Here is a 69766-nt window from a genome sequence, read left to right on the forward strand (position 1 = left end):
GAGACGAAGCTGCGTTTGTTCGTTGACGGTAAGGAAGGTGTTTAAACAGGTACTACTCTTTACCATAGTGGAGTTCCTGCCCAAGCGATGGCAATATAAACTTATTCTTACACCTGTGAGCAGGGGCGTTCTAGACGCGAAGCTGTACCGGAAGTGGGGTGCACAGCCCCCCGTACTCATGAACTGTCATGCAAATGTCCCCATTCTTGGTGTTGCTGCTGGAGCAAGAACAACTGTGGAGATAATGATCATTGAAAATATATTCTTTATCTATCACAAATGCGTGACATGTTTTATTTTGTCCTAAATACTTATTTATTTATATAAATATTTATTTTTTTAATTTCAAGTCATAGAAACAACAGCATTGCGGACATACTCTCGGGGAAATGATCAATGACGATGCACGTGTAAAGTAACATGTCTAATTATTATTAATTGTTTTTTTGTGCGTTGTTTCAGGTGAACATCAAAGACATGGGCTCATCGACCAAAAAGGTCTCCGCGGTTCACCTGGCTGCACGGATTCTCCCAGACACGTCGGACATCTCCAACATGACCGTGAATCAAATGAGGAACGGGACGACCGAGGACCAGATGTTCTTGAACACGGTGGCTGCGCAGGCCCTCACAGGGATCTTCGTCTGGTCCGCCTTGCTCATCACCTGCCACCAGGTGAGCCAGCGTCATTTTGACAAACTTCCCAGACGAGTAGATTTCATCCCACAGATGGAAAAAAAACATTTCCCCCCATCATGATGTCATTCTTTACATTATTTCCTCTCACTTCTGCTGTCCTGGCATTGAGGGGGGAAATCCTTAGTGAAAAATGAATAGTGACCATTAGAGTAGAAATCTTTTAGCTGATTAAAGAACGTTAGATATATATGGATCGCTCTCTAAGTGGGGGGGGAGAGGAAATGGCTCACTCACAGCCCACTTTTACCCAGAAACCATTTCTGCCCTGTAAATGAGTGTTGCCTCTCGAGCGGGTGCGCTGCCCGCTGTGCACAGATTAAGGTTTATCATTATGGTTTTATCTCTTGCAGTCGGGGTGCAGTATATTATCAGCGGGGAAATCAGCTGATACTAAGATGGCATTCAGAAGGTTATAAAGGATTAGGGCGAGTTTTTTGCTTTTTGTGTTGTTGTGAGGCTTGTTTCAGTGCCCAGATTGAGATCATTGGATATGCATCCGTCCCCAGGCGTGGAGTTCTACTCTTCATCACATGTATTGTAAACGCACATGGTCAAAGCTATCGCTTAAGCGTAATTAAATATTTCCTTGGCTCTCTTTTTCGTCACAGATCGTCTGTGTGTCGAATCCTGCGGTTTGAAAAGTGTTCTTAATTTAGGGATTTGTGACTCAATATCCAACAAATTGGTTTGTTAGATTTTTTTATGGTGCGCATTTGGATGAACAACGAGACATTTTAATTAAACAAATAAAAATCAAGCGTACAGCTCGGGGAATGGAGCCGGGCTCGTTACACAGGGGGGGATAAAAAGGTGTGCAGGACTAGCGTTGCGATGCTGCCGGTGTTTCATCCGACTCGGCTCCAGAGGATTGCTTTAGACTGTTAAACGCACATTCTGAATACTAAACGCAGATCGACAATGACCTCAGATCCTCTTTGCTGTAAAGTTTCCAAAGCTTCTCTGACTGGTAGTCAGTGGAGTCTGGCTCCTTCTTTTGCTTCGTCGGCTTGTTGGTCCCTTCCCAGTCCGGAGCGTCTGGGATTGTGGCGACGACTCTGACTGTAATCTGTCGCTTCTGTTTTACACCAAATGAATGAGCTCATAGTTGTTGGCAGAAACAGAAACTGTTTGTTTAAAAAAAAAAAACAGTTTAGAACCTCAAGCTTTTATCATCCTTGATATTGAATCAAATAATGTTTCTTACCTAATGATTTAATAATGAAGGGATGTTGTGTTTGATTTCTCCACAGTAATAAAGCCGTCATCGTCTTGTGTTTTTATTTTATTGTCGAACACTGTTTCTCTATCTGCAGGAATGAATGATATTTATTATGACCGTTTAGCTTTTATTAAGCTATAAATTTGAAAGGCACTTTGTGCATGTCTGTGTTCGTCTGTATAGGGATAGTAATACTGGAGGAAGAGTCTGACAGACTGTCATATCAAACCTGCTAATTGTTCTTGTCTTTCTGTATTTCTTTACTTGTGTTTGAGGTTGTCTGACTGTTTGCATGTTAGCCTGACTTCTGTGCAACTTTGCCGTACCCCACGGCTATAATTAAGGCTGCTCATTAGGATTCCTGTAGAAAATAACTGTGTTTAACTGTGGTTAAATTACAATGTCAAACTACTTTCTTCTCCAATGGATCAGAGACGTTCAGTTTCCCCACAGCTTAACGTTTCATAATTTATTCGCTTGAGATCAGATTTTCAAATTACCAGACAACATTGACCTAAAAGCCTCATTTCATCGTTTGCGTCTCACAGGGGTGGAAACTGCCTTATGAGGCGTGGGATTTGTCTTGTGTAAAATAACAAGACTTCCCTATGGTATAGATGCATATTCCATCAAAGGTTGCTGCGTTATACTTATATGGAAGCCATGTGGCGGCTTTTAGGACCTTAAAGTCAAGACGTTTATCAGCGCAGTGATTTTTGTTCCACTCGTCTCATTGAAAGCTTTATAATAATATCTTGCTACTATCATTACGTTTTAATGTTACGCTACTGGTATTTTATTGATGAACTTTGATTTGAATTCATAACTGGAACCTGTGATATCTGGGACAGATCTCAGAAAGATGAGTTTTTTGTTGTTGTTGTGTTTTTCCTTTTGCCTTGCTTCTATTTTTATTCTAGATTTACACACACCTACGATCCTACACCGTCCCCAACGAGCAGCGCTACATCATCCGGATCCTGTTTATCGTGCCCGTTTATGCTTTCGATTCGTGGCTCAGCCTGCTCTTCATCAGCAACGACCAGTACTACGTCTACTTCGACTCCATACGGGACTGCTACGAAGGTAAGCGGCGCAGCGGCCCACCTCGAATGAAGAACTGGCCGAACTGGTTTCCACCCAGGTCACTGTCATCACTGGGACCGCTCTCATTGTTTGAGCTGTTGCATTTCTTAAGGGGGGGGAACTTTAGTAGCATTCTTTCTTTTATCTGTTGCATTTCCCTCCGAATGGAAGCATTAAATTTAAAGGTGCATTTAAATGTTTTCGAGGCTGTTTTAGTTCGGACCTTAACGTTTATGTGTGACTGGTTCATTCAGGGCTTCAGTGTTAGAATAATCTATAAATCACAGATTTGTTGAAGTGGACCGATTATCTCAGCTTCCACATGTGAATCACATGCAGAATAGAGTACATAAATGTTAATTTAAGGAAGGAAAAGTAGGAAATGCATTATTCAGGAGATTAGTTTCCAGTTTTCAGGCCAATTTTGTGGCTGATTGATCGCGCAGCACATCAGAAGGTACGGATACTGGAATACCACCATAATGAACCTCCTCTTGACCGGACACCATCTGCATTAGCTGCATTTAATCCCTCCTCAAATAGCTACAATGGATTAGGAAGGGATTTCCAAGACACAGAGCCTTTGGAAGCTTCTTAATGTAAGGACTGAAACATTTTTTATTCCACAATGCAGGACTAATTATTTTTATCATCGTGCCGTTGTCTCCTCTTAGAGAGGATTAGACCTCTTTTGCATAAAGTTAGACTCGAAGGCGCTGAGAAGCGCCTCTACAGTTCAGATCATGCCGTGGATGCACGTCTGGTCCAGAGTTTAACATGCGACACTCCTCTCTGTTACAGCGTTTGTCATCTACAACTTCCTGAGCCTGTCCTTTGAGTATTTAGGAGGAGAGAGCGCAATCATGTCAGAGATTCGAGGGAAGCCCATACAGTGAGTGCTCTCCTTCCACTTGTGCAATTTTATTCTTTCCTTTTTAAATGTTAAGTCATAAGTGCATCAAAGATATCCCATTTACAGCCACAAACGTCTGTGTTTGAATGACATAGTGTAAGAACAGGCAATAAACAGCTGAGCTTGTTAATCTGTGACAGCTGTGCTTTATCTCAGAGCTTTTGATCAGACTTAGATGGGATTTGTTTTGCGGCTAACTGAGCCGTGGGGCAGAAGCTGTTCGCCAGCTTCTCAAGATAGCGCAAATGCTAATTTTCAGCCCTGATAAATGGCGCCACTGGCAGCACCAACCATTGGAGACATGGTATAAATTTTACGTCGTTGCCTTCTGCGTGTCATAAAAGTAGCAGCACAGTCGTCCCATTAGTCACGTTTCTTTTAATGCAGAGCATCAGACGTATGAACTGCTTAAAACACTCGGATCAGGTTCGGTCTGAAGAAACACAAAGTCCAACAAACGCCTTTCAATTTCCACTCTGCAGACAAATCGCAATTTGTTTCCAAAATCCAATATGACTGAATATAAATGCTCCTATTTGCAAGTGATGAGTATGCATCCGTGCGTCTGGGCATCAATAACCTGCATCAATTTGTCTCTTCTTTCCAAGGAGGTAATATAAGACTGCGGGTTCTCTGCTGAGTCGGGCTGCTTGGGAACTGAAATCTGTCTTCTCTGCTACCATTTATTTGAATTCACCGAAGCGCTCTGTACTTTCTACAAAATACCGACGGCTTAAAGTAATAATAAAATAACACTCCAAACAATGCTTCAAAAGTCTCATTGCATCTGCTGAAACCTCAACGTCTTCCTTATTTTTTATTTTTTTGGCTTCGTTCTGAGTTTGTAATGGATGCAGCTTTAACCCAAAGGCATTAAGAGCTGAATATGCCACAGCACAGAGAAGCGTTTAAATCCACAGTTTACTCACTGCGGATGTTGTTCTATAAACATGTCAAACTAATCCTCCACATGTCAGGGTTCCTAATTCCAAATGAATCTGAGTTTAGCATTATCACATAAGGAAAAACCAATAAAATCCATGTCTTTCCCTTTGAGGGGCGGGGCATTGTGTTGAGGGCGTGGCCTTCTCCAGCTGAACGGCTGAGGAAATTCGAGAGTTTTTTTTAGACTATAACACTTCGTTTTTGGCTTTTTTTTTTAATACCCTGGAGTGAATTTGACTTGGAACAGAATCAACAAACTGCTGCAATAAACTATAGCAGCAGGCATCAGTTAAAGTGCCAATTATTCTTTCCCGGTTAATTGATCAATGGTGAAGTTCGTAGATAACATCGAATAATCTGTCTCTTCTCCAGTGATAAATAATCCGTCTTCATCCATGGGGACTGAGCCTGCGGGTCGAAGCCCACTGCTCAAATAAACTGTCATCAAATAGCAAACACGTCTTCCTGCCGTTGCTTTCACAGGTCAAGTTGTCTGTACGGCACCTGCTGCCTCGTCGGAATGGGCTACTCCATTGGCTTTTTAAGATTCTGCAAACAGGTGAGTTTCAATTTTCCATATCTCCCCTCCTGAGACGCTTTGTTCAACTCCTGAAATAATTATACACGTGCAAAAAAAAAAAAAAAAAGATAGAACTCAACATGTTTTCATAAACAACACCGTGCTCCTAATTACCATTCTGTCCCGATGGCCATGCTGCTTTAAAATGACAGCTGTTATAATTGGATGCATGCTTTAATTTTTTTCTTTTTTTAAAGAGGATAACATCCAAGGCTTAACAAAAAGAAAAACAGAAGTGAGACCAGCTGAAAGCAACGCGATAATAAACACAGAGATAATATGAGCTGTCAGTGCAGAGCTCCCCTCCAGGGTCTCGGGATGCTGCACGAGCTCCCAGTCTAACAATGATGCAAATTGGAACAGAGTGATGTCTTCAAAACCAAATACATGGTGAAATAAGCATTTTCTTTTATTATTTCATTGTTTTTAATCATCACCAAGCAATAAACGCTCAGCCTGTCTCCCCAGGGACTGGCAGCATTTTATCTGAAAGGAGTCTTGGTTGAATGATATTTCCTCAGGTTCCGTGAGGAGGCCAGCGTAGTAGAATTTAACAAGAACCTTCTGGTATCATGCTGAAACTCCCATTGGTTTGTTGGCGCTCGACGAGCCTAATTTGGACTGGACCAAGCAGAACATTTCAATACCGCCAACACTTTAAGCCAGTCAGTCCTGCCCTGCAGAGAGCACCAAATCCTCCATGCTTTTTTCATATTTTCATATTTATTTTTTTGGAGGGCTTCGACGTGTGATTGGAGGAGAGGTTAACAAATGAATCACTGACACGGGGAAAGCAGCCTAGAGTTGCGGTGGCTCTCTGAGATAAGGTTAGCGGATAAGCGGCTATTGCATCCTAAACTGCCTTTGACGTTTCAGCCTTAAGCACTTTATCACCTTGTAGGACACTTTAGGGTCTTATTTTCCTGAAACTTGGCAAACACATAATCTAAACCTTGGGGAGGGGGGGTTGCGCTGGTGTGGGCCACTGGGAAAACTAAATAAATAATGCAAGAGACCTCTTGGATAAAGGTTAAAACATCTTAAAAAATAAAAAGTCCAGGATTACAGGAACCTGGATGAATAAGAAAACACACACAGTTTATTTCTCTGCTACATTAATCTAATTCTGTGCAGACAAATGGCATGCACCAAAAAGATCCGGGGGTCTAACTTTGGTCACATTCTGCATTATGCGACCCCGGCATACTTTTCCTCGCTATTTTGCACAGCCAGGTGACGGCTCGTAGATGGACGAAAAGAAGAAGAAGAAACAGTGGCAGGCGACGGCGCAGTCGCATAAACCGCTTGATTTGTGTGTAATCAGTTTCATGGACTGTAATTTGCTGCGGTGGATGTACGAGCAGGAAGGTTAATATAATAAAGCAGCACAACCCGATTGCACGGATACCACATGCAATGGCAAGCACTTTGCAGCCACAGTGGAAAGAGATTCAAAACACAAATATCCTCCACATTAATTATTAATATCGTGAAAAGTTGTCGACATCCAAAATGCTGCTGTAGTTTTATTTCTTACTGCGGTTGCGCAACCTCTGAGTAAAATATCCTTGTATTATTATTAGTATTTTTGTGTAATTTACAGAACATCTAGTGGACGCCCAATAATAGGTGTCTGCTGGACCCCGAATGCATCGGACTTGTTTCACCATTATAGCAGAAAGTTGCAGCACGGAGGCTGCAGCGAGTCCAATGCATAAATGTAATATTTAAATAGCTATTGATTTCTAGGACGATCAGATTTAAGGGATTTGTCCTTGCTTGTTTTCATGTCTTCTCCAGGCGACTCTGCAGTTCTGCGTCGTCAAGCCCATCATGGCCGTCATCACCATCATCCTTCAGGCTTATGGCAAATATCACGACGGGGATTTTAAGTGAGCAAGCAGCACCACTCGTCTAGTTCCAGTTGTGCACAAGTCTGTGCAGGCTTTGATAATAATATAATTAGTCACGCTTTTCACATTGAAGCTGCGGGTCGTCGCCGATGAGCCGCTATCCTTGCTGTCGTTGCGGCCTCGCCAGTGTTGTCAGTAATGCAAAGGAGGAATTGGAGGCTTTTTGAAATATGGACTAACAAAAAGAGAAAAATATCTCTCTAAATTAAGTTTTCCCAAATATTGGTTCTGTGTTCTGAAATGAAAAGCCTTCGAGGCGGAGTCTCGTGAGACGAGAGGTATCGTTTCATCTCGAACGTTCGTGTTGGATGTCAAGTGAAAGATGGGGAGATTTTATTTTAGCCAGATTTCAGTCTTATCACATAAGCCAATAATGGTCTCAATATAATATGGGGGAGGGGGGGTAATCAGAAGTTGGAAAAGATGCCCTCATCTGCTCCACTGTTCAGTGTTCCTTTCTGAAGTTTCAGCTGGACTTGATTCAAAAGTTCCAAATCATCGCCCTCTGACGACGCAGCTCTGACACAGGATTTAAATTATTCATGCGTTTTCTTCCAGCCTTTCGTTACGCTCTGTAGTGAGGCCTTGATGATTCATTGATTGTTGACGTCCACGCTTTCGGCCGCCTGTGCTTCCTATACCGCACCGGAGCAATTAGTGCAGTCACAGCTGCGTCCTGGGGGGGCTGCCCGGCATGCAGACGGACAGCATTCGTTAGCATTTCTATAGCCACCCATTATAGATGTGGTGACCGCTGTATCAACGCTGCATAATATCTGCGTTTCCTTCTTCGTTCAGCATAAACGGAGGATACCTCTACATCACAATCATCTACAACTTCTCAGTCAGCCTGGCTCTCTACGCGCTCTTCCTCTTCTTCTTCGCGACAAGCGATCTGCTCAGGCCGTACGAACCGGTGCTCAAATTCCTCACCATCAAATCGGTCATCTTCTTGTCCTTCTGGCAGGGTAGGTTTGCCCCGACTGCGTTGTTTTCTGTTCACAAAAAAACCCGGATCTCTCATGAGAGCATCGCTGCTTCTTTACAGGAATGGTCCTCGCCATCCTGGAGCGCTGCGGGGTCATACCCAACGTGCTTTCTATTGGCGGGGAAGAGGTTGGCGCTGGCACCGTGGCGGCCGGCTGGCAAAACTTCATCATCTGCATCGAGATGTTCTTCGCCGCCATCGCCCTCCGATACGCCTTCACCTGCAACGTCTACCAGGAGAAGAAGAACGCCGTTCCAGGTGAGCCCTGGCCTGCAGAGACCGTATGCAAATGCCCTTAAAATATGTCAACATGCTCTGAGGCTAATTGGCGCGCCGCCCTGCAGCAGCAGTAACTGCATTGTCCTGTTCTTTGTGCCTGGTCAGAATGACTTTCATGCTCAGAGTTCACATTCACTCCCTTTATTTTAGTGATGCACAGGACGGAATGTTTGCACACTTGCCGATCCGTGCTTGTTATCAGTCCTCCAGTCGGGCTGGAAGTCAGCAGGACCTCCGTTATCCTGGAGGCACATCGATTACTCATGACACAGAGGATGTCACCAGGAAAGCAGAGTAGAGGCGGTAGAAGAGGTAGAGGAGCGAGCGCCGCCCACGTAGAGACTACAAATGGAACTCATGGGAAAGGTCCTTCACAGCAATATCTCTCATTTTGGCTTCTTTTTTTTTTTTCCTGTTGCGGGAAACCTTTTGATCCTATAACCTGTTTTACATGCAGAAGCACGGTCGATGAGGAAGAAAATAGAACATAGAAACGTTCCCGTTTCAGCTCGATACCACCGACCACTTTCTGCTTTAATCCCCCCCAAAAAACAATCCAGAGTCCAGACGTAATGGAAGGATTGATTGTTTAATCCTCCATGTGGAAACAAATCCTTCATTCATCTTGCCTTCATTGGAAATATAAATATAACCTGGCTCCGGTGTTGAGCAGCTGATAATTCACCCTCCCCCCCCAATCACCGACCTATGTAGCCTTATTTCTGACAGCATGTCTCTGCTGCCCCCCCCCCCCACCATCACCACGTGTTTTACATCTGTGGTTTGGCATTCCGCTGAACCCCCACTCATTCTTTCCCGATAGACCGAATGAAAGGCAGATGAAGGGAATGAATCAATTGCTAATTATCTGGTCTGACATCTGAGAGCTGGCTGTGAAATTAGAACAAGACCGATTGATTGAAAGGCAAAATGAATTCCATGTGACATTAAGTCGAGTAAAAAATAATTACTACTTTCTGTTCAGGTGTCTGGAATGTGAGCGTTTGAAGTCTGTTGTTTTTTCAATCACATGATCATATTGATCTGTAGATCTACAGATTTGCATTGCAGTTAGCTTAGCTTAGTCTGACTGTGGGGAAAACTGAAGCTCTGCATTCCAATTAATCAAGAAATGTAAGAGCGGATCGGAGACGTCTCCAGGAAAGGACTTTGATGCTTTCGTAGTGCAATCGCTGACACGTTCCTCTCATGGCTGTCCCCACAGAGAGCATCCCTCCCATGCAGAGCATCTCCAGCGGCCTGAAGGAGACGATAAACCCGGGAGATATGGTCCAGGATGCCATCCACAACTTCTCCCCGGCTTACCAGCAGTACACCCAGCAGTCCACGCAGGAGGTGGTCCAGCCCAGCCAGAACGGAAAAGCGGGAACGGGCAACAAGAGCGCCAACAAGTCGGATAAAATCATGCTGATTACGTCTGACGATGAGTTCTAGGCGTGTTTCCAGCGGCGTCCAGGCGTTCCTGTCCTTGCCGCGCCCATCCCTGATCCCACCCCGTGCAGAAACAGCTGTACCTCCTATCCCGCAGAGCTGGATTGAATCCAGGTGTTTCATTTTCATTATCCCAGTTTTTAAGAGGGACTGCTTTCTTGTGAATAACTTAAGCGCTGCGAGGAGGATGAAATATATGGTAGATTTTTTTTTAGGATTAATAGCTCACGGAACCGGAGAACGGATCCCCCTCCATACCTGGAGCACCAATTGCAAGGAAACGACCCGTCCGCCTGGACTGCATCAAACGTCAGGAGCGATTCATTTTCCATAAATCAAGATTCTGGTGGTTCAGCAGCATCCCTGATCCTGATTCTGCCATCATGTCGGCGCTCAGTCTCCGGCCGTCTGAAGCACGCTTCCTCTGATTCGTGTCGGTTTCAAAGAGGAGATGATTAATATGTGACTCCAGGTAAGACGCTGCGATGCCAGCGACGGCCAGGAATGACGCTTTGTCGCTCGTCTGTCACATTTGCCCGTTAGAAGTATTTGCTGAGCTTTTCCTCTGCATGGCTTCCTGACAAATGGAAAGACGGATTCAAAGAGACGTTCGTTTTGGAGGAGACAAACTGCTGACTGTAGCATTTCACGGCCCTTTGTATACCGTTGTACGGACAAACCGGATGCACCTGCCTTCTTACGAAGTGGGAGCTGTTTCCCCATTTATTTCCACAGCATGCTAAAGACTAATTCACTGCAACGAAGCTAGTGATTCAACAGGCGGCTAACAATTAGTCTGCTGCAGCTTCTGCAGAACATCTGCTCCAATCTCCAGGGAGAATCTTTGTTTTTGGCATCATCATTCACATTTAAATCCACGTCCCAGTGAAACTTGTGTTTCGTATGTTTTGATGTTTGAACCGTGCTTTAGGAAGGTTTTCATTTATTTAATTTGTGTAGTTCAGACCAAAACAAAAAAGTGATTTTTAAACATTTGATCGTTTCACGTTCCTCTGTTTCTCAAAATGTCAACTGTGTTTGTCTCATGGGAGACCAAGTTTTGTATGTTAGCCAATAGCTTGGTTTGATTTTACACAATTGTGCCAATGATCGCCGTCTTTTAAGAGGGAAAGAAAATTACATTCACTGCATGCAAATTAATTTATTCTTATTTTAGTCCTGTGTCACAAAATCAGTTGTTTTTGCTTGTGTTCCATGCATTTGTTAAACTGAGCAAATGTGCACATCTCAGTGAAGGGAAAAAAAGCTTTATTTAAAAGTACAAAAACAGACACAGCAGACCTATTTGTTGGAACAATTTACCATAACAATAATCTGAGCAGAAACAAATAGATTTTATTTGTACATGAGGGTAGTTCATTGAGAACTTGTCAATAAATGTCAAATAAAAATAATTTGTTTTATTTAATACAATTTAATGAAATAAATATATACTTATGAGGAGAGAAATGGCAAGTTGTGAAGGGTACATAATCAGTTTATGTTGCCTTATTACTGTTCAAAGTCTGACACTCAGGAGGCCTCAGCATTTTACCACAATACTAATGATGACTTTATCTCTGGAGGACAAGCCCAAACTCACTCTCTATTTATGGACCTTTATTTGGGTCAATAGTCCAATAGTCTTAATCTGCGAGATTAAAACCTAGATAAACTCTGTAGCTTGTTAGAACTGGTAAAGCTTATTTAACCAAGAAAATATTTTAATTAATAACCTTGAATATAGTCGGAATATATGTGCAATGTCATTTCTGAATGTATTATGTATGTTTAATTTAAAAAACAAAACAAATATATGCTGATATCAGATCGATACAGTGGCTTGGTATAACAAACTTCTTTGATGTCAACTGTGGAAGGAAAGGACACAGAAATGTCATTTCAAATCTGCAAAATTTTAGTCATTGAAATAACTTGGTTTAGCAAAAATAAATAAACATTTGCTTGTAACAGAGTAGCCAAAGAGCAATGTGTTCAAGAGCATCACTGGACCTCTGCTCGGTCAACTAAGTGCAGTCCTTAATTCACCTGTAAAAGGTTTGTCTTTCATTAATGGAAAAAAACAATTATTTCAAGGTGTACTGCCAGCATGCAGATAAGTGCTAAAAATGTAAAACCTAATTTTGCAGCATTTATGTTTCATAATTGGACCACTAGAGGTCGCTCTAGTGTCCGAAAAATGATTCATACACTGGATTAGGAGGATGTGCATGATGAGCCGTGTAAACATGTAATGGGTTTGTATGTATTCCTCTCATGTTCAGGCTATAAAAGAGACCTTAAATGTAAGCGGTGGGATTATTTAGCTGAAGGTTTCTTTAGTGGGTACAGCATTAGCATCATTTGAAACTACCAACAGGATCTCTGGAGAAACAATTATCAAGTCAATCTTACAGGCAGGCTGAAACTCCAAAGTGAAAGTCAAAGTAAAGCCAATATTCTGCACAAAATTCCAACTGAATGATCCAGACATGTAGAGTTTGTAATTATTTGTTAAATAAGAGATTTACAAATAAAAAAATAAAAAAATCTGCTTAACGTATAATTTGCTCTCCTCAGAGCGAACCTGCAGTCACAATGTCCTTTCCCTGTCCGATTGACTGACACAGTTTGCTGCGGCGGTCCGTCCAATTTGTGAATCGGAAATAAACAAGTGTGCTGAGAAGAACTACTCGAGTATAAATACTCAGAGGACTCAAGTTACAAGAGTAGTTTTCTCATTGTATGCGTGAATACAACAGGAAGAAGGTCAGCATCAACGTCATTAGACTTCAAAGAAGGATTACATAATCACACCATTCACCAGGATAGTAAAATATATAAATATAGAAAAATATGTAGTATTTATTTATATATTGTTGCATATAAAACTAGGTATCAGAAAGAAAAAGTAAGAAGTATTGACATAGTAACCAAGTGAAAGTACAAAATGAGAGTAAGAACACAGCAATGCCCCTGCTCAAAAACAACAAACAGCAGGTTGTACAGCAGCAAAGTTCCTCGTGCTGTTCTCTGCAGCTGTGGAACAGGAGAAGAACCGCCATGTCCTCTCACCCACGACAAAAGTCCTGACATGAACAATCTCCAATACCTTCACTCCAAATCAGGAGTGGAATCGCTTGATTTCAAGTGAATCTCCTATTTAAATATCTCGAAACAACAGGCGGACGGCGTTTGCCGCATTTCGCCGTCGTGTCTCCGCCGTCGGAGGAGATCTCCTCTAAAGCGGAGGTTTACCGGCTTCCGGTTCGGCTTCCAGCACCAGCAGCGGAGCTTCTCGTGGCCCCGGCAGCAGGAATGATTTCTTCTATTGGACGGAGGTGTGAGAAGGACGGCAGCGGGAGCTTCGTCACTGCTGTAATATACAGGACGTAAATTGCATTGCATTTCACTTTTAAGGACTTCCCTCGTTATTACTATATCCAATATGGATTACCAACTCAAAGCATCACCCGACTAGTCAGAGAGTCCAGTCCAGTTACGTTGGGCCCGACTTCGCTTTGTGGTCACCACTTTTAATAATGATGCATCTGTGTCTTATACATCCCCTGACTCCAAATTAATCTGGCCCATAAATGTGTCTTGATTGCGTTTCCAATTATACATTTTAGTCTTCCCTGATCCAACCGTTAAATATATTTTTCCAATATACAGTAATTCCAATTTGCATTTTGAAATATTAAAGTGGTAAATCACGTCTCGAGTCCAAGGGGCCACAAACTTACGAACCGAGTCGCTAGAAACACCTGAACAACATGTCTTCCATTCCCATCGACTGAATCAGCCACCGACCACAACGAGAGCGCACCTATAGACGAATTCCCAAAAGAAAAGAACAAGGCACATGTTAAATCCCTAAAACAAAATAGACCAGGGAAAGTGGAACCAGTCCAACAAAGCATTTTAACGCTGGTGACAGGTCTTCGACCATCCGGGTCACGGTATCCCCGGAAGGCCGAATCAGAAGCAGCTGGACTTCCTGGAAAGCAACTCTCATCCACCTCCAACTTAGCGACGGGGAATCTCATGTATTCAGAGCCGAGAGCGTTCCAGTTCATTCCGGCACTTTGCCTCTGATTCAACATTCGAGGGGTTGAGTTTTACACTTTTCAAACGCGCAACTCTTCCGCCATCATCCGGATCATGTACAGAAGCCGTCGCCAGGTCGTACTTTCCTAAATACCAACTGAGCCGCTGGGCCGGGCCGGACCGGACACAGATATATGAACAATCGCGTCCCGCTCATCAAATCGCGTAATGCGGCCGCCTCCAAATGCGCTGGCAGGTGATCTCACCAAGAGGAACTTGTCGGTGAAAACCTCTGGGCTTGTGTCGGGCTGGAGCTTAAAGGTGACCGGTTGGAGCCGGCTGCAACAATAGAGCCTCTTTGTGTTGAACGCCACGTAAATATTAGGCCACGATGAAAGGCTCAAATGACATTGAGACAGTTCTAGAGAAATAGCTCGTATATGCATTGTCTCGGCAGGTTCATGGAGGAAGGTCCACAGAGGTTCTGTAAACCGGGGGGGGGGAGGGGGTTTGCACAGTGCACAGACAATGGAGATTGTGTGAAAGATAGAAGTGACCTCTGAATGCAGCATTATGTCACAGAAAGCTCGCCACTCTGTCCCATCCCATCTAACTACTGACCCCTCCCCCCTCCCCTCCCCTCCGCACAAGATGAGCGGGTTCAGGCTGGGTCAGAACCAGGAAGGACCAGGCAGGGAGAAGGAGCGCCCAGTCCTGTCGACACTAGGAGGGAGCGGAGAACGGAGTTGGGCTGGAGCTGTTGTGGTTGGCGGACTTGACAATGGTGATGACGCTGGTGGTGGCCACCTTGCCCGGCGAGAGCGGCCCCCGGGTCACAGTCCGGGAAAAGCACTGCAGGGCCTCGTACTTGGCTCGCAGGGCATCCAGCTCCAGCCTCATGCTGGCGTTCTCCCGGGCCAGCTTGTCCACCTCCAGCTGCAGCTCTATCTTTTGTCTTTCCAGCTCCTCCTTCTGGGTAACGCGTTTGATGCGGCAGCTGGCGGCGTAGCCCCGGTTCTTTAGGGTCCGCCGCCGCTGCTTCAGCCGCACGGCGTCTTCCTTGTTGAGCCCCCGCAGGTGCTGGTTGAGCTCTCGCACCGTCATGGCGACCAGCTCGTCGTCGCTGAGCGTCGGGGCATTCTCGCCCTCCTCCCTCTTGACCTGCAGACATTTAGCGGCGGGATGAATCGCAGCTCCACGCCGGGACGCTCCACGCCGGGACGCTCCACACTCCGGCCCAGCAGACCCACTTCCTCACGCTTACCTTTAAAGCTTTGCTCGTCTTAAAGTGAGTCGTCATTCCCTGCATGCAGGCAACGGGCCAGAGTCCCACAGGAGACGCACTGTGAAGTGGGAAAAAGGACAAACGGGTTAAGGTTCAGGCCTTCATGTGGTGAGACAGGGAGTCCAGTCCCGTCCAACTGGGAGGGATTAACCCCTTCCTGTCTGCCCTCAAAGCGGGGGCAGTCAGGTTTCGTTTGAGGTCACAGAGTGGTCAAATGGAAGCTGGCGAGCTTGAAGTACGCCGCGACGGGAGTCGAGGTTCTGCTGCAGCTTAAATGGAAGCTGACGTTTATGTTTGCTGTGCTCTGTCTGCTGCCCGTGTGCAAACAAATCTGCACTATGGCAGACAAGCATGGCAAACATTAGCCTGCCAAGACACATAATAATTCATGCCCAACACTGACAGTGAGGTCTGACCGGCTTTGGGGGGGTTGTTGACAAAGAAAATGACAGCAAACATGGCCCAAAACGCGGCGTCAGACAGCGAAGCTGCTGAGTTAGGTAGAAGTTAGATTCAGGATGACGTGACTTCTGAGGGAACCATGCAGCTTCCTGTTCCTGTGCGTCTCCGATATAACCACAGGCGCAGCCGTCAGTGAAACGGCAGCAGCGGGTTGCATTTGATGAACGGAAGGGGGGGGGGGGGTCAAAGGTGAGCAGGACCCCGCGGAAGCTGCTGGTGGGTACAGGTGGAGAGCGAGCCATGCATTTCATATAAAAACAGAGATGAGTTTTTTTAATGAATCCTGGTATCCGATCTGAATCTTTTTTTTGTTGTCGTCATAAATAGATGCTGTTCATGACACAGTGTTGACGCGCCTCCCTGTATCCCCATCACAACAACATTCCAGGGTTAACCACGTGGCCTTCTGGAGGTACAGTGTCCAGCAGGGGGCAGGACGATGCCACTATTAGGCATCGCCTTGACGACAACTCTCTTTGGATCAACGATCTCTTCTGTCTATTGAGCGAAGCTTCGCTCGACTCCTAACAGGCCGCTGCTACAGCAAAAAAACACTTAGCCGTGATCCTGTGAGAAGAGCCACGCGCCCCCCCCCCCCCCCCCCCAAGGCTCAATTTCAGGGCCGGTGGCCCATTCTGACTATGAGCACACTGTTCCATGCTCGACTGCTGCCATGGAAACGCCCTGCAAATGGGTGTGGGAGTGTGAGTCACATGGTCACCGAAAGGGTAAACAAGTCTCATTCATGACCTAAACTTGGTGCAAAATCAGGAGCTGAGAAATCAAGCCCACCCCGTCCACAGAAAGTGCTCAGGTTCCTCTCTAGAATCGCTCCCTTCTCCAGAGTCCAGCCTGCTATTTGCTTTATCCACTTTAATCAGATGTGTCTGTGTCTATGGATGGGGGGGGGGGGGGCTTCGGTCCACTTAACCTTCTCATCAGGCAAACCATCGCATCAGCATAACATTTGCCATCCCGCTGAACTTCACAGGGCAGCAGGTCGGCACGCGGAACATTCCTGGAGACAGTGTCACAGAGAAATAGTTTCCTTCGCAGTCACTGGTGTATTTTCTGCTGCAAGACAATGCCGTCCGTCGTTGTAGAGCCCAGCCGTGGATCCTCTTACGCCGGGCTTTCCTTCTGATCTGCTCTATGCCCTTATTTAACTCTGGCGGTTATATTTAGCTCACGGCGCCGACACACACACACACACACACACACACATTTCTGCCAACTAAACAAAATTCAGTGAACGTGGGATAAGTGATACTTCAGGAAGAGGGCAAACGTTTCCTGGCGAGGGTGTGGACGTTTATCGCCTTGGATGCACTTCTAATCCAGGAATTCCGTTTGAGAAGGAAAAACAACTTTGTTCCTGTGAACATTCGTCACGTTTCTCTGCAACAGCAACGTCACCGTCTACAGAATGCGCTTTTTGGGGTTTGTTTGTTTTTGCCACAAGCAGACAAACCGCGAAAAGAATCCCCACTTGGAAAATAAAGAGCTGAAAAATAGGCTGTTTTGGGGAGTCGAGATCGGCCGCTGCTCTTTCTGGGGGGGGGGCTCCGTCGGATTTGAGTAGCACGGGAAAGAATTCCAGCATCGGATGAAGGTCAATACAAAAGAAATGCAAAAATCCTCGAAAGCAAGTTGGCCTAAGTCGGCTAATTTAAGCGCCATTGCGTCAGAACGGGGGGGGCGGGGGGGGTCGCAAAGGTCATGGAAAAGCGGTGTGGGGCCTCCTCTTCATCCAAGAGGCCTCCCGCTCAAATCGAGAGGCCAGGTTGTTTCCCGGGAATTCTTCAAGCATGTGCTTATGCTTTTTGCAAGTACCCCCCCCATTAAAAACAGTCATTGCATCACACTGCAGGATTATTGCCACATGGAAGAGACGGGTGGATTTTGCAACAAATCCCATCTTCTGGCTATGCATAACCCCCCCCCACACACACACCCCAACAACAACTTGTATTAAGCTTTTCATGACAGTAAGAAAAGGAGTCTGGGAAAATGCCTCAAAGAAAAGCCACAGATGGCGGGCGAAGAACAAAACCACATTCCTGAGTGAACACACATGCGCAAAGGAGAATGTCGGTCTGAGTATGTCCTGTGATGCACTCCGCCGTGGGTGGGGGTCGGGGCTCAGACGGCTCCCCCTCGTAAAACGATGGCTGCAAAATGCACAAAATGCTTGGAATTCAAAAGCGTTCCCAATCTTTCACTTGCCCTGACAAATAGCTGGCGGCCCGTGCACATACACACACACACACACACACACACACACACACACACACATGGGTGGGGGGGACGCCGGGAGGTCTCGTCCTGTCTTGTTGTGAACAAGAAGGTCAATCTTCCTCATCTCCTCAGTGGTGCCGTTCTAAGAAAGATGCCCAGCTGGGTTAGTGCTTGTGGCTCTCACTATGCTCTCTCTCTTTTTCTTCAGATCTGAGAACTTGGTGATCCATACTTTCCTCTAGAGACGAATGTGAACCTGGTGTATTGGGACAACTCTTGGTGATGATTGGATGGAAGGGGTAGAATTAAGGGGCACAAATAAATCCATTGCACTTTCTTCTCAGAACACTGTGTATTTGTCACTTTTTGTTTGTTCATGTTGTATGTTCACTGCGGTGTGCACAGCCCTCTACGGCGGTAAGCAGGTAATAAAACAAATAAAATAGGAATAGGCTAGGCTGCCAAGAGGGCAGGTGACGGTCACAATCACTATAAGAATAAAAATTGCATAGAACTCCAGCAGTGACTGACGTTATGTCCGTCACTGTGGAGCACGAATGCAGACAAGGTAAAAAGAGAAAAAAAAAAGAAAAAAGAAAAAAAAAAAGAAAAGAAAAAAAAAAAATATATAAAAAATAAAAAAAGAAAGATGCCCGACCTCACTGCAGGTGTCCCGGTCACGGGTGTGACGCGGAACCCGATGTGTGTACGCTCCGATCTTTGCTGAGCTCAGCAGCTCTGATAGGTCTAAGTCCACATTGAGACAAAGCCAGGTAAATAAGCCTAGGTGCTGTGCTGCTGGTCTGGGGGGGGGGGGCACTTGGGTTATAGCAGGTAACCGCAGGGCCTTCTCCTAAAATAAACGGCATCTCAAAGCACCGTTTGCTCTGATGATAGTTGGTTTGTCTGGACCGTTTTCCTCCTTTTGCTCCAATGTGGGAGCAGATAAATCAAAAAGCAGACATCCAGCTGCCCTCCACAGTCTAATACCCCCCTAGAAGGAAGCCCCAGACTTTTTTTGGGGGGGGGGGGGGGGGGGGCAGAAGTGGAGCGATTTCTCCTGAGACCGCTCTCTGCTCTTTCTCCAGCACAGCACATTTGGTGGGATATTATGTGAAGGAAATGGAGAGCATAGCTGAGGGGTGAGTCACGCTGTTTACTGGGACCAGCGGGAGGGAATCGCACCCTCACCCTCCCGATCCGACGTATCCTGGAAAATCCCGTTGTTTCACAGGGGAGGAAGGAAAAGTACGGGAAAACCTTGGAAACGATTGGCTTGTCCGAGAAATAATCGTATTCTGGTTGATTTAAAAAAAAAAAGGGATTGAACCCAAACATAGAAGCACCGAAGTCAGCCAAGAGTTGAAAATAGCATCTACGGCTGTCTTGATTTCAGTGCGTCAGCTTCAGAGCAGCTACCTGAGGTTCTGGAACAAGGCCAGACCAATATGAGCCCCCCCCCCCCAACAAGGGATTCCCAATTACACAATCCCACAATATAAATAAATGAATCAACTCGCCACACCTCCAACCACAACGAGGAGAAATGCAGCCGGAGGAGAATCGGAAAAATCCCAAGAGAAGGCAGTGTCAGCAAAACCGCCGGTGCACCGTCGTTGCATGTTCGGATGAAATCGCTGCATCCCAAAAAGTCCGGATTCAAAATCTTGGCATATTTTGGTGCAGTGAAGAAAAGCAAAAGAGTCCACAGAGAACATGAATCATCGCCTCTCCAAACCGCAGCTATTTTACTTTCACAATACTCCGCCACAAAACGCTTTGGATTCCGTGTCACTTTCATCCATCACCCCTGACCAGCAAAAACAAGAAACCATATCTGGTGACAATTAAACTCTATCCTGTTTTTGTGGGAGGGGGTGAGGGAGGGAGGGAAGTGTGTGTTTATGTGTTCGCCCAATGTGCCCCGTCACTGTCACGGGCAGCAGCGGTGCTAAAGTGAGTCAGCCTCTGATGGTTCTCCATCCAGATAAGACGGGACCACATGTTAAACCTCATGACAGAGTGGGAGAACACCCACTTCCGCTGCAGCAGAAAAGGAACACCCACCAGAAGACCAATACTTTCCATCATTTTTTATCACGGCCAAATCAAGAAGCCCAAATTGCTCCATGAAAGACAGAGGATGAGCTGAACCGTGGAAATGTTGTGCTATTAATAGGTCATTGTGGCATTCCCACCCTGGTGGAAGCCTTTCCCGAGTTCTCAGAGACGCATAGAGCTGACATGGGAATGATAAGGCAAAGGCTTTCCTTCTCCCGCAGGGTGATTCATGGATTGTGGAAATGAGTCCCCACTCCTTGTGTTCGGTGTTTGTGTCTGCCGTGGAGCCGGATCGGCCCCGGTGGTCTGACTTCACATCATGTCCTTTGTCCCACATGTCCAAAATGCAGACCACGTGTTGTTTCCTTTGCCAGAAGGAGGCTGGTCTTTTTATTTATTTATTTTTTTTTGCATTAAAGCAGTCTTTAAGAAATAGCGCACAGAAACAAACAGCAGCTGAAAGGAGATGTGGATGTAAAGAAAAAACATCTGAACTAATGCAGAGAAAAAAAAAAGCTACTTTCACTTCCATTTATCCCGAAAGTCCAGTCGAGTCATAGAAAGCAGACAATAGACAAGCAAAGCCTTATAATAAACGTAGAATAACAGTTCCCAGAGGAGCTCAGGAATGAGACATCAGGAAGCTCATCGATCATTATCATCAATCATCAATCAATAAGCAAGTGTTGGCGTTTTAAATGTATTAGCGCGTTCAAAGAGGGAAACCAACGCAGGATTCTGTGGCTGAAATGTGTGAAAGCAACATGACAGAAAATCTAATATCTCACAAATATTTAGAGAATAACATTTTAGAATTCAGAATTATTCTCACTCAAAACTCAACAAGTGTCCACGCGACTGAGACAATTCTAAAGTCAACTTAAATAACCGGGGAATAAAACTTACCCCAAATCACGTCCACGCGCGGCCGACATAAATCCGTGGTGCGCACCAGCGGTATGTCACGGTGACAATTTCAAAAGGGAATGTCAAAACATCTTCTCAAAAAAAAAAGAGGGAGAGAGAGAAAGGAAAAAAAACCCTCACCTCTGAGGACCGAAATGCGTAAAATCCAGTTGGCGTGTCCCTCCGAACCGGGCGGCGCAGTCGGTTAAAACGGTCCGGCGGCGGATCCGCGCACTGAAGAAACTACAAAACAACAACAATGTACCAACATTCCACGCTCCGCTTCCGCAAGCGCTCACGTCATCGACTCCTCGTGACCGCCCCCTCCATTCATGAAAATAACTTTCTGCTGACGTCAGTCCAGGAAGGAGGAGGGAGGGGGGGTTTCCATAAATAGAAGACAGATTCTGCTGCTTGTGCTTACTTCACAGAACTCCTCTGTACAAAGTCAGCTCATTTCTCCTGCCCTGACCAGGAGGAGAACTCAGGGTTCTAAAAGGGAGGTCTGCACTCTGAGTCCTCCGACACTCCTCCCGCTCTTTTATGGCCATGTCTGCATTACAGGGTTAAAAAAAAAGAAAGAATGTGCATAAAAAGCGACCTCCTCCCTTCATCTGACTTGGGAGTTGGGAGCAGCAGCAGCAGCATTCCATTCCCGGGGAAAGTATGTGCTGTAGTAGGCCCGGCAGTCACTGGATTTCTCTTGTTTTAACCGCTGCTGCCAGAACCGTCGCAGGTTATTCTGGGTAATTAAATACCGAGTGAAAATATGTAAAGGTCAGTCTCCTTTTAAGGGCTTCAGCCGGACAGGGTTCCCCGTTGTTTTATCCAGTGTAAGAACACCTCGGCTGGGAGGCCGGTTCAGATGATGAGGCCTCTTGAAGATTACTATTAAAACGGTTTGGATACACAGTTCAGACAAGGCCAACATTCCTTGTTGCCCCCCCCCCCCGACTGGCCTGACTTTACCTTCCAGAAAGAGTTCAGATCCAGACCTGACGCCTTGCGGTTTACCCGGCTTTCAGATGGAATTTCTCTCGCTATTAATTTCAGTCGCTTTCGTCCAGACAAGATTCCAACAATCAAGGAGATGTTTCAGCATCGAGTTGAACTTTTAACAGCTGCTTCGTCCCGATTGTTCTCGTTCCACATCACGGGAACACACAAAAGAGGAAACGGCGGGAAAGCACTGACTCAGATTTTGACCTTTTGATAAAGCGTGACTCGCGGATGATAAATGTTAAAGGTTGAGCGATTTGTTTTTATTGCCTCGACATGAAACTTTCCCAACAGATGTCTCTCCCTCTATTGTCTGAAGACTTTCATACTGACAGCTTTCACCAAAGTGCTGACATTGGACGAAGGAGAAAAACATCCGTGACATTGAACGGAGACCTCCAGCGAGGCCGCCATCAGAAACACGGCCTGCTGTCTATTTAGGATGGTTTACGGGGAGCGACTCAAACGCTTCCTCTGAATCCCATGTGGAGACGATTTCTTCCTGTAGTTGGTGAACTTGGTTCTCTCTTCTGCACCGGAGCATGTTTCCAATAAAAAAAAAAAAGGGAATGAGACAGAATGCAATTAGAAAAACAAGAGAAACGCCGGCATAGAAATCTGTGATGTCTGTTTTCCTGGGAAAGAGAGGACAGTGAGGTTCAGTCTCTGCAGGATATTCTAGATCAATCAGACATGCAGCTGCTCATTAAGGACCACACCACCCAATGAATTCCATCTGGTAACGGTGCACAGGGCTGACCTGAAATCCACTCACTGTGTCTAGCAAAAAGGAAAACAGCTGAGCATGGCTGCCAGACATGCCAGGGTTTCGATTAGATCGACATTCTGTGGGATCTCAGCGCTTATCGCCGTGTTTGGGTTAGAGGAAGTAGCACTAAGTCACTAATCTTACTTCGTTCTGACTCAAACTGTTGAACTCTGGTATTTGATCTGGCTCAAAGAGGCCCTCTGTTGTAAAGGGATCAGCTTTTCTGCCAAGTCTTCCATATTATTAGTGCGTCAAAGGTCAATAATGACCAGGCAAGCTCTTTTCAACTGAAGTAAAACAAATCACACTGGATTAAAAAAAAAAACATTTGCATCTTCCAAGTGTTTTCACAAAGTGCAGGAAAATGTGAGAACGTCTAACACTCCGTTCTCCAGCCGCCTTCTGGCGCAGTTTGGCTCAGACGTAAGAAGCTGCAGAATAAAAGGGTTGTTTTTGCAGATTTGGAGACTTCCCATGTGACACAAGGTTTAATTTGGAACACTGACTGGACATTCTACTGACTTCACCAAAATGTGTTTCATATGAAAACACTTTACGTAAACCAGCTGGCAGGTTTCGAAGAGGCTCGGAAAAGAAAAATGGTGGAGGTACAGTAGTCATGGCGGAGTCAGCAACTGGAGGGGGCCTTTACTGCAAAGCTGACTAGTGCCGCTTGCAGTGTTAAATATGTTTCTTGTCCTTTGCACATGACCCCTCCACAGAGTTCAACGGTAACCTGCACAACCAGTTTATACATAAATGACAAAACAGCCACAGAATCTTACAACAAAAGGTCCAGATCTGCCTCCTTCATCCATTTATTCTCTCGGATTTTCATGGGTTCTTCCCTGCAAACTCAACCGAGAACAGGAATGATGGAAAAAAAGCGCAATCTTGAAATCGTAGTGAAAGAAAGCGAAGAAACATTTGCTTTGTGTCTCTTTCCAGATCCACTTCAGAACTTAATGGGGTCTCCTCTGCCGCACATCAAACCCTCCTGCCAACTCTCATGGAAATCCCTCATGTAGTTTTTCTTCTGTAATCCTGCTTTAAAAAACATCTCTTTGCTGAGGTAAGCAGCAAAGGAAAAGCTTTCAAGTTAAACCTTTGTTGTCCTGGAGGCATGGCCGTATTTACAGTGACAACGGTCATCAAGATGAACAATTGCAGTCTTTTATTTGTCAGGAAACACTACATCACTCGAATATGTGACTCACTCACTGTCACGAGCTCTCGAGATGACATAAGACTACAAACACGTGAATCTTCTTCCCTTTGGTATTTGATCTGATAGTGTTTGTGCCTTGTGGCAAGGTTTCTTCTTCGAGGCTTTTCTCTATCTTTCTCTTTCTTTTTCATGCATGTGATGATGTTCTTCTATTTGTCATGATTCTGTACTAAAATTGTGTTTCACATTTTTTGCAGCAAGAAAATTACATACATATTTAATGGTTACTGATTATATATATATCTATATTATTACGGAATGGCAAATACCTTCTGACAGAGTGACGGGAGGAAAATGCCTCCTCATAGATTCCAGAGCAACAGTGCTGATCTGCTGAAAGACTCAGATCCCCTCTTGTGATCTGTTTGGGTAACTACAGCTCAGTCGAGTTGAAAGTTATACTTCGAAAATCTTGAGAATGTTATTGGATTTTAATCGATGTTGTAAGAAAATGTTTTAAACTCTATATTGCACTTTGGCTGTCCCACTAGAACCGATATGACAGGCAGGCAGATAGATAGATCATGTCTGACTTAATGCTATTGACTGACTTCCCCCTGATGGGCATATCGTGCAACTGCAATTCCATTATAAGAAAAGGCAGATATAATCTGCATTATACAGCTACAAAATCATTCCAAAATAAAATTCATTATTGCTGTAAGGAAAACGGGCTGCGTAACACTCAGAGCAAAAGAAAAAAGGTCTTACTATGCTGGAGTGTTGAAGCGAAGCAGGCATATCCAGGGTTGAAGAGGTCATTGACGCTTAAGAGGACGATTCCTGGCAGCAAGTTAGGTGGCGCTGTGGTCTGTTTTGTAACAGCCGCTATAACAAGAAGAAGAGGAAGAAGAAGAAGCAGCAGAAGAAGAAGGCGCTGGGGCTGTCATGGCTGAACGCCGACTGATGTTTTGAGTCTGGAAACATATTTTATTGTTTGAAGTGCGTTGTTCGGACTAAATCAATTTTATTGTGCATAATAAATACGCGTGTTCATTTTTATGGCCAGTTGACGTTATTATTCAAATGTAGCTTTTGAACGATTTGTTGTCGTTAGCCTAGCCTAGCATTTGTCCCAGTTTGTTGTGCAATTGTAATCAACTGCAGAGACTGAACACGGCGTTTCGCTAAACAGCTCTTTAACTCATCTGTCATGTTTGCTATTGTATATGTATATAACGTCACAAACGCTTACCCTGTTTCTCTGTGTTTCCCCTCACACACATCTCATTACTCTCATCTTGCTAATGACAACAGCTTAATTAATGAATTTGGTTGTTGATCATCGCAATGAATCGACCGAAGCCCACAACCATCAGGCGTCCCAGTTCTGCCAAATCATCAGGTATAATGGCAACCCCGGCAGTGTTTTTCAGTCTAACTCATCAAGATGAAATCTTAACCTCCCGTGACCTCTGCTTCCACAGGTCATCCTCCACCAGGGGATTTCATTGCTCTGGGATCCAAAAGCCAGGGCGGGGAGCCCAAAGCCCCCGCGGTGCTGCTGAAGCCAGCGTCCACAGGCTTACCTGCGGACCGTAAGAGAGAGGCCACGTCCACGCTGCCTTCCTCGTCAGGGCTGTCCAGCCTTGCGAAGCGGCCCAAAATATCCACCACCCCTCCGGTCAGTGCTCTGGGACGACTTGCAGATGTCGCGGCTGTAGACAAGAGAGCGATATCGCCCTCAATAAAGGAGCCATCTGTGATACCTATTGAAGGTAAAAAGAAATACAACAACATAATCTGAAACATGACTTTCTACAAATTTGTGCTGTATATTCATGGGAGCATAATTAAAAGTCCTTTTTTTTTTTTTTTACTATAGTGTCCCCGTCTTTGCTGCTGGATGAGATTGACGCTGCAGAGTCTGAAGGAAACGATGATCGCATCGAGGGGCTTCTATGTGGAGCGGTGAAGCAGCTCAAGATGAACCGAGCCAAGCCTGACATAACTCTGTATCTCAGTCTCATGTTCCTGGCCAAAATCAAACCCAACGTTTTTGCTACTGAAGGAATTATTGAGGTAAATAATGTGATGCTCGAGGAAAATAAGGACTTCCCAACAGCCAACTTTATTTTTGCAATACATATTTCCTCAGTCTTGACTAGGTTTCTTTGGCGGCATGATGAAGTGGCGGGTAGTTGCAAGGAAAATCTTCAGTAATTTATTCAATCATTCTAAAAAGATCTAATTACTGATTTATGTTTACAAATCCATTCTTTACTTGAAATCCACCGAGACTTTTTTTTTTTTTTTTTACAATTGTATGATTAAAAAATTGGCTTTGGTACCACTGCTGACTTTCAACACTGCTTTCACGTAAGTCACGATGAAACACAGAACTGGACTGGGGTTTTATTCACTTCCAGGCCCTGTGCAGCCTCCTGCGTCGGGATGCTTCCATCAACTTTAAAGCCAAGGGGAACAGCCTTGTGTCTGTTCTTGCTTGCAATCTGCTGATGGCAGCCTACGAGGAGGACGAGAACTGGCCAGAGATCTTTGTAAAAGTGAGAATAAGACAACTGCGTTGTTTTATTTATTTTTCTCGATTGTTGGAACTCTGTCATTCTGAACTGTCATTTCAGGTTTACATTGAGGACTCTCTCGGGGAAAGAATCTGGGTAGACGGTTCTCACTGCAAGAATTTTGTTGATAACATCCAGACTGCTTTCGGGACCAAGATGCCCCCTAAGAGCATGCTACTGCAGGCCGACACCGCCCGCTCCGCTGGAGATCTCAGTGCAGGTACGGTTTCACTGGCCTTTCGGCTTTTAGGATTGCTGCTGCAGAAAACACATTCCGATTGGTTGATGCGTATCGTCTTTTAGGGAGCAGCCCTCATCCCTCAACCCCTGATGAGGATGACAGCCAGACTGAACTGCTAATAGCCGAGGAGAAACTAAGCCCCGAGGAGGACGGGCAGGTCATGCCGAGGTATTAAGTCCTAAATTATGGAGCTCCTGGAAAATCCTGTCTTTCGTGTTAACTTTTGGAATGCTGCAGGTACGAAGAACTGGCAGAGAGCGTGGAGGACTATGTGCTCGACGTCCTCAGGGATCAGTTGAACCGCAGGCAGCCGATGGACAACGTGTCCCGGAACCTGCTGCGCCTGCTCACGGCAACGTGTGGCTACAAAGAGGCCCGGCTCATGGCTGTGCAGAGGCTGGAGATGTGGCTCCAGAACCCAAAGGTGAGCGACAAATAGTCCGGAAGAAAACACCTTGCTAGCAGTTCCAAAATAGATTTTAAGAAATACTGTCATCACTGAGCATTAATCCTCTTTGTTATTGCGTCTTCACAGTTGACTCGACCAGCTCAAGACCTCCTCATGTCTTTGTGCATGAACTGCAACTCCCACGGAGCCGACGACATGGAGGTGATCTCCAGCCTGATAAAGATCCGCCTCAAACCCAAAGTCTTGCTCAACCACTACATGCTGTGTGTCAGGTCTGCGGCGCTTCTCTTAGGGTTGACTGCTGGGCAAACTAAACAAGCCCGTGACTTAAACTGACCGGCGCTTTGTGCCACTGATTCTGCAGAGAGCTGCTCAACGCACACAGAGACAATCTGGGCACGATGGTGAAGCTGGTGATCTTCAACGAGCTGTCGAACGCTCGGAATCCGAACAACATGCAGGTCCTCCACACGGTGCTGCAGCACAGCTCGGAGCCGGCTCCAAAGGTCAAACTATGTTTGGATTTTCACTGCCTTGGTTTCAATCCTGCTCTTTTCTCAAAATGAACACATAGTCCGCCTCCCATTGTGCCCGCAGTTCTTGGCGATGGTGTTCCAGGACCTGCTGACCAATAAGGACGACTACCTCCGTGCCTCCCGAGCTTTGCTGAGAGAAATCATCAAACAGACCAAGCACGAGATCAACTTCCAGTCCTTCTGTTTTGGTTTAATGCAGGAGAGGAAGGAGGCCACCTACATCGACATGGAGTTCAAAGTAAGCGTCTTCAACGCCCCCTCGGTCATCGGTCACACTCGGCTCTCGACCGTTTATCCTTTTCTTTGCCACAGGAGCGCTTTGTCATCCAGGTGACGGACCTGCTGACTGTTTCCATGATGTTGGGCATCACCGCTCAGGTGAAAGAAGCCGGCATCGCGTGGGACAAAGGAGAGAAGAAGAGTGAGCGTTGCATATTTGTTGGAGTGCCGTTTACTAAACGCACAACGGCAAAAATCTCTCAGAACGTCTCCTTTGTCTCAGATCTAGAAGTCCTGAGGTCGTTCCAGAATCAAATCGCTTCCATCCAGAGAGACGCCGTGTGGTGGCTTCACAGCGTGGTTCCGTCCATCAGCAAAGTCGGCGCGAAAGACTACGTTCACTGGTTGGCACACACACACACACGTGTGCGATGATGCGACTTGTCCAATGTGCGCAAAAACCCGTCTTGTCTTCGCCACAGCCTTCACAAAGTGCTTTTCACTGAGCAACCGGAGACATACTACAAGTGGGACAACTGGCCTCCAGAGAGCGACAGGAAGTGAGTTGACCTCCATTCTCCTCCCGGCTCTTCTGATTGTCACCTTAAAGAGCTTTTCTTGTCTTCGCTCCTCAGTTTCTTCCTTCGCCTCTGCTCGGAGGTGCCCCTCCTGGAGGACACGCTGATGCGCATCCTGGTCATCGGGCTGTCACGCGATCTGCCCCTGGGCCCGGCCGACGCCATGGAGCTCGCGGATCACCTGGTTAAGAGGGCCGCCGGAGTTCAGTCTGACGGTGTGTGAGGATCCGCTCGATTTAAATCATTTAAAGCTACTGTCATGGATTCTGACCCACTGTCCGCTTTGAGACAGACCTGGAGGTGCTGAAAGTGGAAAGGATCCAACTCATTGATGCAGTGCTCAACTTGTGTACATACCACCACCCGGAGAACATCCAGCTGCCAGCAGGGTACTGTCTTTGCTGGCTTTTAAACGCATTTTCAGGGTTTTTACGGTCTAAAAGAACGAATTATTTCTCATATTTTAGGTACCAACCACCAAATCTGGCCGTATCCACACTGTATTGGAAGGCTTGGTTGCTGCTGCTTGTTGTAGCTGCATTTAATCCTCAGAAAATAGGTACAGCCCTCTGTTTTCATGGTTTTCTAAATACAAAACTATAAAATAGGCGCTTTACTGCAGCGTCTCGCGTTTTCTTCTAGGGCTGGCTGCCTGGGACGGTTATCCTACACTTAAAATGCTTATGGAGATGGTCATGACGAAGTAAGAGACGATTATCCTTCATGATAAAATAGTTTCAAGAACCAAAACAGCGGACTAAAGCGCGCGCCTCCGTCCCTCCATAGTAACTACACCTACCCGCCCTGCACCGTTGCCGACGAGGACACAAAGACGGAGATGATCAACAGGGAGCTGCAGATCTCCCAGAGGGAGAAACAGGAGATCCTGGCCTTTGAGAGCCACCTGGCAGCAGCCTCCACCAAACAGACCATCACCGAGAACAACAGCCTGCTGCTGTCTCAGCTCACCAGTCTGGATCCACAGTAAGAGACCAAGAGAGGAATCCTCTCCTGCACTCAAAGTCTCGATGAAATGGATTCATACTTTTCCTTTTGTGTTCAGGGGTTCTCCTCGTCGACCTCCTCCTCAGGTGCAGGAGCAGGTGAAAACCCTCAACCAGTCCCTGCGCCTGGGACACCTCCTCTGCCGCAGCCGCAACCCAGACTTTCTCCTCAACATCATCCAGAGACAGGTATCGATGGTGTGGACGCTAATCACCGGCCCAGCACGTAGCGTAGCGTCTTTCTGCTGCGCATGTCTGACGGCTAAAAAAAATCACCGTCACAAGCATAAGTAAAAGGAGGAAGTGACGAAGATATTTGGCTTTTGTCTCCGCCGTGAATCCGTTTGAATCCTCGGCAGGCCTCCTCCCAGTCCATGCCGTGGCTGGCTGATTTGGTCCAGTCCAGCGAGGGGTCCTTGGATGTGCTGCCGGTGCAGTGCCTGTGCGAATTCCTCCTGCACGACGCTGCTGACGACAGCCTGCCTATAGAGGATGACGAAGAGGGCGAGAGCAAAGAGCAGAAAGCCAAGAGGAGACAAGTATGTAGACGAGAACGCCAGACCGTCGTGCTGGCGGTTACCGAAACCAGGGTTTGACATTGTTGTATCGTTGTCGGATATTTCTGTGGCAGGTTTGTCTTTCAAGTCAACAAGCTGAATTATTATTTCTCGTCTTTTTAGAGACAACAAAAGCAAAGGCAGCTTCTTGGACGCCTCCAGGATCTGTTGTTGGGTCCTAAAGCTGACGAACAGACAACTTGTGAAGTGTTGGACTACTTCCTGCGTCGTCTCAGCTCGTCCCAGGTGGCGTCGAGAGTTCTGGCCACGAAGGTACCACATTGTTGGGGGGGGGGGGGGGGGGGGGCTCTGGCAGCATCGTCTAGCTGTTGAACATGTTTCCATTTGTGCAGGGTTTGTCATTGGTGCTGACTGAAGGGGGCTTGAAAGACGGAGAGGAGCGCGAGCAGCCCATGGATGAAGACTCGGCCGACGCCGAGCTGTTGCCAGGATACCAGTGGCTGCTCCAAGACCTCCCGAAGCTCCCGTTGTTCGACAGCGTGAGAGGCATGACGTCCACCGCCCTGCAGCAGGTCGGTCTGGAGCTGCGTGGGAAACGTCTGCAAGGATTTGTGAGCAGCAGGTTGAAGGGTCTCTGCTTGCTTTCTCGAAGGCTATCCACATGGAGACGGATCCGCAGACCATCAGTGCCTACCTCATCTACCTATCCCAGCATGCACCGGTGGAGGAGCAGGCTTCTCACAACGACCTGGCCTTGGTAATCACGGCACAGCGCGACCCCCCCACCCCCCCACCTCACGCTGCTGACATGAATCTCACCCCGTCTCGCCCTCTGCAGGACGTCGCCCGGCTGATCGTCGAGCGCTCCACCATCATGAACAGCCTGTTCTGCAAACATTCCTGCAGGCCCGAGTCCGACGCCGTGCTCAGCGCTTTCCTCACCATCTTCTCCGCATACATCAGGAGGATGAGGAAGACCAAAGAGGGTGAAGATCTTTACAGCTGGGTGAGGACAATTTGCCGTCGGCACGTTTGGGAGCACGTCATGGAAAGAGGGACTTTATTGATCTTTTTTCCTCTTTTCAGTCTGAATCTCAGGACCAGGTGTTCCTGCGCTGGACCACGGGAGAGACGGCTACGATGCATATCCTTGTGGTCCATGCTATGGTCATCTTGTTGACTCTGGGGCCACCCAAAGGTCGTCCTGTTCACTTGCAGTTTTTTGACGTTCAAGGCGCTGCCAGAGCATGATTGTCATTGTCTGTTCCCACAGGGGAGAGCGATTTCTACACTCTTCTGGACATTTGGTTTCCTGACAAGAAGCCTCTGCCCACCGCCTTCCTAGTCGACACCTCCGAAGAGGCCCTTCTGCTGCCCGATTGGTTGAAATTAAGAATGATACGCTCGGAAGTTTCTCGACTCGTCGACGCAGGTCGGCGTACAAACCGATCGGTTGCTTGCGATATCAAATCGTTTTTTCCTTTTTAGTGGAACAATAAATGTGTTTCCATCTAGCACTGCACGACCTGGAGCCTCAGCAGCTGCTGCTGTTCGTTCAGTCCTTCGGCATTCCCGTTTCCAGCATGAGCAAACTTCTCCAGTACCTGGACCAGGCCGTCTCCCACGACCCGCAGTCTCTCGAAGAGAATATCATGGACAAACGTAAGAGTTCTGACGACGTCCCAGGTTCAAAATTGTTTAAGGTTTTCGAGATTAAGTGTCGGCAATGTTCTATTTATTCTGGAACAGATTATATGGCCCACCTGGTTGAAGTGCAGCACGAGCGAGGCGCCACCGGGGGGCGCACTTTCCATTCGTTACTGAGCTCCTCTCTCTCTCCAGACGGAGGTTGGTAACTCCAAAAGATGGTTTATTTATGTGCACGCTCAGGTTACGTTTTATAATGTAAAAAATGTTTTATTAGTGAAAAATAAGATGATAGTTATCTAATGTAAATCTGTCCTTGCCCTAACTTTACTATCCTCTCAGATTCTGGTGAAGCAAGTAAGGCCAAAGTTACAGTGGAAATGTCCCACGGCTCTACGAAGATGAGAACAGCCAATCAGCTTCCTCCAGTTGGGCCTGAGGATGACCTCGCTGGCATGTTGCTGAAGGTTAGACGTCCTCACTCCCTTTCCTTTTGCATTTATTTCTCCCAAGCTGGTTGAGCGACCCGTTTCATTTGTTCCCCCCAGATATTCCCCACGAAGGTCGACCCTCGCTGGGCCGGGCCCCCTCCCAGCCAGCTCTCTCTGGCCTTGCAGCAGGCCCTCGCTAAAGAGCTGATGCGAGCCAAGCAAGGACAGACCCAGCAAGGCGGGCTGGCGTTTCGTCTCCTGCAGGCCTTCGCGGCGCTGCTCACCTCGACTCACGCGGGCCCCGTCATCGTGTCGATGCACCGCAGCCACGCCCTGTCCTGTCCCCTCATGCGCCAGCTTCACCTTTATCAGGTGAGGCTCAGCCGGTTGGTTCTTAACTCCACGGCGATTCATAAAACCCCAAACATTTGATGTCTCTTTCTTCCAGCGTCTCGTGTCCCAGGACATCGCTTTCTCCTCGCTCTTCCTCAAGGTCGCCGTTGAGATGTTAATCTGGCTAGACAACCCGACCTTGGAGCCAGGACCCCTCAAGAGCCTCCTCAAATCCTTTGCTGGCCGGAACTCTCATAAACACAGGCTTAGCGACGGTGAGCAAACGAGCTTTTCAGATGTGGATTAAATCATTTTGTGCAAAACAGTGGGTGAAGCGCTTCGGTTCCCTGCAGTGCGGTCGGGTTTCCTCCACCTGGCCGAGGCTTTGGCGTATCACAGAGAAACCGAAGTACCACTGAGAGCCGTCATTGCCATGCTGAAAGCCGGAGAGAGATGCAATGCCGAAGCAGAGCTCATTGGAAAAGGTAGAAGCGGAGTCTTTGAATCTTGTTTTCGGTCACGAGTCGATTGAAACTCGACTCTACGATGCGTCTTTGTTTGTCCCTTAAATCACATTTTTTGGTGTCGCACAACAAAAGCATGCCGTTTCTCCCGTCTCCCAGTGCTGCGAGGGCTGCTGGAGGCCCGCTCGCCGTATTTGGAGGAGCTGCTGTCTCTGTTGATGACTGTCGCCACACAGAACGGCACGGCCGGCCCCGTCGCCACGGTCATGTCTCTCCTGCTTCAGGAAAGCGAGGAGCGAGCGGTGAAAAAGGAAGCGGATTCAAACAAGTGAGCAAACGGATTTTCCATTTCCCTCTCGAGTCGTGCGGGAAGCGGCCGCGATTGACGGGACTAAATGACAAACGCGGCTTCCCGTGACAAAACAATAGCCAAGCGCCGCTCGCCGTGGAAAGGTTTAATTGGTTTTGCGGCTTCGTGTCGGATCAACAGATTCACTTCCGGTGAAAATTCCGAAACACTTTATGAAGTTGAGGCCAAGCCTCGCTGCCGCTGAGGCAGATAGCCGAGGTAGAAGCTCCTGACACGCCGCGTGCGAGGTCTTCTCCAGAGGAGGACTGCAATATGTGGCGTTTCGTTAAACGCTTTAACGAAACGCCGCCTTTGCTTCCAGCTCTGAGGTGACGAAGTCGGGACTGAGCTCCGGGCTGCTGGTGGATTGGCTGGAGCGTCTCGACCCGGAGGTCACGTCGGTTTGTCCGGACCTTCAACAGAAGCTGCTGTTTGCCCTCAACAAGGTAGCACATGCTTTACCTTGTCCCATCACGCCAGGGGGGGGGGGGGGGGTTGTTCCCCAATTCTGATGCAGCCTCTGCTTTGGTTTTCAGGCGCGAGGGGCTCCCGCCTACCGGCCGTATCTGCTGGCCTTGCTCACGCACCAATCGAACTGGCCCACCCTCCTGCAGTGCATCAGCGCTCTTTTCAGCAAACGCAGAGACTACAAGTGCGTCTCGCTGAAGCTGTCGACACAGTGAAGTGAAATGAGAAGGTTTAACGGCAATGTTTTTCAGACTCGACCCGTCATCTGCGCTGGATTTCCTGTGGGCGTGCAGCCACATCCCGCGTATCTGGCAAGGGCGCGACCAGAAGATCCCACAAGTGAGAGACGACGAGTCCTCAGCCAAAGTCGCTCTAGCGTTTCTGATGCAAGAAGGAAATGAATCTTCTCTTTCTGTCCGAGCAGAAGAAGACGGAGAAGCTCGTGCTGCGGCTCAGCTCGGAGGAGCTCATCAGCCTGGTCGACCTGATCCTGTCGGAGTCCGAGCTCAACAGCCGTGACTCGCCTCACGACGACTTGAGCAGCCTGGACCAGGCCTCCTGCTCCCTGATCCAGTCCAGACTGCCCCTCCTCCACTCCTACTGCAACGGAGACCTGGAGAACATCAAGAAGCTCTCGGAGTACCTCATTAACTGTACCAAGAAGCGGGAGGACAGGTGAGATGGCTGTTGCTAGCCACCTTTTATATTTGCTCACTCCGTTTGATAAATAATTGTATTCTTTCTAATGAGCCCAAATATGAAATGTCTGTTTTCCCACTGTTCCTTCACAGCGCAGAACCAGCTTTTTTTAAGCTTCCTCTGTCAGCCACAGCGGCCTGGACCAGGGAGAACTCGATAATTAGGTCTATTGGTGTGAAATGAAAACCAGCAGAAGTCGTCTGCGCTGTGATCTCTTTAAAAGCTCAGTGTGTTATAATGAAGCCGAGAGGATTAAAGCTGAAGCTCCAAACTTGCCTGTGTTGTGAATTCCTGCTCTGACTTAGCTGTCAGAGATCAGGGTGCAACTCTTTGTGGAGGCAAACCCTCCTTTCATGAGCACGTCTCCGGTTATTAAACCGCATTAATGAGGAAACTTCGGCCAAGGTCAAACAAAATTAGCTTCCGAATTACAGTATTTTTAAGCGCGGCTAAGCTGTGTGTTTAAAAACGGCTGCTTGCGAACGTACCGCCGGATAAATAACGCGTTGAAAGGGAAGCATTTCGGCCTTGTGTTGAATCAACACTCGATTATACGTCGAGCATTCTGCTTGTGAAACCTCGCCGGCAGACAGGACGGTGTTTATTCCAATTACACAGCGACTAATGAACAATGAGCAGACGCTTCGCTCTCAGTCAAGGTCGCCCTGATTTGCCTTTAGTAGTCGAGAGCGCTTAATCTGAGAGGGTTTTATTAGGCGACTCGGTGTTACCTTAAGCTATTGATGCTGTATCAGTGCGGGTTAATCATCCGGATCAAAACAAGAATCCGTTTCTCCTTCCTGCTCTGGAAGGAAGTCGCTTTAATTCCTCTGTGGAACTGGACAAACTTTCTACGCCCTCTTGGCGTTCCTCTGTAGTTTCATAAAGGCGGTTGCATGATTTGATCCGTCTTCTCTCAGTGCGATGAGCAAGCGGTGCCAGAGCCTGTTGCTGCAGATCTACCTGCACTTTCCTGAGGTCATCCAACACGTCACCCTGCCCGACGACACCTTCAGCAGTGGGGGGGCCGCGTACGGGAGCAGCTGCAAGGTAGCGCCGTCTTTCTGATGACTGAACGCCTGATCGTTGTGATATCTTTATTTTGATGTCTTGCCAACTTCATGACTTTTCTATCTCCATGTATCCCCCCCCCCCCAGCTTGATGTCCTGGTGCATCGTCTGGTAACGCTGCTCGCCGAAGTCGGAGATTCAAAGTCCGTGGAGAGTCGAGTATCCGACGCCAACCTGGCCTGTAGAAAGCTGGCCGTGTCGCACCCCGTCCTTTTGCTCAGGTAGAACCCCCCCCCCCAGTCATGTTTAATTCACAAATGATGGAGTTGATGCTTCAACCTGCTGACTGGCTCTTTTATTCCAGACACCTGCCAATGATCGCGGGACTCTTGCACGGTCGCATCCACCTGAACATGCAGGAGTTTCGACAGCAGAACCACATGGCATTCTTCAGCAACGCGCTCGCCACCCTGGAGCTGCTGCAGCCGCTTGTTTTCCACAGCGACCACCGGGGGGCGCTTCAAGACTGCCTTCTGTCTTTTATGAAGGTCCTGCAGGTGAGCGGATCGCACATCAAAATCATCTTCTGTAGGATCGGCTCGAACCTTTTGAAATTTTTGCGTGCGTCTTTCTTCCTGTGTGCAGAACTTCCAGAGGACCCGTTCGCCGCTGGTCTTCATAAACAAGTTTCTACAATTCACACAAAAGTACATCACCCACGATGCAGCAGCCGCCATTCCCTACTTACAAAAACACTCAGATATCTTGCAGTAAGTGCGTCACGGCAAAAAATATATTTTGGTTTGATGGATTTGTGCCTGATCTTGTTTTTTTTTTTTTTTTTTGGCACCTGCCAGGGTTCTCTGTGCAGAAAACCCAGACCTGGTCCAGCTGAAGTCTTTGCTGGCTGGACTCACTTTGCCAGTGAGGAGGCGTTCTGCAGAGGTCGCACCAGAAGAGAGGGATGGTAAACACGCACGGCTCGGAGCATTTCAATTCTGTACCTGGATGTTCGACCTAAGGAGCGTTGCCTTCTTTTCTTACAAACTACCTTTTGAAATCAGAATTGTTTTTCCTTCCCGTCAGATGACTTGGCCACCGGTTCCCTACCTCTCGTCAACATATCGGCCTCGGTTTCGCTGACCGCCTCTGACATGACGAAGTACCTGAAAAAGATGTCGAGAGGCGAGGCGGTCGAGGGTAATTCGCCGCCACAGATCTCACACGCATAAATCCAGTGGTAATGAATAACATGACAACATTTCAACAACCCCCCCCCCCTCCGTCGACTGCAGATGTGCTGGAAGTGTTGACAGAGGTGGATGAGAAGTCGAGGAGGAGCCCGGAGATCATCCAGTACTTCATCGTGAGTCATAAACAACCACAACAAAACAATGTGTAGCCACCGTCAGCGTTGTAACGCGTCAATCGCCGCCTCCTGTCGTTTGCAGAACGATCTGCAGAGACTCATGACTTCCTCGGAGGAGTTGTGTCGGAACATGGCCTTCAACCTGGCCCTGCGCTGCATCCAGAATAATCCGGGGTGAGCCAGAATCTGTCCGCCGCGTGCATCACAGCCGTATCTTATCACGGAGTAATAACCGGGTCTCTCCGCTGCAGCCTGGCCAAGGACTTCCTCCCTACTTTTATGTACTGCATGGGCAGCGGTAACTTCGACGTGATCCAGACCGCGCTCAGGAATCTCCCGGAATATGTGCTTCTGTGTCAGGGTAAGAGGATATCCGTGTTCCTGTCGAGGGTGATTTGGCGAGGCAAACTCCGTTACAACCTTTTTCTTTTCTCCCTTGCAGAACACGCGGACATCTTGCTCCACAAGGCTTTTTTAGTGGGCATCTACGGCCAAATCGACACCAGCTCCATGATCGCCGAGTCCCTGAAGGTCCTCCACATGGAAGCAGCGTAACAAGAACACAAACGTCCACGTATGAACGTTGGTGTTGTCCGTTTTCTGTGTCCCGGAACTCGATTGTTTCTTCCTGCCTTCGAATGATGCTCTAATTTGATCATAACAGATTAAAGGATCCTGCATTGAGCTGCTGGCTGGTAATCATTTAGTGGCTTCGAAGAAGCCACTCAAATTCAGATGTGATGCTTGAAACTGTGAAACTCCAAGTGTCAATAATGGAGTTTCACAGTGTTTTAAACAACACATTTATTATAGGTATTATTGCTCTATAGTTTGACTGTTGTCCAAAAGTTAGTGGACACTTATGCGCTGCCAAACGTTAATTAATACAGTGAGCTATTCCAAACATACAATATTTCATTTAGTAACTCATAAATCAGTTGCTGCTGCTGTCGATCATCCAATAAGTACATCTTACTCAAAATATTAAGACAAGGATCTAAAGTGACAAAAAGTGTTTAAAAAATATTATAAATAATTCTCAATTATTGCATTAAGTAAATAAATAACAGCCACGGACGCGGGCTGAAAGCAGCTTTAAAGCTGTGTTTTAAGATTGACAGTAATGACATCACAAAGGTGCGCCAGAACCGTAGCCAAACAACATAAAGCTAAAACAGTAAAAAACAAACATTTAAATTAATATTTATTCACCCCAAACTCAATCAAGTGTTACCCAGCATGCCTCAGACCTGTTGCCCCGCCTCTGCTGGCCTCGCATGACGTCTTAATTGCACCTGTATGGTGTCCAATAACTAGCCGAAAGCTCTGTTTATGGTTATCAATCACCTTGCTACTCAAGCCGCAGCAGCCCAGGTACTTGGTCGGGCGCCAGCATCCTATTGGCTGAGCTGCGGTGAGGCGGAACGGAGATGAATGACAGGTGAGGAAGTTAACAACAGACCAGGATGCAACCGAATTCAGCTGCTAAGGGATAATTAGCCCATGTTGTTTCTAAGCAGTTAATAATTGATAACTATTTGGGGGTGGGGTTTAACTTGTGCTAATTATTAGTATTTAGAAGTTATTGTTTAAGGACCAAATATTTCACAATGAAAGATTGCAAAGTAAACAGTGGACAGTGAAGGAGACGCGAGCAGGAATGCGTTCCAGCAGGGGTCCTTCTCGGTGTCTCTCAGCTACAGGAGGCCCCCCCCGATGTGCCGCTACCTGCCCCTGCACATCTGTCTGCTCTCCGTCTTCCTCTCAATGGCGCCCCGGACCTTAGATCATCTCCTCTTCCTCCACGCTTGAGTTGCGTTTTGGCTTGCGTGGAAAAAATGCGGCCCGTCTCGCGCCTCTCTCTCTTCTCCCTGGCACTTTGATGTCTCAAGTGTGATTTGCTCTCGGATTGTGACCGCTTTTCCCTTGAAGGGTTTTTGACATGAAAAGCAGGCTTGGGCCTCTCAGGTTCATCCCGTGGCTGCTGACCCACGACTAAAACAATCAGCCTTGCCCACTGTGGGATACTCTTACCAGGGAGAGTGAGGCTCCAAGCAATGGGGGCCTCCTCGGCCGTGACGTGGACTCTTCCTCTGAGTTCAAAACACGTTTTAAGTGTGTTGATTGAATAGTACTAGTCCACGCGCCCCTTTAAGAGATTTTACCTCCGAGTCTGTGCAGGCAGTTGTCACTGAAATGCATATCCTGTTGGTCGCAGGGTGCGTCCGGGTGTGCGTTTGCACAGAAGTGGGACGGCTGACACGATTCAGCGTCCATAATGAATTAAAAAAGGAACGCAGGCCAGTAATTGGAGTTAAGATTGACCCAGTCTGACAAGTACAATAATGTGGCGCGCCATTAGCAGCTTGCATAAGTGACAACCCTTAAGCTTCACTTACAATTTCATTAAATATTGATCTTATCTGTGCTCATTTGCTGATCCGGCCTGCAAATTATGCCAGATATATATATATATATATATATATATATTCCCATGACGGCGGCGCCGATAATCATCCGTCTTTGCGTGACATTTGGCAGAAGTCTTGTTTTATGAGCTGAAGTGCCATTGTAGATGGTGCGAAGGAATAATAGCGTGCCGTGTTCATGATCTCCATTATGTTAGATAGTATCTAATCACACCAAGGGGGGGGGGCAGGGTGTGACAGTTCATCCACTTCAGCCATGTGTAGTGAGTGGGAATGGGCGCCGTCATTTAATCCAAAATTCCTCACATTTAAAGTGCTTTTCTCCACTGAATTCCACATGAGCTCAGGGAAAGATTTTCAGTCTAGGATGAACAGAATGTTTTATGGTTTTACTTTTTATTCAGCATTTCTTTTCCCACTCTTACGCTTAGAAACTAGCATTTAGTAGCCAAGTAACTACCGCAGGAGTTGCTTGACATCAAAAACAGAGCTGAATAAAGTGTTGATTAGATTTACATTTCACACCCCATCAAACTGTGCTTTGTAAACACGGCTTGAGATCCTGCATTCATCCTGTATCTTATTCTATCTCACAATGGAATGTAGTTAGCCCTCAAGCTAGTTGTGATGTCACAAAGTTATGCCCGAGGAAGTTTGCTTCTCCCTAGTCTCTAAATTATTATTATATATTTATTTTTTTATTGACTTTGAGTGTTTCCAGATTTGACAATCACTCGATCCTCTGAGATCCAAGAACAACCAATTTGAGGTGATTTCAGATCTTTCTCACTCTTCTTTGCAGTAAATAAATGTAAACTCAAACAACTCAGTTCAAAGCAATCTAAAGGGCTTCCCATTGGTGGCTTGCTAAACCCAGGGATAATGCACCTTCTGGCACAGCTGTTGAACATGCCCTAATTATTTGACGATTGCCATTTTAGCTTTGGGTCTCCAGTGTCGCCTTGCCATTCAGGGAGATCGAAATAAGCGAGAGACCGATAAGACCTGGCATTAGCCATTACTATTGTTGCCTTAATGCCTTCCTCAATTATCCTCAAGCAGATCTTTTGAGCAGCCACTGTCAAACTCCCCGCCTCACTGTTTTTTTAACCAATTTTGTCCCTGATTATCTGGATCAATGGGCATTTAAAGGACCCAGGTGTAGACAAACACAGGAGTTTGAGGGCGTGGGAGGAAGGGGGTCCACTTTCAAACAGAGTAGAAATCCCCCGTGACTACCTGGGTGCCAGAGACGACTATTCTTCCGTCATCGGTTCTGCCACACACGGCGTTTATTTAGCCGCAGCTTAGACGAGACACTTTCAATCTATTTTGCTTTCACACACACTGACACACACACACACACACACACATTTAGACAAATGAACTTCTAAAAGTTGTTTTAATCATCTTAACAATGTCATAGAGAGCATGATGACCGGTGGATAGCGCTGTTTGCCATATAGGACCGTTCCACAAGGTTCTAATAGTGGATGGACGGATGGTTATGTCATCCACATGATGGTATAGTCCCTCTGGTCTAAACCTGAATGAGGATAATGTAGAGCCGGAAGAATTTAGACGGTCGTTTTTAACATATTTCTCCAGTAATGTGCATTTTTAAAGAAGATAATACAAAGAAGTGGGCAAATCGTTTAATCCAAATCAAAGAGATCAATTCCTCTAAATATATCTTTCACTTTCAGTGCGACTTTAAGCTTTAAAGCAATGCCTTGATGCCGACCTCTCCAGCGACCTACGACTGTTTGAACAGGTGCAGATGAAAGGGCCACAGGTACAGGGGGGGTCGCCGCTTGCAGAGGAATGACCATCCCGTGACTCACCCCGGCGCTGATCCGCTGCCTCCGATCAAAGCACGGCGGTCCGCTGGTGGCTGGATGCGCTCGCCATCATCGGAGCTGATGCGTTGTCAGGTGTTTAGTCACTTCGGATTAATCGACACACTGTTTAATTCACAGAGTCGGTCCTGGCGATCATCTCATCGGGGATCCTTCATCTCTAAGATGCACCTGCCTCACTCGGAGAAGGAAGGGTTAATAATCTTCCTGACATTTTCTGAACATGTCGGGAATATTACCAGAAACAGATTAAGATCTGGCAAGGATCCAGAAGAGATCCTGGATTCTGGATCACTATGAAATTGTTGTTCGTATTGCAGTAAACGGAGCTTCAAAATGTTGGGATGTTCTCTATCTTACCACTGAATCATCAAGTGTAAAGGGATTTGCATGTGGATGCTGCCAATTCTTCTCCAGTTAAGATAATGTGGAAAAGAAATACACGAGGAATCTAGAATAAAAAAACAATGACATTAAATGAACAATGGCGTAAACGTGGGGCTGCTTAAACATGACGCCGATGAGCTCTCAGATTCACCACTTTGCATTCGTCCTGGAAGCGTTTAAGGTCCGTTGCCTCCGTGTTTCGCTTCATCCCAGAGGAATGAATGTTTTTCTTTGCCGTCTTCTTTTCAGCAATTTGTTCGTATTCTATCTCACAACCGTTTAACCGGTCAGGTATGAACTATGCGGATCTTTAAGGCACCTAAAAAAAAAAAAAAAAACATTAAAGTCCCACCCACTGAGCTCCACATCCCTCAGCAAAGATTGAAATATCAGTAACCGAAGCTGCTGAAACTGCAGTTGTCGCCAGGTAGGGAAATTCTGGGAGAAACATATCCTGTCATCAGATTTCAGGACATGTGGGTAATGATGAATGGAACCAAACACCGATGGAGTAATACTGAGAGATCAATCACAGGGTGGATTTTCACCTGTGTGCGTTTGGAGGTCATGTGACCGACCGGGAGAGGAGGTGGGAGCAGAAAAGCTAAGGTGAGACCACCTCCACTCCTCAGATCTCACCTTCACTCTCCAGGCAACACCTGATACCTGCGCCGAGCGCCTCAGTCGCTTTCAGCAGCGCCACCGAACCAAAAGGATTGATCCGCTGGACGTTCACAAGCGTCTCATTTGCTCTTTTGCACTCTGGACATTTGGACATATTTCACCATTCCGACAGCATCCCTGCTGGAGTCAACCTGGCAATCTCCAGCCGAACTCACGCTTAATATCAGACTCTTAATAACTTGGACATGTTTGGCCCGAGGCAGCTGGTATCTACGCTCCTGCCTGCGGTTTTCCATTCCCCGGCGGCCCACTTTTTCCCTGCCTTCCCGGCCAGGCTGGGCTCTCAGCCTCAGATCCTGATCCCGGGGCCTTTCATCAGCTACGACTCCTTGAGGAATTATCTGCAGCCGGAGCCGTGCAAGGAGGCTCTGCTCCTGGCCACACAGGCGGTTGGGATTGGGCCACTGGCGGGGGCCACAGGCGAGTTTAATCCACGGCTGCTGCAGAGAAAGGGATTTAGGAGCTGAGATCTCTGAGACGGTCAGAGAGCAGCGTCTGATTGCTGTGCAAATGTTTACCAAAGATGAGCTAACAGCTCGTAACTAACAATCAATTACGGGGCAGTTTTCCACGGGTCTAATGAATGCTGTGCTAATTATCCAATCTAGAACCATTAGTTTGTTCTCACCCATTGGCGACTGTGTAATTGGGGCTTGTGCTGCGCTTTCCAGATGAACAGAGGCCAGCGAAGCAGCGTCGTGCCAGGGCCAACTACAGCAGCTGGCAGCTGGAGGAGCTGGAGAAGGCCTTCGAGACCACCCACTACCCGGATGTCTTCATGCGGGAAGCCCTGGCCGTCAGGCTGGACCTCATCGAGGCCCGAGTGCAGGTACTTGGCAGGCTGGACCGCTTCTGGGAGCGTTCGCTTCACTATGTGGACCCTGTTGATCCATCGTGACCGACGATGCGTGTGGTGACACTTTCGAATCCTATCCGTGCGGAGTTTGTATCTTCTTCTCGAGTCTGCGTGGGCTTTTTCCGGTTCCCTCCCAAGTCCAAAATCATGAAATTGTGTGAATTGATTACTTAAAATTGTCCGTAGTGTGTGTGTGTGTGTGCACGTAAACGGTTTTCTGTTTCTGTGTGGCCCCGAGATGCGCTGGCGACGTATTCAGGGTGTGAAATCGTTTAGCGACGGGGTCTTCGGAACGTAACTCCGTCATTAAGCGAGTAGCAGCTGTAGTCTAAATATATTTAAAAGTTTGTGTATTTTTTTTAAGCGATTTCTATTCCGCATTCCCTCAATTGTTTCCAGGTTTGGTTTCAAAACCGCCGCGCCAAAATGAGGCGACAGCTGAAGCTCCAGAGTCAGCTCGCCGGACGGTTGGGAAGCAGAGACGATGATGAAACGTGTGAGAAAGCGAGCCGGAGTTTAGGCCAGCAGACGGAAAGTTCTGATGGAGAGCACTGCAAGAGACGACGGGGAGGAGAGGGAAACCATCCACGGACAAAAACCTCCAGCTCGGCCCTCACCGTGCATCCGAAGGCCGTGACTCCGGGGTCGGGGAACTGGGAGTGCCCGGAGGGGCCGAGCTCGGAGGAGCTCCGGTCCTGCAGCATCGCCAAGCTGAGGGCCAAAGCCAGAGAGCATGAGGCCGAGATCCACGGCGCTCAACGCGTGTCAGGAGGCGCCGTGCAGCCACAAACACAGGAAGCTGATGCCAAACACAATGACTGATCATTTTTCCTTCTTCCTGTTAGCACACACACAAAAAAAAAACCATCGGAGTGTGCCACTGTTTGTGATAAGGATCTTTATTTTTTTAATCAAATATGTGTTGCAGAATAAAATGTTTGGACATTTTCAACAAATTCTCACATTTTCTAGATTTTTCTTTTATTAAACAGAACTTTTTAAATACAATTTGAAAGCTTCAGTGCTTAAACTTTATCGTCACATAGAAAGTTTCTGCGCTTCATTTGAACAAAGCAGCGAAGCGTCACTTATGTGTAGCTGTCAACGCCTAATGAATGGCACAGACTTCATGTCGGGGGTGGGGGTGACAAATGGCAAACGCTGCCAGGTTATCGCATCAATTCATCAGGTCACAGCTGAAAGAGGATACAGTAAAATAACTCCAACATGATTTCACTGCAGAAACGCTCATCCCTGACCTCTGCGGTTACGTCCACAGACAGGCAGGATGTCTGCAAGCAGCCGCACGTCCTCATGGCAAACAATGGACATAGCTGCAAAATGAAATCAGCGAGTCCACGCAAAGTGATACGTACAGGAGAGTTAGCGTTAAAGGACAAGTGATATAACCAAATACACACGCATCTTACAATACAATCTGCTCCAAATAGGTGACGACGGCCTATGAGTCGACACAGACAAGTCTGAAAAGGGCACGTTTTTCCTCGTAAGAAATTCGTGGACTTCTTTGTTCAGGCAAAATCAAATAATTGCAGAATGAGTGGAAACTGATTAAAATAATGTTTTATCAGTGGAATGTAATGTTTGAAATGTTTCTATTTCTTGATATGTGATAACTGCATCAGAACACCGGTAAAGATTGCTGTGCTATGTTCATATTTTAACTTTTGTTTTCTTACACAATAAGTTTTTGCTTTATAAAACACGCACCGCATGCATCGTTTGGGTGCGTGAAGCCCGTCCTGCGGTGCAGCGGGACATGACTGCCCCCTTCTGGGCATGACGATATAGTTCAGGCAGGGCAACAAGAAGATTGATCCTAGAAACCGTTGGATCGAATCATTCTAAATGTTCATAGAATGACGGAAGGAGTCGGTGTCCGTTTGGATGAGCGCGCAGAGCGCAGGGCGCACACCTCCAGTCGCCCCGGAGACGCGACAATCATTCGGGCTGCAGGACGGAGGCGGGAGGAGGACAGGACGCAGGACGCAGGACGCAGGACGCGCAGGACGCAGCTGCAGCGCAACAGTTCAGGGTCAAATCCCGAGCAGAACGTCTGGTTGTTTGTTTCTTTACCTCCACGCTCCGTGTACGCGCGTCCCAGTCCGGGAGGATGGCCGCCATCAAGGCTCTGGAGCAGTGGTGTAAGATCCACTGCGAGGGCTACCGAGATGTGCTCGTCACCAACATGACGACATCATTCAGGAGCGGGATGGCTTTTTGTGCGCTTATAAACAAGCACCGCCCGGACCTGATGTAAGTATTCATCCTCACTCACGTCGGAGTTTGAGGTACGAAATTCAACAATATTGTAGTTGAGTTGTTTTTAAACAAAGTTCTTTTTATCATGTTCTTTATTGTTTCTGTGCTCAACTCCTCTTGCTTTGCTGCTATAAATGTTTTTATATATATTTTTTGTCATAAAAGCACTCGTAATAAAAGAAACCAAAGTATTTTTCCACAGAATCCTTCAAAGCAAGCTTGAATAGTTGTCCGACTTCCTCTGCTTGTTGTGTTTGCAGAGACTATGACTCACTCAGAAAGGAGGATGTGTTCGAGAACAACAGGCTGGTAAGACGTGGTTGAACTTTTGTCTCACTGTGGAAGCGAGACCTTGAGCTGGAGCTGCACAATGAGATGGAGCAGAAAACACATTGACAAACATCCAACCAGATGTTGCAACATTTCCAAATTAAAAGCGTAAAACTTCAGAACCTCCGCCTTTGTCCAAGTGAGCTCATTTCATTTGTCAACCCGTGCATGTAGGGCGACCTCTCCATTATTTAGATTCCGTCACCTTTACAGCCCTGCAGTAATGTCACACTTTGCACTGCACAACCTTCTGTGCTGTCTTGGATGATCCTGGCAGGGTCAGCAAACCCGATCCCGGTGGGGGGGGTGGTTATTCATTTTGAATGAGGCGAGCCGTCACCTGAAGCCGCCTGTCGGAGTGGATTTCCACAAGAGAAGAACTTTAATCAAGAAATGCGACTCATGGAGAATGGTGCGCTAATAAAACCAACTTTTATTTTTTACATCAACAGTCAGTAAAGCCTAATATTTAATGATCAGGCTCAGGCTGATCCTAAATAATGCACCAATAACCTCCTTCCATCCCCTTTGTTTTTACTTTGAGCTCACAGGAAGTGGGTTATTCCTTTTAAAGCCCTTTGCAGAACTCCCGGGGTCGAGCCGCAGGCCGTCGTCGTCGTCATCTATTTAAAGCAGACCGTATTGTTTGACGTTTTTACACGTGCTTTAATTGTAGGATCGGGTTTCAATGCCCTGTTTTTACACGGCAATGATGCTTAAGTTGTACTCGTGTTTTTCCTTCAAGGCTTTTCAGGTCGCCGAGGAGAAGCTGGGGATTCCAGCTTTGTTGGATGCAGAAGACATGGTGGCCCTGAGGATCCCCGACAGGCTGAGCATTCTTACCTACGTCTCCCAGTACTACAACTACTTTAACGGACGGCCTCCCAGTGAGCGCGTCAATTAGATTCTTTAATTCAGGAGCATTTCTTCATTTCTATCTTTTTCAAATTGAGCTTGAAGCAAATTCTTGGAATATGATGTTTGACTCAACCATGTTTTCCTCTTCCTCAGTTGGAGGTGTTAAAAGACCAGCAGAAGATTCCAAGGAGGAACCATCAGAGAAGAAAAATCTCCCAGTGGTCGCCAAAACGTTTGTGCCCAAAACCGCCATGGAAAACCGTCTACCTTCCGCCGCCGCTGCTCAGACGTCACCGAGGATGTCCAGAGCGTCTGCTCAGGTCAGAACTCACAGGAGTCACTTTTAAGTTGTTTTCTCTAAAACTAAAGATTCCCTTTTTCACATTTCTTACACAGAAAGCGATTCTGGTTGAAAACGCCAACAAAACCGGGACCCTCAATAGCCGATGTGTCGCGTGCAAGAGCCATGTTCATCTTGTTCAGAGGCATTTTGTGGAAGGCAAGCTCTACCACAGAAGCTGCTTCAGGTAGGAGTTTGACCCGTGGTTCCGAACGCTCCTCGGCCATCTTCCGTCTCCCCGAAGCCTTCATCTGTGTGAACCTCCACCAGATGCTGCGAGTGCTCCAGTGTGGTCCACGGCGGAGGCTACGACCCCGGAAAGACCACGGACGCCTTCCTCTGTGACGCTCACCAGAACAGCCGCAAGCCGTCCGAGCCCAGCGTCGAAAATGAACGCTTCACTTCAGCCGGGCTGTTAGATCACGCCGGCCCGATCCAGCCGGCGCCACTCGGCCACCGCTCCTCTGTCCTGTCCGCCCCGCTGAATGTTCCCGTGAAGCCGGCCAGTCCTGCGGCACCTTCCCAGTCCTGGACGGCCTCAGCCCAGAAGACGCAGTCGGACCGGCAGAGGTTTTTCCAGGCTGCGCGTCCAGTCGCAGCGGCCTCGACGGCTAACAGGAAGCTCACGGACCTCTCAAGTGCTTTAGGAAGGCCAAAGGTCACACTGAGCGATGAAGTGGAGCGCAGAGCCAAGACAACCATCAGAAAGAAATTAGCTGAGGGAAACGGCAATAATAACAACAGCAACAACCGCCGTTTCACCATCCGGTCAGCAGAGAACCGGTGAGGGTTGAGTAAATGCCGCGTTGCAAGATGTGGACATTTCTCTTCCTTCTCTCGTGTCGGCACGTTTGCTTCAGTTTTGTGTCTTTTAGAATTCTGTTGGATTCCTCTCCGCAGGTTTGGAGACGAGCCAGGTTCGTCTGGCAGCGCCGGTTGGAGAGAGCACAAATGCAGCCAAGGACCAGCAGGAAACCGGGCAGGACTGCCCTCCTCCAGCCGGACCAACAATACGGATCTGCCATGTCTGAGGGCCGTCGGCGAGGATGACGCAAGGCCACCGACTGGACCTCCAGCCGCCAAAGGCAAGACCGAGACCTCTAACCTCCGCCAAGAAGGTGATGCTTTTGTCTGAATGTTAGCAACATAACTCCAAAAGGTTACAGATGGATCTTGATGAAATTTATAGGAAATGTTAAGAATGTTACCAGGAACAGATGATTACATTGTGGTGATGATCCAGAAGAAACCCTGGATTCTGGATCACTTTGATTGTTTTTTTTGTTAACGTTGCAGTCAATGCAGCTTCAAAATATATATCTCAATATCTCGGTTGATTATTGACCGATGTTTATGGAATCTGACACAGTCACGTAGGGAGGGGTTCTCTATCTCACCAGCGAATTTCATCCAAATCAGGTCCGGATTGTGGAGATCTTTCGATAAATGGGGGTATACTTGCGCTTCCGTCCTGCTGTGCATTTAATATTATAGATATCCAAGAGAAATCCAATTAGGAGGGGAATGAGCTGCTTGGTGGAGGTCTGCGCTCTGTGTGCTTTTCTAGTTTCACTTATTCTCGAGGCACTTTTTGACATCCAGCCAACAACCGACGCTAACCCATAGTTTCCCTTATTGGTGATGTTTTAATTTCTGTTTCACCTGCTAAAATGAACTCTAGTAGCGGAACCGTCGTTCTCTTTGGATGGATGCGCAGCATCCTGACAGAAACACAATTACTCATCATGAATGGTCATCAAATTATCTTTATTGATAGAAGTGCCCAATTTATTTAGGCTGTCAGCACGCCAACATGGAGCGCACATTAACCGTCGACATGCAAATCAAGATAGCTCAAAATCACCTTCCAGTGAAAATGAATGTGCACTTTTGTAAGACTAGATAATGAAACTGGAACTTCCACTGCTTAAACTAAACGTCGTTTTAAGACGCGTGGTCTTAAAAAGACCGTCGTCTCAAGGTGGCCTTTCCTTCGCCATGGTTTTCTTATTCTCATCGTTCATTCAGTTGTTTCCGTCTGAACTCTTTGCCTGTAGATCCAGGCTACGACTGGCCGGCAAAGCTCACACCTCATCCCGAGGTCGGCCTGGAGTAAGTATCCGATCGTCTGGATAATCACTGTTACCTCACTAATTGCTTGCAGGCTGAAAAGCTGAAATGATTTTGTGCATTGAACAAGCTAACAAGCCCAGAACAGCATCGCTGCCACACTTAAGGAATCATCTGATTGGATCTGTCTTGCAGAGACGCCAAATCCTTAACCGAACCACGTGAAGCTGGGCTCGTGTCCTCTGCTTCCTCTCCTGTCTCCATCGGTGCAGGAGGACCTCTGGGTCCGACGCTTTCCGTAGATCCGGTTAGCTCTGCCTTGAGTGACCCAGAGCAGCGAAGGGACGTCTCCCCCCGAACGCCTCAGCTGGACTCTGGGAACCTGGGTCAGTCCCGTCTGTCCCTTAAAGGATTTGTATACAGGCACCAGCTTGTTGAGCTGTTTACAGCATTGCATCATTTCCTGTCTGCATTGTGTCTAGATTTTAAACACGAGATCCGTTCCCCTGTGAGATCCCCTCCCAGAGGACCGTCTGTGGAATCTGTCGGCAGTTCGGTGACTTCTCCATCCGATCATGGACGTCCGTCAGGTTGTAAAGCCGCACATACACAGCCTCTTGATGAAATACGCTGCTTTACACTCAGAGTAAAGCAGGTGAAGTCATACGTGATAAAAAGCTGCCATTAAAGGACCATCTAATCCTGTTTTATCTACCTCTTAGGTGCTAAAAAGGGAAAGTATTTGTCACCCACCAGCGCCCCCGCGGCGGAAATGAGGTCACCCTCTGTAAGTTCATTAAGTCTCTTAAGAGATTAATTAACAGCTTTACAAATATGCTTTCCTCGCCACCTATTGGAAGAAAAAATAATTAGAACAGCCTTCTTTACATTTGTCCGAATTTGGAATCTTTTCGGATAAGGTAATCTGTTTGTGGCTTTTTTTGCTCTGCGTCAGGTGAAGTCTCGTCACATCCCAGTGGAGCAGATAGAGACGGAGCTGATAGACATCCAGACAAGCTTGGCTCAGCTGGAAAAGGCAGGAGTGGAGCTGGAGAGGAAACTCCGCAGCTGCGAGGAAGGTACTTTTCCTCCCAGAGACGGGGGAAATGAAATTTAATGGGAGTCGTAATCCGATTCGGAATGTAAAGAGAATGACTTTTTTTCCTGACATCAGTGCGATCGTCGTTCTGCTCTCTCGCCGCAAATAACCTGGAGACTAACTTTTTTATCTTATTGCATTTGTGCAAATGGGCGAATCCCTCTGCTGCTTCAAAGGATCTCCTTGTGTCTGCTTGCTTCCCATTCGCTCGCCGTCAGCTTGAGCTCAGTGCGTGTGTGTGTGTGCGTGTGCGTTCAACATATTTGCCATTTCTATTACTGTTTCCTCAGCCAAATGAGGCACGAGGTGCAAGCAGCCCACAGGGATGTTGCCTCTCTTTTGAGGCAGTGAGAGTTGGGGGGGGGGGGGGCTGATTGCTTCGCTCAAGGTCAACATGACCCGGCTATGGTAATATATATACATCTGGATTGCGTACATTCTTTCCCCATCTGACCGTGCGGCTGCTCGGCCAGAATTTGACATCAATTCCTCGCCACCTATTGGAGCTCATCAGCGTCTGAAATGGAAGTCGCCGTTGCAACTTCCATTTCAGAGCAGAACGACGATCGCACTGATGTCAGGAAAAAAAGTAATTCTCTTTGCAGTCTGTAAGAATTTAGATTAAAGTCACGTTTGTTTCCGGTGATGTTTGGATGTGGACTTTTCCTTCAGTCTTGTCCCGATCACTTCTGATGTCCACTCTTAAAATAGCGAGCTCAAGGAGTCCCTCAGACCTGGTTTAAGGGATCTAAAAGGCGTTTAACATTATAGCAGCATTTATCTATGAATCTTTGGATTGGAATCCCAAACATATGATTTTTTTTTTTAATCCCCACTGGCTTTCCCGCTAAATCGCTATTAAAGACGTGCTAACTTTGGTTTCCTCCGACACATGTTCTGTCTCCGTCGCTCTACTGCTATGCATCCCATATCATTACACCTGTTGCTAGGTTACCTGCGAGAAGCTCCACGCAGGTGCGTCGGCTCGTCTGACAGGTGTCTCTGGCTCAGCGTCCAGTCGCGTCACAAACGTGGCGTCTTGTCTTTCAGAGGGCGACGGCGACGTCTTGATGGACCCGCTGATGGTCGACTGGTTCAACCTCATTCGTAGAAAACAGACATACTTCAGGAAAGAGTCTGAGCTGGTGTACATGTGAGCTCCACTCCTTTTATAACTGAACCTTTTTACATCAGGAAGGTTGAAAACAACATTTCTTTGTCCTATTAAATCGGTATTCTCTGTCGCATGTCTCAGTGCCCGGACTCAGGAGCTGGAGCGGCAGCAGCCGGGCGTGGAGGGGCAACTTCGGAGACTTCTGGAGAAGCCAGGTAAGAAAAGCCCCAAAAATTCCAGCTTTCTTCTTTTGTCTTTCAACACCTCCTAAACCAATCGACTTGGTGTTGCAGATCATTTAAAGTCCAGAGAGGAGCAACAGGAGGAGAAGAAGCTGCTGGAGAGACTGATGGACATCGTGGACGGCAGAAACGCCATCGTGGAGAATCTGGATGAAGACCGGCTGAGGTAACGCCAGAATTTATGTTACAGAACAGAAATGATCACAAATGGAAAATAAACCCCGCTCAACCGGAATTCAAATCAATTCCAGGGAAGTGGAGGAGGATCAGCAGCTGAATGAAATGATGAAAGATCTTGGTAAGTGGTGTTTGTTTAAAATGTGATTTGACTGTTTGAACGTCCCATTTGTAATCCGCACCTTTTGGTGAACAGGAGTCAAAAAACCCAAAGCTAAACGGAAGCCCTCCATCTCCAAACTGTTCAGGAGACGACGCAAAAGACGTGTGGAATGATCCCCATTCTGTTCTAGTGATCTCCTCCTATGATGTTAAATATCTTTACACTCGGGCAGTGATGCCCGTGGCGTTCCGAAATGTGAGCTTGGGCATTTAAGAGCACAGCGATGAACTCTGAACGCAGCGGATGAGTATGACAGGAGGTTATGGTTTCTAATGCATACGTACCCACACTTTATATGTGTTGATCGTGGCTGCTGGCTTGTTAAATCCATCCTGGTTGATACATTGCAGAGGAAACACCGGCTGCTCCACGCGTGGAATGAATGCGTAATCCTTCAGCAGCCTCGATACCAAAATGAAATTAGTTTAGCCTTTTTATTTAATGATGGGTTTTATTAATAAATGTCCTGTAAGGATTTTAGCGGGAGATGAAGCCTTGACAGATTCTGAGGGGCTGTGGTTTTAAAATGAAGAGGCACACATGTTGCGCTGCTCTGTCTGCAGACTGCAGCTCCTCTCCCAGGCTGTACTGTAGGTGGCAGCCTGGCTATGCTCTATCACAGGACCACAACTTGAAAATCCAATTTGCCACAGCACGGACGGTTAATTTCTTTTTGCTAATTTTATAAATGCTGCTGCAAAAAAAAAAATGTTCAGCTGATGCAATAATGTTATGTGAAAGAGGATTAGGCAGAGCGGTATAGCTCATGGGCCGGGGAAGGCTTTCAGTGCTATAGGTTGTATTGAGCTCTTTATCTTCAAACTGGCTTTAATTAAACATTACCCTGTCCTAATATCTGCATCCGAAATGCACCGTATACCTGAGCTACTAAACAAACAACGCGCGGAGGCTCCCGCGTGGAAAAGAAGCTGCAAGGAATAAACTGGAGGGTTGTCCATGTCCTTCTACTGCTTTAGACTTGAAATCTGTTGTCCAATAAATCATTTGAAGACTAATGCGTCTGAGAGGATGAATCATTTACTCCATAACTTCCTATTCCAGCAGCTTCCGGCGAGGAGCCAATGACGCTTTCCTCTCCTTTGCATCAAAGCGCCACGGTAATCGCACCGCAGCATCAGCGTGTACTTTTAATACTTTTAAAATTTTTTAAAGGATGGCATCAACATAATTCACCGGCATCAGAAAGGCACAGCTATACTTCTAATCTACTCGTCCCCTGGTTCTGAGATGCGTGAAATCGTGATGTGAACTCAGGAAACACAATCTTTGCAGCTGGAGCGTCGGGGACGATGTTGGGACCGAATGCCACGCGTGACGCGGCTGACAGGCCAGACTGAATGTGTGATATTAGAGTTAATTAAAGCTTTGCGCCCCATCTACTGCAAATGCTTGCACTTCTGCAATTAAGAATCAAAGGCGAGGGCTTAGTGTCAGGGAGGGGGAAGGGGTGGGGGGGTCTAATACATGGTTTTAACAGGAATGGGACCTGATTTGCTGAGCTCCTAGCGACAAGCATTAACAACAGCCTCAAATTAGAGGGGCATTAATATTCATAAGTAAAACAATTCATCCTGTGAATGTGATGAAATGGAATCCTCCGAGGTGAGCTCTTGTGTCCAGGCTGCCATCGTTCATTAAAATATGCCATTACCCATGAAGTGTTTAATCTTTATGAAAGGGTGGTAATAATCGGAGCTGCTCTGACAGAAAGTATTGCAGTATTTTCTGTGTATTCTTATTTGTTTCTGTGCATCTGTTGTGTCTTTTACATGCACCACTGATATTAGTGTGTTATTCTACTCATGAGACACGAGGGCTTCTGTAATGTTTTAGGTTTTAGCCGCTTGCCACACAATCAGACTTGTCTTTGTGCGTCGCCTTGTTTCTGCCCCCGACAGTCTCTTGCACTCGCCTGTAATTATGATCCTCGAGGTAATTTTATCAGGCTCATTAGCTCTGATGAGCAAACGAGAAGCGTGACTCTAATTTATTGGCCATCCAGCTTGGAGACTTAATTCTCATCGGAGAGATCATAATATTTGTATAGCGAGGCAGACATAACATTCACTCTGCTGCCCCCGCCTCGGACTTGTGATTGAACCCCGAGTGGACAGGTGTTTTCTGACAGGTGCGTTTTTGAGAAGCAGAGCGGTAAAATGTTCAAAATAAAGCCACCATTCTATTTGGCTTCACAAAATTCCATTCTCCAACCGCTGCAAACAAAGCTGCATTGTCCCCCCCCCCCAACCCCACCCCACCCCAACCCTGCTCAGTAGAGATGATCCATTTTCTGTGTCAGGGAACGTGTTCAGGGAACGGGGGTAAATATGCTAACAATTTCCAATGTGTAGAAATTTGCATTGAGGGCAAATTATGCATGCCGGCTAGTGGAAATGAAATGTATAAAGTGCATGACTGGTAGACTTGACAAGTGCAGCTTTCATCCATCTCAAATGAATAATTTTCACTTCCCTTAAACATCCTTAATCCAAGCATGTTATCAGCGGGCATGCAGGATTCTGCCAGACTTTCCCCTTAACGGCGCAGCAACTTTCAAACCCGCCCGAGATGCTGCGCTGCATGTTGCTTACCACATGGTCTTATAGGGACTCGCTCTTATCCTCTCCTGCTGGGTTTGTGGATCAGTCAAATTCCTCCAGAACACAATATATACACAACGGAAGTCTTCACAGATAGCAGAATGTCTCACTCTACCCTCCTCTGTGCTGCTTCAGAGGTCGACTTAATGCACCGTATTTTACCTCTGATTCACACTGGCAGAGAAGTCAGAGGATGGCGTCTGGGAAAAAAAAAGCCTTTTCGCCCAGTGGCCCTTTGTCCTCTATTTTACATTTCAGTGGCAACACCTTCCATGCGGTGTAAATTTATATGGCAGAAAAGGAATAGAGAAGGATATCCATGGTAAATTACTCATTTACAGCCCGGAATTCTGCTGTTTGACTTGTGATTTGAGGAATTCTCACTTGTTTTCTCCCCTGGAAAACATCCTTACTATGATATTACATTGTAGCGCAGCCCAAATCTTCCTTTGTATTTAAATCACCCATTGTAAGCGCGTGTTCTAAATGCTCCTGACAATAAACAATTAAGTGTGTAATTGCTGTTTACGCCACTAATCCTTGTGATAGCCTCTAATATGAACGGTTACCTGGCTATTTTCGAGATCCACTTTCACAGGAGCCTCGGTGAGCGATAAGAATATTAACCTCATCAATTTCAGGTACCTTTCAACGCTTTAACATCTTGTCTTAAAGACCTACGTGTTAGCAGGAGTCTCAGCCTTGGCATTTAGTGACATTTTAAGCCTTTTAACAGAATCCAGACAGGGATTTGCAGCTTCCACCAAAGGAAAATAATTTATATCCAGCTTTCTGAGAAACTGTGGGTAGAGGGATTAAATGCACCAGAGAGATTTGTATGTGGTGCAAGTAAAACAATATTGTGACTCTGTTAATTCATTTCCTACCATCTACTTTCAAGCTTTGAGGAAGTCAGGACTCGTTACTCATCGGGCTGAAGTTGGCTTTAATGCCTTTCTGGTTTAAATTTCTCATTTCCTCGGTTTTTAAGCGTACAGCTCGCAGTAATGACACCTGAACTGCTCTGACAACGGTGCTATGAGACACCATAAATTAGTGTTTGCAGAGTCTGAGGCGACAAAGAGTCTCACCCAGACCAATTATTTTACCCCCCCAAAAAAGTCCCTTGAAACCTTTGGAGAAAGCGACTCTTTTCACCCCCCCACTTACAACTATATTTAAAGCACGACCATGTCAAGCCTGTTCTGCGCGTTGGGCGGCGTCGTGGACGGCGGCTGCTGTGCAGCGGAGACATGGAGGGCTCTGTTCTCTCTGTGGGCAAGGCGGCTTTGATGCACTGCCTCTCTTATCTCATGCCTGGCAAGGTTAATGAAGTGGTGGCACTGTTGGAGGGAGTAGAAATGGGATGAGTAGGAAAGACCAGAGGAAGCTTGGAGATGAAACGTCCTGCTCTTAGCAGCTCTAAGTGGCAATTTTGGTGAATAACATAGACAATAAGAGAGGGGATTGTCATCCTCTTAAACACAACAGTCCTCTGAATCAGGACGGCTTGATTGCATCTCGTTCAGCCCGGTTCATGTGAAATTACATTAGCATTTATGCTTCACTTGTGACTTGATCTGTCAAATATCTCCTTATGAGGCCAAGTTAGTGTTTCTATGCAGCATTCAAAAAAAATCTTTTTAGCTCCGCAATGCTTTGAATTTCATTCTGAGGCTTACAAAAAGATTTCTTTGATCGCTCTTCGTTTGAATCAGTAGCGCTCATATCATTTCCAGCGGGATGCATTCTGCTTCAGTCCTCTGAAGGGCCCCATGAAAACCCACCACTCCTTTGTCAGGGGGGCAACAAGTCCCCCTGACAGAGTGGGCTTATTTTATTTGTAAAATAATGTGTCGGTTACAGCTTAAACAAAGGGCAGCAATGCCATGCCGGTGTAATATAAATATAATAACAGCTGATGTAGTGCTAATGCTCTGTATTCTTTAGCATTTTGGTTTTAATATACCAATTCCCTTTGCATTTATAAGAGCTAATAGGTAAACAGTCCTGAGTGGAAGAAATGAGGCAGGTCTACATGCCAATGAATTAGCATATAGATGAGTTCATCTCATACAAATAGTGCTCTTTTGCCCAGAACTCGCTGCACTGAGCAAAGATCATGTATGTAGAGTGTGCATGCAGAAAATGTAAATTAATCCATTTCAATCATCATTCAATCTAATAAGGTTTTTCTTTTTTTCTGTGTTGTTCAAATGTCCAGAAATAAAGAGAGGGCAGTCAAACTATTTATCTCATCTAATTGTTTAAAGTAAATAAAAGAAAATTGGGAATAAAAAACGGCGGCAATAAAATGAAAGGATCGGAGATGTAAAAAGCTGTTTAAATTCCAAATGAGGATGAGGATGATTTTGCATATGGATCTCTTAGGAAGGCTGAATGGAGTTTTTTACTTGGAATAAAAAGCATCTCATTGTTGCTGAAATTAAACTTTGACTCCCCATCAAAAGGGTTGAATTGATTGTGTGTGTTTCTATTTGATCCTCATTATTGTAATTCCATAAACAAACACCACCTCTGTGAAACGTGACTATTTATTACATGGCTCTTGTTAATATGCTAAAAGAAGCTTATAGAATTGGGTCAGCTAATTAAGCAATTAGATTATTTCGGCTCTGTGGTCAGGCCGTTGCTAATCTACGGCATTATGAGGCAGAATCTTCCCAAAACCAAGAGGCTTGTGCGTCTGCGTCTCCCATTCCCGTCTGACAAAGGATCATGCTTGAAGTCATCCTTTCCCTCAGCTGGAACGCACACGACTCGTCTCTTGTTCGCTAATGCTCACGTTTCTCAAGCAAATCCCTGGAATTGAATGGGTTGTTTATTGTCTCGTTAATATATTGAGACATTTATGTAGTGCCGTTGGAGTGTTTGCTCTCTGCATCTGTAGCTGTGTTTAACACACACGAAATCCCCGACAGATTAGCGTTCGATAGCGCGAAAGCCGCGACGAATGCCGCTGGCTTTTAGCATCGTCGCACCACGTGACTTCTCACCAAGCGTACGACAAGGAAAGCCACGCCGTTTTTTTGTTGCTGTTATCCTGCAAGTTATACATATAGACATAAACCCTGCTGTCACTTCCTGGTATGATACCCAATTGTCCGTAACGTAGCATAGGTTAACGTACGGTGTTTGGTTGTCATCAATATTTGAGAATGTTGTGTTCACAAAGTTGATCGTATCTTTTATCTAAAACTTCTGGCTGCTGAGTCCAGGGGTGTGTCCATAAGGAGGGGCCTTGGACGGCACTGTCCATCCCTGACATGTGATTGGTGCCAACCTGTTATGATTAAATGTGATTGGCTGGTTTTATCATTTTTGTTGAGTGATTATTTGTATTCTGCCTAAATTTGAAGGTGACATGTTTTTTTTTTTGAGGATTTAAAGAAAACAGTTTGTTTGGTTTATCTTATGTTTGTTTGGACCCAACCTTCATTTGTGATTGGCCGGGTTATTTAACCTTTAAATGCTCTTATAAGTGTGTTAGATAAAAGCATCAGTTAAAGGAATATAAAGTGAGAAACAAGCCAATTACTGTTATTCCTATACATGTGTGACAGCATTTGGGCCCCTCCAGTCAGATTACGATGATGATATCCACAAACAACGGTAACGTTTTGAGCCAGAAATCAAAACCATGATCTGATAATGTGATGACTTGATGAATATTGATCACAGCTTCCATTACATCTTAACATACTGGAGTTTAAAGGGATGCATTTAGGGAGAAACACATATGCATCCTTAAAGAGGGCAACACTGCTCTTCCTGATTGTCATCTGGAGTGCAGAACGAATAATAATTTTGTCAATAACAAATGTTAAAGGTTGCGATCGTATATATTTTTACACTATGGTGTACTAATAGCATTTTGATGGGGGAGAAATCTGAGGGAGGAGTGTACCTAATTGAAGCAAAAGGCTTGAAATGCATTGTTAACGGGTCAGAGAGGCACCACTTATTGCCCTGATGATGATATGCAAGGTGTGGAAATGCATTTCCAATCTCCCCTGGCTTGAGCTCATCAGTTTCCATTCAAAAGTGTGTGCTCTCGTTCATTAAGCTTATGCGTATCATCAACTGGTGCGCCCATTTCATCAGGCCGATATGGCAGGGATAAAGCGATGTGAAGGATGGAAATTCAAACAACCATTCTCATTTGCAAAGGTCATTGAAGCCTGGCATACATTAGAAAATCTGCTAATTATGAAATGGCTTAACTCCACATTCAGCGGGATTATGTCTACTCGTTTAGAATATGTTGATCCCCTCCCTTACTCGCCGCGAGACAGTTGATGCATGGGACTTGTGGCACAGAACTAATGTTCCCAACGCTTGTCGGTCATCTCGCCTAAGAGGGAGTCCATAAAAGTGTCCGTCATGAACACAAAGACGGACACAAGTTTTACAGCCGCACGCGAGGGAAAACTGATGTTTCATCCCCTTCATCTTTACTTAAGCGACAACAAGTAATAACAGCAGATGAGAATTGATCATTAAAACCTTTGAGCTGCATCTAGAATTCAAGGACTGACAAGGAGCTTGAAGTTTAACTGCAGAACACGACACATATATAATCCAATAATATAGTCTGATTGTGGCACATATTTTAAAGATGCAAGTAAAGTTTAATAAACCCGATGCAAAAATTACAGAATCCAAGCCAAAAAAAATATTAACAGTAGAATTATGAAAAATGCAATAAATGAACCAAAAACAATTCATTCAGATGGATTTGTCAGAGTTTTTTGCAGTCGGCACCTTTTGTTCTGCAAAACGTGGCCAAGGCAGGACCATACAGAGGACATTCTCGTCTATGTACATGAACATTCCAGATCATTCATTTTTAAAAAAATAATGAAATAAATTCAAGAGATTTTAAACACAGAGCAAACCAAAGATGTTTCAGCTTTTCCAGAAGAGAGGAATTACTTGTTGCACAAACAGGATCCAGCCATTTATTTGTCTACTTTTCTCATGAAATAGATTTTTTTTTTTTGCTCTGACTTATATTTCCCTGGAACTCATTTGAGCTCGATATTATTGACAGTGTAATTCACAGTTAACCTAATGACTCACCTCCAATAATGCTTGTTGCAATCCGATAATTGACTGAGATTCTTCCCAGAGAATTGACTTCAGACGGTCTTTGCATGATGTGCACATTGTCACAGACTGGACCTTTCAAAAATGTCCCCCCACTTTGAAGCCCTTGTTGGATCAAATCACTCTGAATTTGGTATATTTAATAATACAACTGCCAATTAAGAGTGGCTCTATATCTATAAAAGGTTAATAAGCCTCAGCTGCAGTGTGTTTCTCCTGGGTAAATGTCACTTAGACGTAGGCCACCGTGGGTCAAGATCTCCCTCCAGATCTAAATTTAATCACACTCCATCGCCTGCCCTGTCTTCACCCTCATTAGTCCTCGGCTTGTGCAGGGTACGATCCGGTTTCAGCCCTGGCATCCTCCTTGCAGCTCCAGTTCTGACCCGGATGGCATCAGTCTGCAGCATCCACACATTGCACAAACCCAAAGCTGAGCTCCAACCATCTACACTAGATCGGTGTGACATGTGGCTGTGCAGGAGAGTTTTGCACTGGAGTGGGGGGGGGTGCTATGAAATTGCCCTATATGATGCGATCTGTTTGGCTGAGCTGTCACCTGATGCACACCCGGGCCACCTGTCGGCCCGCCCCAGATAATGACAGACTGACCGGAGCGACTCAAGCAGCCGCCTCGTCTTAATTATCTCCTCAGAGTTTAATTAACTCGCTCAGCTATTGGCCAAAAATACAGAGAAGAAAAAAAAAGAAAAGAAAGGAAAGAATGTTCAAATCACAGCCAAGCGAGCCAGAACAGATCATCGTAAAAGATTACTGTTTTGTTTAAAACTCTTTGGAAGCATAAAGTGAATCGTGACAAATGAATCCTAGGAGGCCGAGTGGGACGCATTTGCGCACTGTGGGAGTACCAGAGTGTAGGGGGGAGGGGTACACAAGTCCTGCACTCCAAACCAGCGTGTCACTTCTTCCACTGCATGCCGAAAAGATGTCACGGTGTGACGAGTCCGCGCGGCGGAGAATGCAAAAGCGTTTAGTTCTAAATGTTAATAAGAATTAGGCACAAAACGGGTAATAATCCTTCCTGCCCTACAGAAATGATTAACATAATTCTGATAAATAGGCAGATGGCAGAATGTGTGAATTGAGGTGGATTTATCTTAATTAATATCTTGAACCTACTTGGAGAAAGGTAAATGGCTCCACGGGGGCCAGAGATGTTCCTGTCTTGTGCGTATCTTTCTCACGGCCTGACATGTAGTAGATGCCTGAGGATATTCAGTTGCTCTCCAGGTATGCATCAAACCCATGCAGGCAGCCTGCTGATAACATATACACCTTGCCTGGGTGAACATATACACCCAGGCAAGGGAACACACACACACACACACACAATCCATCTCATCACCCTCTTTCACTCCAAAACAAACAAAACAACAACAACTAAACAGTTTTTCCTGCTCTTATTATTTTTGCAGGAAGCGTTCACCATCATTTTCTTGCTCCGGCTCAGATCTTATTGCTTTGACTGCCGGTGTGAATTTCTTCTTGCTCGTCACAAATTAAGGCAATTAAAATGTTAATTATTACACGTAGAAAAAGGGACAAAGGAATTCAAATAAATTGATGTATTGACGTTTTTGTAATTAATTCATTCCGGGCCTCCTGCTGTGTTGGATAATTATGCTTAAGTGTTTAATTACATATTTTGATGGGGAACCTCAATTACTCTGGCTTAATAAAATATCATTAGCGTGTCTCCCAGGTTCTAAGCTGCGGAGACGTTACAGTATTAATATCCGATGGCAGGGCGGTGGGGCTGCGAGGCGGCTCTCCAGCACTCGATCTCCGCACTAAATCTCTGTTAACCTGGAAGCTGCTCTTCACATCAAAGTTTGACACAGCAGCAAACAAACAATGTGGAATTTACATATTAATTAGTGACAGACTCTCAGCACCAGCGATTAATTCAAATGTGTGGCTTTGCAGGGACCTGCCGCCACAGCGCCACCTAGCGGAGGGCTCGGCTTTTGACCTTGCAGAACAATGAGACATTACCAGGACCTAAAGGCCAACCGACCCCCCATCGCAGGCAGCTTTTATTACACAGCGAGCGCAAATATTCAAATATCCTTTCACCAACTTGTGTGTGTCTTACAAATCAATTTGCGGTGTCACGACAGCAACTGCAAAATATGCAAAGCGCAGATAAGTACCGAGTTGTCCCCCCGTTCAGTGTTGCTCAGTCAACCTCCTCAGCCAAGACGCACATAAGGAAACGGGGGGAGCCGCCATCTGGCCCCTGCGTGAATTCATCTCATCTAAATCCTCCAAAGGTTATTACCATTACGCAAGCAATGCTTGGGTTTTCCGCGGCTCGCCGTTGGAACCGGAAGAACACGGTTTTCCCGCCGTGTATTCTGCAGGCTTTTAACACATCTCACATGCTTTTCCTTTATGCGTTTCACATCTTCTCGCGAGGAACAAGGATCCTTGGCAATAGCTCAGAGGCAAGGTCCTATAATTAGAAAACAGTTCAGTTGGTTAGCAGGTGATTTACCTTTGGGGGGGGGGTGTCTAATTATTGTCTTTTAAAAAAGCTAATTTAACATCAAACACTTCAGGTGTCTTTTCCCCTTCCTCTCTTCAGCAAAGGGAAAGGTGTCCCGGAGCTTTGAGACGTCCTCCTGTGCCACGCTGCTCTTACTTTGGAGCTATTAGGTGCTTATAAAAGGACCATAAAGTGTGTTATCCCTTTGTTTCCTTCAGCAGGTGTGTGGAGCCTTCTCTTTTTTTTTGTTTTTGAAGAGGAAGGCACCACGCCTTGACCCGCCAAACGAATTCTCCAAGCAGGCGAACCTGTTTTCTGGCAGATGGTGTTTGTGAGTGAGACCCGTTCCCAGCAGAACCAGGCCCAGGGATATGATCACAGCGGCGTCTCTGTAGAGCAAACCAGCCTGGATACCTGACAGCATATGCTCTACTGTGGCCCCACACCTGCGGAAGGATGGCGCTTACACCACGGTCCCTGAACGCCACCTCGGAGATGGCTGTTAATCACAGCTCACCCACTCATTTAGGCACTAAATAAAAAAATAAAATAAATAAAAACAACTCAAATAAGTGAGTAGCTGGGGCGTTCCCTGCTTGAACTTAGCATTTTTCTTATAATGCAGTTTTCTGCCGGTGCCGTTATTGCGATATACTTGGGAGGCCTTGGAAGCTGTTACTCGTCGGTGGAATAAACAAACGCGACAATTGAGACACCGCCTTTGTGTGTCTGCATGTGTTAGTTCCCCAGGACAACGTCCCAGGGAAGCTACAATCCCCGAGCTGATGAAACCGGAGCTGTGTGCCGAAACCCACACTGCATAAGAGTTGAGAAAGTTTAAAGTCAGTATAGCCACTAAAACGGCCCTTTTTAGAAACAAAATAAAATAAATGAGCTCAATTCATTTTTTGGGTTATTAAATGTAACAGTCTTTCATGAATTAAAGTTGAACTTCAAAATATGCTGATATGTTGTATGATAATTGTACAAATAATAAACTATGAATGGAAAAAATAACTTTGACTGGACTTTTAAGACTATTCTCTTTAATTGGAGAGTCAGCCTGCCGATAGAACGTCGGTCCTGCAATGAATCCCCATTAATACACATCTATAAACGATGGCCATGCCTTCCTCTGGCTCCGGGACTGTTTATCCCTCATTGCTGGTAAATCCCAGCCACAGCAGCAGGGCCTCGAGGACAACAGTGTCTGCAGCCACAGAGATCAGTAACAGGTCCGCTGCTGAAATATGTGCAAAGTGTCAATAGTCTGGAGCTCCACTGTCCAACTGGAAGCCACTGAGCTGCTAAACAGAGCTGGTGATTAGGACACAGTCACCCCAGTCAGTTCCCACTCAGATGTTCCAGCCACCCTGGGCACGGCAGTTTGATCTGCCTCGCTGTCATTGATTCACAAGGCTTCCAGCTGGAGCGAAGCTCCCCATTGAAGCGTGAGATAGAAAGCTCTCCGTCTTGGCACGTCTTGGCTGGCTCAATCCCCTGCAGGCCATTAGGGATAGAATATGTTGTTGTCTATTTCCCCCCCTCCAGAAGAAAAATACAGTCTGCCTTCATGCTATAACAGCCATTACTTAATTGTGCCGGATTTTTGCGAGGCAGAGTGTTGCTTTAATTAAGCAGTTAATTGCAATGTAGCTCTTGATTAGCTTTGGGGGATGGGAATGTTCAGACAGGCTGATACGTTGTGCACACTTCAGAATCATTTACAGAAATTGAAGCTAATTTCGCTCTCTGTCTATTGCCGCATTAATTTAATTTGGGTTGCTTTTAGCTCATTAACACTTCTAATTAATACGCTGACATCGCTATTAAGATGTCTCTCTGAAATTGGTGTCTCCTGATAATCAGGATGGAGGAGGCTGACGGATGGAGTGAGAGGCTGACTGGGTGGTGGTGGTGGGGGGGGGGGAAGTAGGGTAAAAGGGAGGAAGACACCGTCCTCATTTATGAACCTCTAATACTGTATCATGGTGGACACTAATAGGAGGCTGTGGCAGGTGACTAAATTGGAAATGAAAGGAATGCTGATTGTTTTAACATTTGATTGGGGTTACTCTGTGTGTGCATGCATGACTGCATGTGTGTGTGTGTGTGTGTTTGCGTATGATGCTCTGGGGAGTTGGGGGGCGGAGGTACGTCAGGGCCAGATGCCATACACAGCTGAAGATCACGCCTGAGTAACTGTGTGTTTGGGTTTGTCATTTTAATGAGCAGAATTTAGCGACTATATGGGCTGGTGCCGCTGCGTGAGAATTACGTTACCGTCACTTTAACCAACCTCCACTGACTAGTAACACATAATCTTGTGTGCGATTTCTATTTTTATTTTGTGTCTTGTGTAATTATAGAAATAAAAAAAGTGATGTTTGGAGTCATATTCTGGTGGAGCCAGATAATAATAATAGAATAATAATAGATAAGAATAATCCAAACAATAAAATACAGAATTAAAATTAACTCCACGTGCAATTCATCTTTTTATTTTAACTCCCCATGACATCTGACCGCTCAGCCACCTAATACCTCCCGGATTGACTTTCTCTCACGTTGTCTTCTATGACTATTAGGTTCCATAAGTTGAGAAATAGGCATTGATTGGGGAAGGATTCAGTTATTTGGCGTGGCGATCAATAGAGGGACCTTGTTTTCCACTGAAGTGCTTTCCATGCTGAGTATTCCTGAGGACAGGCCACGCCGTCGGAAAGCCTTCTGTTTAGCACTTCATTAAAACTGCCTCTAATGGGAGTCACCGGGGAGACGCTCCCTGCGTCGTCTGTAAAAGCGATCAACATCTGCATCAATTAACCCCTTCGTCCCCGCGGGGCCCATTAGGAGGAGGAACACCCTTTAAAGCTGCATATGGTCTTAACTCACAATGGAGAGTGAACAAATATAATTGCCTGTTTGCTTTTACTTTTGCCCGCTCATCTATTGAAAGATCACATTCATCTTTTTTTTCCCCCACATTGGACAAAGATGCAGAATTATAAACTTCAATTTATTCAATTATTATAATTTTTTTATAAATAAAATAATACTGGATACGAGATAAGAAAAAAATAATATCCTAAAACTTATTCTGAGATAAATAATTGTTGTCGGCTTCATAATAAACTGATTATTACCAAACGTCACAATCTTCTTTCGCTTTTGTCAATCAAGGACGGGTCCAATTAGAGCGCGTTCACTATAGCGGCAGCGCTGTGGACAGCCGAAATCACTATTGGCAGAGGATAAGGGGGGCACGTTACTGCAAAGCGTTTTCACCAGAAAAACATTTCAAAGGACAATTAAGAAGCAGCTCGATAATTTATACTGTGCCACAAAATGACTTTTTTTCCCCCTTCTGTGGAGAAATTCTGAAAATATTCCTTAAAGGAATACATTTGTGTCTTTGTTTGTGCTGCTGTGACACATTTGAGATAAATAGATTATGCAATAGATTTCAATAGAAGTAAACTTTTAGACTATGTGGATGACTTTGGGTGGCGGCGAAGAAATTAGATGGAATTTGTTTAATTTTGAGTGCAAAGCAATATTAAGTTTAAAATTAGTATGGATTATAAAGCGACATCACAGGGGCATTAAAGGCAATCCTGTGTATGCTAATGTTCCGTACGCTGCATACGGTTTATGTTTGTGTGCAAATAGGAACAAATATCTCTCATCACCTGTCGACAAGAGTTTATCGCTCAGTAAACAGCGACAGCTGAGCCCTGATATGTTTAACAAGCCCCAAACCAAATCAAGAGCAATAAAGTCACTCATTTTGGTTAATGAGCGTATTAACAGCAGAGGTAGTGTTTAAGCACAAACAAGAACAACAACATTAATAATTGCAACTCTCTAGTGCCCGGCTGATGTAAGCTTTAATAATTAACCAGTCTTTGTCTTATCCCCCAGAGGCTGTATTCCTATTATCCAACTAAGTTACAAACGAGTAATTGCGCTGCCACCGACTGGTCACAACTGTTTACCTCCGAATCTCCCCCGCCGGTTGGCATTTTAATACCTGCTTTCAACCTGCACATATCCCCCCACCTGACTGAGGCATCAGTCGAAGGCGAGCCGTGGCATTTCAACTTATTTATTCCACTTTTTTCTCTCCCCTTATTAGAGGATTACTCCACTTACCTCCTGTGTTTACATATTAGTGCTAATCCAATTGAGTCAACAAGGGCACTTAGTGCAGGCTATGAACTGAGTCTGAGGGACTTAAAATGAGAAGGGAGGGGATATTAATTTACTTCTTCAGATTTTGGGCTTCCGGGGGAAACTAGTTTTTGAGCATCTGGTATGACAAATGAAACATTTCTCGAGTGTGTTGTCAGGAGAGACTGATCAGCCGGATGGAGGAGGCCATGGTCGGCCTGTAGAGGGAGCCGCTGGTCTCAAGTCGACTTGTGAAGTAAACTTTAAAATGTAGAGTCAATTTTTGGATTAAAAAAAAAAAAATTAATAGCCTTTTGGGGAAATATGAACTTGGATCTTTTTCTATTTCCTTCTTCCTGTGAAACACAAAGCAGGAGATGGTCTTCTCACATAAACAGTCCAAAGTTCGGGTCTTTTAAAAGTGCAGCCCAAGTGATTAGAATAAGAAAAGTGCGTTTGATTTAACTTTAGTTTGATGAAGGCGCAACAATTTCCAGTTAATGAGGATTCAGATCGCTGGGCTCTGCTCGGCTTCTCCCCTCTCTTCAGCATCATCTCCATAACATCAGTCATGATCTTTGACCTGAGGGCCGTACCCCATGTCAGATGAAACTAATTAGCCTTTGATCGGTGGCGACGGCACACAACACGAGTTGCACACGGGGAGAAGGGGGCTTTAAAACCCGCTGTAAGCAATGTGGATATTAGACATCTTCATTTTAAGCTAAAATATATTTAGAAATGATTTCACGACGCAAGAAGGATCGCCTGGTATTATGCAGAACTATCTTGCACTGCATCGGCTCCTTATAGAGCCTTGTATTTGTTTAGCCGAGCCATTCATCTTCCTCCAATTAGTTATAGATCAATACAGAAATTGATTTTGCAGCACGCTCTGAGATTTGGCGGTAGAGTTAAGGCATAAAGAAAGCAATCCAGCCTGAACGTTACCTACAGACAGGAACATGACTCCTCAGATTAGCCCCCAGACTTCTCGCTATGTGGCAAACAATTACCGATTGTGGCGCAGGCGGCCCCCGTTTATGGATGCAAACAATGTCCTGTGAAAGCAGGAACAAATGTGAGCTTAATCAGGGAGCTTGCTGCATGTGATCAGCGGTAGTTCATACGTGTAGGGGACACGGGATAACAAGTTGTGTGTGTGTGTGCGGTTTTTATTTTATTTTAATCATTAATCATTAGCCTGTCCTTCTTTCTCCAGGGCTCCAAAATGATGGCAGCTAATTAAGCAAAGAGGCCAAGCTAGCAGGGAGCTGCTCCCTCCAATAAGTTTAAAGGCGCCCCCCCCCCCCTCACACTTCACGCAACAGGAAGTCATTAGATGCATATGCACGTAAAAAAGATCGGCTCCGTCTCATGTGCAAGTCGAGGCTTTTTCCCGGTTACGGAGGAAGACTCAGCACGGAAACAAAATGAATGAGCATTTCCTCTTGAGACGCTAAGCTGCTAATGTTTGCATTTTGTTTATGCATTGCTAAAAAAGACTCGCATTGTAATTACTTTTTTTTTCTTTACCCCTGTCCCCCCTAAAAAAGGTGCAGGAGCAACAATGAGTGAAAGGACTTTGGTGGAACCAGTAAGGTAACACCCATTAAAACGGAATTTGCACCTTTAGGCAGTTCATTAATATCGTGAATAGTGGAATCACACCAATATAGTGTGTCCTCGCCTCAGGGCACCGGCACTATTCATCAAAACACACACTTGCTTCTCATTTCGACCAACACTAATCCACATTTTCTGAGCTAAGGAGCAGCGGCGTGAGACAATAGACACACATGTGTGACGTCCTGTCGTCGTCCGCCACCCAGACGGGCCCGTCCACAAGTCGTTCTTCATGATTTGGACATGATCATGTCAATCTTTTGCTGAATGCCATCATCTCTGCCAAGGAAGGTTCTCCCCTGCCAGAGGCGGAGGCGATCCAATCAATCAGGGTGGCTGAGCTTTATACTTTTAACTCTCAGTCGACTCCTCAAAGAAGGCCACGCATACACAAATGGGACCCGCCTGCATGACTACCCGAGGCCAGGATGCAATACACCTGCAGTTCTACCCTCCGCCAGCAGATGAGCAGAGCCCCCCGTCTCCTCCCCAGCGGGACCCCTCCGGTCTGGGCTCTCCGTGAATTTCCCTTTCTTTTCATCACTCTCTGATGTCCAGCTGCTCCTGTCAACACCTTCTTACAGCAGGCAATTCATTGCGACATACTGGCAGCTGAGACCCCTGTGATGAACTTCAATCTGCCGTTTGCAGAGGGGGCTTCACCCCGAGTCGGGCTAATCAAGGGAAACACCCCCTTCCAAGAGGGAGGGCGTCTGCAGACAGATTGGGTCCAAGTTACCCCATAATTACCCCGCCACTGCCCCTGTGCTGCAAGCTGCTGCATCTGAAGCCAGTCAGCAGAGGAACAGACACTTAGGTTATTACCTCCCAATCTGTTTAACAGTGAACAACAACAATCTGTGTTCTTCCATTACTCCCAGAAACCACAACTTTTTTTCTTCTTCTCCTGAAAACGTTTTTTACGGGTTCAGAGAACCAGACTTTTTTTTTGTGGTAGCACAGAGCAAATGTCTCTTGCCGCAGGTTTCGATTATTTCCAACTTGGTGCAGCCCCCCGGGGGGAAGTTCTCTGGGCTTTCTGAATTTTATTAAAGCCTCTACAGCTGATTACTTGGAGTGAGGTGCACAGGTTGGTGCATTTGAGGAGTGGAGAGGAGGCCTGACAGGGTCATGTTTAACATGTCCACAGGCAATCAATTCACCTTAACCCCTCCTAGTACTCCAGCCCTCTCCACCTAAGCTGTCCTTAATAACCAGGCAATGGCGAATTACTGATAAGGCACTGGGGTCTCTGACCTATATATATCCCTCCCTGTATGTATCGGGAAAAAAATCCCCCCCACCACCCTCCTGAAAGAAATGCACATTGATAATGTATGGAAACTGAGGGGGGGGGGGGGGGTGCTGTTTGTTGTCTACGTTACACTGAATGCAATCCAACCTAAAGAGAATAAAATAGAACAATCTGTGAAAAATGTCTTGCAAAATGCTATAGTTTGATTTGTTTTAAATATGTCACATTCAAAAGTTAAATTCGACTTTGCAGAGGAAATCTTCCGAAGCTCAACGGCTACACTGCATTTCTTAAATGTCAGTGACCTCTGTGTAAGTTTTTACTTAACAAGCGTGCAAAGGGTTCTACATTTGCCCTCATATGACAGTGACTAATTGCCCCGAGGATGCGAGCTGCTTGTTAGGCAAAGGGAGGATTCTCTCTCTCTTTCTCGCTCGCTCTTCACTCGGCTAAATTAATTATTTCCCCTTTTCAATTCACTCTACCTCGTCTCATAAAGGTTAGAAACCAGATATGAAGATTTTCCTCTCGCTCTAATTGTATGTTACTAATTTTCCACGTGGACCTGCTCCCAGTTGTGTTTTTCCAGCGCAGGCGAGACGCCTCACACAAAAGACTAATTTAATGTATGCCGGCGACGGGACCGGGCCTTCATTTGTGTCGTTTGAAAGCGCCAAACTCATGATTG

The 69766-nt window shown here is 46.2% G+C and overlaps 5 protein-coding genes across 6 annotated transcripts; 4 read left to right on the forward strand and 1 right to left on the reverse strand.

Annotated features, from left to right (window-relative positions):
- Positions 1-456: 456 nt before the first annotated feature.
- On the forward strand, positions 457-10077 carry tmem184a (transmembrane protein 184a; the record flags this gene model as incomplete). The annotated part of the gene is made up of 8 exons (XM_068749757.1): positions 457-675; positions 2839-3004; positions 3806-3896; positions 5346-5421; positions 7243-7334; positions 8154-8323; positions 8404-8601; positions 9848-10077. Coding segments are annotated over 8 exons (1242 nt in total), but the record flags the coding sequence as incomplete, so codon positions are not given.
- A 4678-nt stretch (positions 10078-14755) lies between these two features.
- Positions 14756-21287, reverse strand: mafk (v-maf avian musculoaponeurotic fibrosarcoma oncogene homolog K). Of its 2 annotated transcripts, none has more exons than XM_068749528.1 (3): positions 21077-21287; positions 15389-15467; positions 14756-15285 (listed from the first exon to the last, which is right to left on the reverse strand). In XM_068749528.1, exons 1-3 carry the CDS (start codon positions 21103-21105, stop codon positions 14848-14850), a joined length of 546 nt encoding a protein of 181 aa, XP_068605629.1. In that variant the 5' UTR covers positions 21106-21287; the 3' UTR covers positions 14756-14847. The 2 variants fall into 2 exon arrangements, with proteins under 2 accessions (XP_068605629.1, XP_068605630.1); XM_068749529.1 differs by having other exon boundaries at positions 21218-21286.
- A 3634-nt stretch (positions 21288-24921) lies between these two features.
- Positions 24922-37557, forward strand: ints1 (integrator complex subunit 1). The gene is made up of 48 exons (XM_068749564.1): positions 24922-25014; positions 25330-25417; positions 25500-25790; positions 25898-26094; positions 26442-26579; positions 26658-26817; positions 26901-27006; positions 27076-27262; positions 27374-27519; positions 27612-27753; positions 27845-28021; positions 28096-28204; positions 28286-28406; positions 28485-28562; positions 28638-28795; positions 28873-28969; positions 29048-29139; positions 29223-29283; positions 29367-29564; positions 29644-29773; positions 29944-30123; positions 30265-30414; positions 30495-30674; positions 30755-30859; positions 30941-31108; positions 31189-31300; positions 31376-31534; positions 31618-31764; positions 31852-31950; positions 32092-32216; positions 32298-32552; positions 32629-32788; positions 32867-32998; positions 33137-33305; positions 33649-33772; positions 33863-33978; positions 34046-34133; positions 34219-34469; positions 35414-35543; positions 35652-35785; positions 35869-36061; positions 36150-36274; positions 36362-36471; positions 36591-36704; positions 36800-36870; positions 36956-37047; positions 37125-37234; positions 37316-37557. Exons 2-48 carry the CDS (start codon positions 25363-25365, stop codon positions 37426-37428), a joined length of 6555 nt encoding a protein of 2184 aa, XP_068605665.1. The 5' UTR covers positions 24922-25014; positions 25330-25362; the 3' UTR covers positions 37429-37557.
- A 4115-nt stretch (positions 37558-41672) lies between these two features.
- Positions 41673-43910, forward strand: si:dkey-43p13.5 (paired mesoderm homeobox protein 2B). Its single transcript, XM_068749758.1, has 4 exons — positions 41673-41729; positions 42400-42652; positions 42904-43061; positions 43488-43910. Exons 1-4 carry the CDS (start codon positions 41673-41675, stop codon positions 43908-43910), a joined length of 891 nt encoding a protein of 296 aa, XP_068605859.1.
- Positions 43911-45222: 1312 nt separating this feature from the next.
- micall2a (mical-like 2a) lies at positions 45223-51877 on the forward strand. Its single transcript, XM_068750258.1, has 17 exons — positions 45223-45365; positions 45632-45680; positions 46447-46588; positions 46713-46879; positions 46956-47086; positions 47170-47682; positions 47800-47984; positions 48957-49011; positions 49165-49355; positions 49452-49559; positions 49692-49756; positions 49925-50048; positions 51119-51221; positions 51324-51397; positions 51476-51590; positions 51676-51722; positions 51798-51877. Exons 1-17 carry the CDS (start codon positions 45223-45225, stop codon positions 51875-51877), a joined length of 2292 nt encoding a protein of 763 aa, XP_068606359.1.
- The last annotated feature ends 17889 nt before the right edge of the window (positions 51878-69766 follow it).

Source organism: Brachionichthys hirsutus, chromosome 16 (assembly GCF_040956055.1).
Source record: "Brachionichthys hirsutus isolate HB-005 chromosome 16, CSIRO-AGI_Bhir_v1, whole genome shotgun sequence".
Taxonomy (NCBI): Eukaryota; Metazoa; Chordata; class Actinopteri; order Lophiiformes; family Brachionichthyidae; genus Brachionichthys; species Brachionichthys hirsutus.

What these genes read in the sequence shown, in the direction of transcription:
- micall2a (XM_068750258.1), top strand. Translation starts at nt 45,223, where the DNA reads ATGGCCGCCATCAAGGCTCTGGAGCAGTGGTGTAAGATCCACTGCGAG. An exon ending in ATCCGGTCAGCAGAGAACCG is followed by an intron (nt 47,683 to 47,799) that starts GTGAGGGTTGAG and finishes TCCTCTCCGCAG; the next exon opens with GTTTGGAGACGAGCCAGGTT. An exon ending in CTGGATGAAGACCGGCTGAG is followed by an intron (nt 51,591 to 51,675) that starts GTAACGCCAGAA and finishes AATCAATTCCAG; the next exon opens with GGAAGTGGAGGAGGATCAGC.
- si:dkey-43p13.5 (XM_068749758.1), top strand. Translation starts at nt 41,673, where the DNA reads ATGACGCCGATGAGCTCTCAGATTCACCACTTTGCATTCGTCCTGGAA. An exon ending in TCGTCCTGGAAGCGTTTAAG is followed by an intron (nt 41,730 to 42,399) that starts GTCCGTTGCCTC and finishes GCTTAATATCAG; the next exon opens with ACTCTTAATAACTTGGACAT. An exon ending in TCATCGAGGCCCGAGTGCAG is followed by an intron (nt 43,062 to 43,487) that starts GTACTTGGCAGG and finishes AATTGTTTCCAG; the next exon opens with GTTTGGTTTCAAAACCGCCG.
- mafk (XM_068749528.1), bottom strand. Translation starts at nt 21,105, where the DNA reads ATGTCGGCCGCGCGTGGACGTGATTTGGG. An exon ending in GCGCGTGGACGTGATTTGGG is followed by an intron (nt 15,468 to 21,076) that starts GTAAGTTTTATT and finishes CCCACTTCACAG; the next exon opens with TGCGTCTCCTGTGGGACTCT. An exon ending in AGACGAGCAAAGCTTTAAAG is followed by an intron (nt 15,286 to 15,388) that starts GTAAGCGTGAGG and finishes AAATGTCTGCAG; the next exon opens with GTCAAGAGGGAGGAGGGCGA.
- ints1 (XM_068749564.1), top strand. Translation starts at nt 25,363, where the DNA reads ATGAATCGACCGAAGCCCACAACCATCAGGCGTCCCAGTTCTGCCAAA. An exon ending in CTCTCTCTCTCCAGACGGAG is followed by an intron (nt 31,951 to 32,091) that starts GTTGGTAACTCC and finishes CTATCCTCTCAG; the next exon opens with ATTCTGGTGAAGCAAGTAAG. An exon ending in CTTTTATGAAGGTCCTGCAG is followed by an intron (nt 36,062 to 36,149) that starts GTGAGCGGATCG and finishes TCCTGTGTGCAG; the next exon opens with AACTTCCAGAGGACCCGTTC.